We start from the raw sequence: 57,165 nt of genomic DNA, 5'->3' as shown, positions 1-57,165 counted from the left end.
CCGAGCCCCGCGCGCCCCCGGCCCGGCGCCGCTGCCCCCCGAGGCAGCCCAGGAGCTCGGCTGAGCCTCCCCGCCTGTCACGGGCCCTCGAGGAAGCCTTGCAGCCTTTCATCTGCTCGGCAGAGCAGCCCCTGCGTCCCGCACCCTGGGACGTTTTCGGTGCCTCCCGGGAGCGTGTTTATTCATAGCCCCGATCACACCGCAGCCTGCGCGGCCACCAGCTACCGCGCTCACAGCCGGGATGGTGGGAGTCGGCTCCCAAACAAAACCCTGCCCAGGAGTGTGTAATACGAGGCAGCTGGAAATTGTTCCCCGGGCTGGCTTAGGGCCTTGTTACCAAGAGGCCCTTTGGAGAATGCTTGCCTTCCTTTGTTGGACCTAACCTGGCTTGCACTCGGAGGGGTTTAGGCAGCTTTGTCTCCTCTGTCAGACGCTCTCCACCAGACAGCTGCTTTTCAGACCTCATCTACATGTGCTGATTATCTTTCACACCCAAGCCAAGCTACTGAAGGAACTAACCTTCACTTTTAAAAGAGGCAAACACAGATTTCCTTGGGGGGGGGGGCTGTTTACAGACCCAGTGCATTATATTTCTAAACTAGCTGGAAGTGGGGAGGGAGGGAACCAGGAGGTGGAAGCTTTTGTTTTGTTGCTATTCTACATCTAATAGGAACTGAATGTAAATGAGCTCCCTCCTTCCCCATCCACTGCCTGGACCCCATCATCAGCTTACCGCTGTTTAATGGGCTTTGGCTCAGTCCTCATGCTAAAAATATTAAAAGGGAATTCTCTTGATCATGCCAGTGACTTAAACAGATTTCACTCCACCTTCCTGTCATGACTTGTACTTCGGAGGAAGGTGCCACTCACCCCTTGTTTTTTAAGAGAGGCCTTTCTACTCTGATTTCCCGGGATTTTTGGTTGAGATGAGGAGAAATCTTTCCTCTTTGCTGGCTCTCAGTTTTCAAAATGAGCCACAGGGAGTTAGAGGTAGGGCTGAGTCCCCTTTAAAATTCTTTATTTGCTGTGTGGCATTGATTTTGCCAGTGAGAAACAGCCTTTCTCTGTCTTAGGCTATAAAGAAATTCATTGAGGACAAGCTCTGTTACCACATCTGGCATTCTGTGATTGTTACAGAGGGGGTGTGCTCCCAGGACAGGGAGTGGCCAGTACATTTGCACAGAGGAGGAGGAGGAGGAGGAGACCTATTGAGCTCCTGTGTGTGCTCTTTGTTTCAGTCTTTAATGACTAGAAAACAACATTTAACATATATTGATTAATGACTGTGGGGTATCATTGAAATGGGAGGCTTGGAAGTTTCATAAACACAACAGTGTCATTTAGTGAATTTATCCAACCCTCACTGACCCCTACCAAAATGCAGGACTCCAACATAGTTTTGTGTTTTCAGTTTTATGTGGGCACGTTTCTCTGAGCCTGTAACCCACTCTTGCAGGCATTGACTTATCCAGTAGTTATTTTGATCTGTGCTTCAGAAGCTATGGCACAGGACATTTGAACCCTGAGAGTAAACTCTGGGCTCAGCATACAGGTTGCGACTACTGCAGTTCAACAAGATGAGCCAGGCCCTGCAGTTCTCATGCTTTGCAAGCTGTTTTAAAATCCTTGCTGTTTTGAAGACACAATTTGATAGGTTCTTGAAAGGGATTGAATAACTTGGTTGTTTTGATGGCCAGGAACTTGGCAGAGTGACTAAGAAGTTCCCTTTCTGTCCTATGTTTCTCTGGTCATAAAGCTTCCAGTGAAGACAATGACAGTGAAATCTACAGCAAGGAAATCTATTTGTGAGATGTGCAATGTTAAGCTTAATTTCTAGTTTCCTTTTCAGAAGTGAGTTTCTAACTGTTTTCTTTGAAAAGATAAATGTTACGTTGTAAACGAACAAGAAACGACTACTAAGGTTGGGGAAAAAAGTGAATAATTTCTCAGCAGAGCACAGTTGCCCCAGTATTCACCTCCACTGCATCTGGCCAAAAAGATTTGCCAGTTCATATAAACTTCTAGCTTTCTGGAAGAACCTCAGACTTACACATTTTTCAGGGCAGAGGGTTTTTATTACCTGAGCTGCTACTAAGCTCGAGTGTGGCAAGCTGTCTTCCAGCAAATGAGATGGTCTCTCTTCTCAGTAGCCGAAATGGCTATTGGCCACAGTGGGTAGAAGCAATATGTCTTAGTGGGCTGAGCTGTGGTGCTGAGGGCAGCTAACAATTGCATTTTAATCCCAGCTTTGACAGTGACTCTGTGGCCTCAGTCAACTGCCTAGGCTTTGGGCTTCAGTTTCCTCATTAGGAAAACTGAGATATTAATAGTTACCATTCTTAGAACAAGATTGTGATAATTAATTAGGTAATGTTTGTAAGTCACTTATCTAAGTGCTATACCAGGAAGCACAGCCCTCCAGGAGTAGTGTCTGAAAGAGGCCTAGGAGCCTGTGATCCATGGCATAGCCAAACAGTTGTCCCTTGCGAAAGTTTTTGAAATAATGGCAACTAAACAGACCATAGCACAAATAATGTTTGGTTCCCTCATCTACTGTAGGAGGCTGATAATGATTTAGAGTTCCTTTGTGATGTAAATTAATCAGTCAAATGGAAGTGTCCCCAGAGGATCATTTCTCCCAAATTATCAGGATGGTCATTTATTTACTGATGGGATCATGTAGGCAGGAGTCGGAGGGCAAACCAAGAGTTGCTTTGCAGGACCTCCCAAAAATGTTGAGGCAAGCACTGACGAGGAATATGGGTGTGCGATTAATGAAAGATCATCTGTGTCATATCCAGTTAGTGCTCCAGGCTTGTGCCATGTTTGATTTTGAATAGGCTAAATCATATTTTATTTGTATCTGGATTAGATTTTATTTAGTTTTAAATGTGTATCTGCATTTTTATGTGGAATACAATCAACTTTGAAGTGAAATGTGTGGATGTGCTTTTAAACTCAATTTGACTGATTGAAGTGCAAAATATTATGTCCCAGACTCTATTTTCAGTAGGCAATTATAGATAATTATTCAGCATGAAGGTTCATAATGAGTAAAATAACTTCTAAATAAAGTAATTTCAGAAAACACATTTTTCCATTAGAGTGACCGACTTCTAATCAAAGGAGGAAAGATCGTCAACGATGATCAATCATTTTATGCAGAAATTTATGTGGAAGACGGTTTGATAAAGTAAGTGGCTCAAAATATATTTGGTATTGTAATTTACATAACAAACATGTTGTTGGTGTAATTTCCTAAGAAGTATGTTTTCCTGAAATATTTGAATTTCCCATAAAGATATTCAAACATACTTGGGGGGGGGGGAGGAAATCAGTAGTTATACGATATAGGAAGAAAAAGTCCAAAGAAATATGCATTAGTGTTTATTTGCAAGTGGAAAGAAACCCTATAGCAGAGAATAATACAAATTATTGTAGTAACACTGAGCTGTATAGGAGGTTGTTAGGTTGAATGTATAGCTTTTACTTGCTTTTATGAACTTCTTGAATACCAGAAGGTCAGAAGTAAAATGGTCTTAATTCCTGGTGGATATGTGTTCAGAACAAAAAGTCCCCACATAATTTGCCATAACTGGTAAACTGTTAGACTAGGAACAGACATTCAAAAAGTCTGAGCCTGAATTGATTCAATCTTTGCAAGTTAGTCTAACCTGGCTAAGCTAAACCACTTTATAACTGAACAGACATCCCAGAAATGCAGGCATATGCCTGCAGTGGCTCAAGCGAGAAGCCAAGGGGCGGTAGAGCAGCCCTCCCTTCCCTTTCACAGTGCTGAGAAGATGGGGGTGTGACCAGGCCCCAGCAAGACACCTTGATTAGGGAGGGATTCCTCCCTCTTCTGACCACCCCAATAGGGAATTGGTAACACAGTGTTTACCATCACCCCTAACTCAGTGTTTATCACCTCCTTAAGAAAACAACAGAGGGACATTACCAGCTCCCTGTTGATTCTCCCTTTGTCCTGTTTGCCACAGCACAGACCATAGCCATCCAGCATGTGGTCTGCTAGCTAATGCTGAGAAATGTCTATAGGCAGAGTGGAAGGGGAGGGGGGATGCCTGCAGTCTGTGCCGAAGCTACAGCCAGGGAGCAGAGGGGAGGAGCCAGTCCTGCTGTGGAGCAGAGAGCCCTGCCCAGCTCAGAGAGCATGCTGGGATGCTGGTGTCTGATTTAACTTAAACCAGGAAAGGGTCTAGGACAGACATTTCATAAACCAGTTTGACCCAAATCAGTTAAGTCTGATACTACATTCAACAAGGTTTATTTCAAACAAGTTTCAGCCATTTTCAAAGCGGTTTATATGCACTTAACTTATATTCTGTTACAGGTTTAAACCAGTTTCTGATCACTTAAACCCTTTTATGTCTAATGTCTGTCCCTTAGTGAGTGGTCCAGGATTATAACACTGACTGACGAGGGATATAGGTCACATCGGATGTGTTATACTGGTGTGGGCCTCATGATGCTTTTCAGTACCATCCAAGAGACAAAAATCTGATTATTCTTACTCCCGGGGGTGAAACTGGGTTGAGAAAGTTTTCAAGGCAATGTTTCCTCAATGGAGTTAAGAGAGTGCTTCACAATGATCCCATAACATCCTGCTGCTCTCCTGTTTAATATACAGTTTCATTTCTACTTGGGAGAAATTTTACAGTCTTTGACTTCTCCTTTGCCTCAAGAAGAGCATTTGCTTGCTTGCCCAAAAGCTTGCAAATTAAAAAAGAAAAATTTGTATCTAATTGGTTTAATAAAAATATTGCCTCTTCCTCAAGGGTTTTGGATGCCTTTGCTTCTAGACTTAACACAGCTATAATCTATATCACAGTAGTCAAGGGCTGTTGTTGTAGCCATGGCAGTCTAAGGACATAGGCAGACAAGGTTCCTTGGGTAAATGTGATATCTTTTATTAGACCAATTAAATAATTGGAAAAAATCTTTGCAAGCTTTCAGGCACAAACACCCTTCTTCAGACTCTCCTTATGACTGAAGAAGGGTGTTTGTGCCAGAAAGCTTGCAAAGAAGAATTTTTCCAACTACTTAGTTGGTCTAGTAAAAAGATATTACGTCTACCCAAGCTACACAAGCTACCAAGCTACGTCTACCCAAGAAACTTGTCTGTCACAGTGGTCAAGAAGCATAGCTATAGAGTTTGAATGGCCAGTCTGCCTTTGAAAAAAGGATGGTTTATGAGCTATGTGACCTTATGAGAAGTATGAGTGGAGGCAGGGAGAAATGTCAGATACTCAGAGGTCTAAAGAGTTTCAACTTTTCTCCACTTTCCAAGAAAAAGATCTCTAATATACAAGGGCAGCAGTCTGGGGAAGCTGATGGAAATTCACTTACACACACATGGAGTCACAGAACTGTAGAATAAGAAGAAAACAAAGCTGGAAGGGATCCTGAGAAATTATCTAGTCCAACCCCCATCCTATCATAGGATCATCAGTCTAAACCATGGCTTAATTCCTGGCCATGTCATCCAGCCTATGGATCAAAAAGGTTGAGCACCCTTGATTTAAACAATCCCAGACAAATGTTTGCCTACTCTGAATAACAGGTTCCACATGGTGCTTACCCACTCTCCTAATCAGAAACTTTTTTTCTTAAAGCAGTATGAATGTCCCCAGTTGCAATGTTAACTCCTTGCTTCATGTCCTGTCCCCTGTGGACACAAAGAACAACAGATTGCCATCGTCTTTATAACAAGCATTTTTGTATGTGAAGACTGTTGTTAAATCTCCCGCTCGTCTTCTTAGCTTTAGCCTAAATCAAATTCTTGCAACCACTCCTTGCATGTCGTGTTTTCTAGAGTTCTCATTATTTTGTTGCTCTCCTCTGAACTCTTTTCTGTTTGTCTGTATCTTTTGTAAAGTGTGGTGTGCCCAAAGTTGGGCACAGTACTCCAGACAAGGCCTCGTCAATACTGAGTATAATGGAGAAACCACTTCCTTTCCCTTGTATACATGTTTTAACAAAAGAAACTAATGCTTTTGTTTAAAAGTTGTTTGCAATTAATAAAGCATCTTCATTCTGTTTTCAGGCAAATTGGTGAAAATCTAATAGTTCCTGGTGGTGTAAGAACTGTTGATGCCTATGGCCAGATAGTTATGCCAGGTGGAATAGATGTCCACACAAGACTACAAATGCCTGTAATGGGAATGACCTCTGCTGATGACTTCTATCAAGGCACAAAAGCAGCCCTAGCAGGGGGAACAACCATGATAAGTATGTAACATCACTGAAATGAATTTTTATTGCTGTCTTAAAGCAATAGATTTGGTCTTTTGCTATGTTAGAGATTATTAATATAGGACAGAAAAGACTGTAGTTTAACCATGTTAGTTACAAGTGTGCTTAATTAATGAAGTATGTATTATGCCCTATTTAATACTGCCTGCTTTTTTAAATATAAAACTTCCACTTAATTATGAAGCACCTTTACAGTAATGAGCAATAGCAAGTACTGTACCTCTATTCCTGGGCCTTTTACAGTAAAAAAAATGTATATTTTTACAGCTTGTTTTATATGGGGTGGAAAAAAATGTGATTTGCTTAGTCAAATATTTTGGTGAGATTTTCAACTCCAAGGTCTTGAGTCAACATTTTGTTTAGGTTAAAATTGAAAAATTGCGGTGCCAATCTTCAAGAAAGGGAGGAGAGTGGATCTGGCTAACTATAGGCCCATCAGCCTGACTTCTATCCCAGGGAAGGTCTTAGAAAAGTTTATTAAACAAGCCATCCTTAATGGACTGGCTGACGCCAACATCCTGAGGGATAGCCAGCATGGGTTTGTTGCAGGTAGGTCTTGCTTGACCAGTCTCATTTCCTTCTATGACCAGGTGACCTATCACATGGACAAGGGAGAAGAGATTGATGTCACATATCTCGACTTCAAAAAAGCCTTCGATCTGGTATCCCATGATCACCTCTTGGCAAAACTGGCCAATTGTGGCCTTGGGTCCACCATGATCCGCTGGCTGGTGGTAATTGATGGCAGTCAATCATCATGGTTGCCTGTGACCAGTGGGGTCCCCCAAGGCTCTGTCCTTGGACCCATATTGTTCAACATCTTCATTAATGATGTGGACATTGGAGTCAGAAGTGGACTGGCCAAGTTCGCCGATGACACCAAACTTTGGGGCAAAGCATCCACACCAGAAGACAGGAGGGTGATCCAGGCTGATCTGGACAGGCTCAGCAAATGGGCGGACGAGAACCTGATGGTGTTTAACGCTGAAAAAATGCAAGGTTCTCCACCTTGGGAGAAAAAACCTGCAGCATCCTTATAGACTTTGCAGTGCTACGTTGGCTAGCACTACAGAAGAAAGGGGTTGGGGGTCATCATTGACAACAAGATGAACATGAGCCTGCAATGAGATGCTGCAGCTAGTAAAGTGAGCAAAATGTTGGCTTGCAGCCATAGATGCTTCTCAAGCAAAACCTGGGATGTCATTCTCCCCTTGTACTCGGCCTTGGTGAGGCCTCAGCTGGAGTACTGCGTCCAGTTTTGGGCTTCACAATTCAAAAAGGATGTGGAGAAGCTTGAGTATCTGGGGGAACGTTTGTTCACAAGAGTGCCCCAGGGGATGACGAAGTCGAATGGTTATAAACTACTGCAAGACCATTTCAGGCTGGACATAAGGAAGAATGCCTTTACTGTCCAAGCCCCCAAGGTCTGCAACAGCCTGCCATCGGAGGTGGTTCAAGCACCTACAATGAACACCTTCAAGAGCAAATTGGATGCTTATCTTGCTGGGATCCTGTGACCCCAGTTGCCTTCCTGCCCTTTGGGTGTGGGGCTAGACGCGATGATCTTCCGAGGTCCCTTCCAGCCCTAATGTCTATTAAGTCTATGAAGTCTACGAAAACAATTTTGTTTTTGTTTTTTCTCAGTCCCCACCAAAATCTCATTGCAAATAGACCATACGTATTTACCAATCAATTCCTGACAGTGCTTTTCTAACTGAAGGCATAATCTCAACAATGTAGGTTTTCCAGGTCAATACGGAGAAGTATAGGCAGAGCTGAACAGTAAAATACAGTACCAGTGGCATGGATGGTGCTTGATTGCCCACTGATTAGGTCAAAGCAGCTGTGCACAAACTTTCAAGAGCAGAACTGGTCCATTGTACATATGATATCAAATACCTGTCTCCAGGAGGAGGGAGGGGCACTTTAGTTAGAGCAGCTCCTGAGAGCTTAGTTAAAAAGCCACTGCTACCATTTTGAAGCATGGGATGATAAATAAATGAGATGCTGAGGCTGCTACTCCGTGTCTAATTGAGTCTGAATGATCATCTTCTGTTGGTGTTACCCTCAGTTTTAATGGTATATGACTATATTTTGGGATATTATATATCTTATATTTGTAATTCTAGTTCTAAAATTAATTTGAATGAAAATTTCTCTTTCCTGCCATAGAAAACCAAGTTAAATAAGTAGATACAACTATAAGGTTCTAATGTTAACCTAGTAAGGGATAATCTTGCACCAAACTTCAGAAAGTGTAAAGGTTGCTGAATATCTGTAATATTTCTTCAGTTGATCATGTGTTCCCTGACTCTGGAATGAATCTACTTGCTGCATATGATCAATGGAAAGAATGTGCTGATAGCAAAGCTTGCTGTGATTATTCACTGCATATTGACATCACTCGCTGGCATGAGAGCATCAAAGAAGAACTGGAAGCCCTAGTAAAAGACAGAGGTAAGGACAAAAATAATAGTGTTCTAACAAAAAGCAAGTACGAAAGCAAAAACAAGAAAAAGGAACAGATTCTTCTAGGGCAATTTGCATTCCTATAATGCAGTACTTCGGAAAACATGCATCCCTGTAATGTAGTACTTTGGTGGCTTAAGACAAAATTATTGAGCCCAGTTCTAACCTTCTTACATAGAGAGGCTTCCCACTAACTTTCAGGTATTTTTGCCAAAGTAAGGTATTACAGGACTGGGCAAGTAGATCTAGCGGACTAGTTAACTTGTACCTGAAGTCCCTCTGTGTAAGAACCCAAAGATGCCCTCTAGTGTACTTTGGAAACCATATATGCCACAAGAATACATACATTTCACTGATGCTTTGCCTTATTTAGATTGCATCTTACTTTCAGATATGCCTGCACAGAACTGACTTCAGTGGAAATGACAGTCTTACACCCAGGGACAGAATTTGTTGCTTAACATGGAATTTTTAGTGACTCTCCTATTATATTTTTGAGTGGCTGAGTTAATGCAGAGCTGTCCAGCGCTCAAAGTGGCCATTTTTTCATACTTTGTCACATACATCAGTAAAATGTAAAGTATTCCCTAGAACGAGCATGATTTAAAAATCATTGACTTCTATCCACTTACAAAAAAAAAACAATAGCAAAGTATGTCATGACACACTACTAAAAGAACTGCATTACACATTGTGTAGAAATGAAGAAAGAGTCTTCTGGAATACAGTACACATAGATGTTATATGTGTATTGTCTAACTAAATAACAGTTCTTTGATAGCAGAGATCTCCCTTTGCAGTATATTGTAGTTAATAACATGATTAAAGTATAACTACTGGGTATTAGCCAACATCAGCCTGCACAATTTAAATCCCTTCTGGGGACAAGATGAATTCTAGATCTATGAATTTGATCTCTCCTGATAGTGGTTTGCCTACAACTTATGTTTCATAATCCTCATTTGAAGCCTGAGCTTCACAAGAACACACATTAGATTTGCAGGTTCTTCTCCCCAAACCTAAATCCAAGGCCAGAGTCCATTTCAATCTTACACACTAACCTAAAAACCTTCTCCAGAAATGAACACTGTTTCTTCAGCCCATCTCTAGATCTTTGCTCTCTGCTGTAATAATAAATACATGTGTAATTTTTTTTAAAGGTGTGAACTCCTTTCTCGTTTTCATGGCTTACAAAGACAAACTCCAGTGCACTGATGCCCAGGTAACACAGAATCATCGACATGCAATACAAATAATCAGCTATATTTAGAATGTAAGATTTGACCACTCTGATACTGGGATATTCTTTTTTTTTCTTGACAGATGTATGAAATATTTAGTATTATTCGAGAGTTGGGTGCCATTGCCCAAGTTCATGCTGAAAATGGAGACATCATTGATGAGGTGTAGTACATATATTCCTTTATATTAAAGCGTATTTGTAATGTAGTTATTTAAAGCAAAATATTACCTGTAAAAGATACAGTTGCCTGAAGAGCAGTGGAAAGCAGAGCAGAACCAGATACATTTCCAGTATTACAGTCATTCAGTTAGTTCAATAGCAAATGGCAGAAATCAGTCCACAAGGTATGTATTCCTAGGACCACATGGCTGTTTTTTGTGATAGGAGCAGCATGTGCCTGCCCAGTGCATGTTGCCAGTCATGGTATTACTTAAGTCATTCTACTGAAATTGCTGGCTGAAACTGTCATTGATTTTGATGGTTTATGAGCTATGCACATTAGAAAACCACTACAAGAGCAAGCTCCATTGGGTCTGCAATTCAGCTGCCAGAATAGAAGTTTGTATCTTTTTCCAGTACTTCCTGCAATGTTAGGTTTGCACACTGCTTTAATGGGGCTTGTGGGGAATACAGAAATGGTATGCTCCACTCACCTTCTTTCCTGCCTCATTCTTCTGGGCTGGATTTGACCTCCAGGATAATCTGATAACCTGAGTTTAGAAAGAAATGGTCTGCTAGCAAATCCTGGTATGACACCATGCACTGAAAGAAGAATCTTTGGAAGAGCACCTGGACTTTGTATTTAAAAACAGATGCATCCTGTTTGCATGTACTCTATTATCATCACAGATGTACAAATATATGCACCTGCTATGGACATTTTAGGGTGTCATGCTTCACTAAGGTTTGTCTTCGGAGATGTTTATTCCTGTTTTGTTTAGAACTCTGAGGATCCCATCCTGAAAGTTAAGCAGATTTTGGGCTTTTACAATAATGTGCATTTCAGCTGGGTCCATACTTGCAAATATAAGGGCAAATAGCAAGAAAGGAGTGTTTTGCATTCAAAGAATCATAGAATCAGTGGACTGGAAGGGACCTGGAAGATCATCAGGTCTGGTCCCCTGCCATAGGCAGAGAGTTAATGAGCTCAGAGTAGCTCAACGAGGTGCTTGTCCAGCCTCCTCTTGAATATCTCCAAGGATGGCGACTGTACCACCTCTGCTGAGAGCATGCTCCAGGCTCTAGTTACCCTTATGGAGAAGAAGTTCTTCCTTATATCCAATCTAAATATTCCCTCAGTTTGTGACCATTGGTCCTCATCCTCCCAAGGGATGCCTGCCTGAAGGGTTGCTCCCCCAGATCTTGATGCTCCCCGCTGACATACTTGTAGGTAGCTATCAAGCCACCGTGCAGCCTCCTCTTCCTCAGACTGAACAAGTCTAATTCCCGGAGTCTCTCCTCATAGGGCCTATCCTCCACGCCCCCAACCATGTGGGTGGCCCTTCTCTGCGCCCTCTCAAGCTTATCTGCATCCTTCTTGAAGTGCCGCACAATACTCCAGTTGCGGCCTCACCAATGCTGAGCAGAGAGGGAGAAGCACCCTCTGGATGTGCTGGCGACACATCAGCTGATGCACACCAGAGTTCTGTTTGCCCTGCTGAAGACTTCATTGCATGGGTCTGTTAATTTTCATCCAGCTGCTTTTTATTTTTAGAACAGGAAAAAATGCAAAATAAATGTTGGGAATAAACAACACAGAATAAAAATAAACTTGTCATTCATTCTAAATTATTGCAGGTAACTGAAGGGCCATGTTAAATGCAAGGAAAGTTTCAGATAAAATACTTTTTCTCAATACTTCAAAAGGCCTTTGTTAGAACAAACAAGTCTGAGCTTAATAGCAGATTCCCCCTTTAGGATTTTATCTGACAAACATTCTCTTTTAATTGGCTGTAATTCCAAGCAGTTCTGTCTTCAAAAGTATTTCTTGAAGCTGCCAGCATGATAACATTAGAGCCCTGTGGATGAACTTCAGAGAATCTGCAAAAGGAACACAGAGGGTGCATCTACATGAGACAATGCGTAGTAGACTCATTCTATTGCACATTAGCATGTCACAGCAAAAACTGGGCTAGTGCGCAGTAGAATGAGTCTACTGAGCATTTAGCATCACACAAAGACTGTACACTGTTGCTACATTAGTGCTGGCTACTGTGCATTTATGTAGTACCTCATATTAGAGGTATTAAACATAATGCACATGCAGACGCACCCAGCGGGTACACTAATGAAAATCACATAGGAATAGATCTTTTAAGAGCTACAGGATCTGGTCTGTAGGACTGTTTAGTAAACATGGCCATGCAATTCATCACAGAGATCAACTACCAGCTAAACAGAAGCGTTGAATGTCATGAAAACACCTAAATATGGGGGAAGTCTAAAGGAGACTGTGCTATAGAAATCATTATCCTATTTATTTAGGCATGTGCTTCAGAAAAATGAAGAGAACTTGGATTCAGCTCTGTGTGTGTCTACACAAGACGCTTACTGTGCAATAGCCTAATAACACAGCGCAGTAGTATGCTGGTCAAAAACCATGTTAATATGCTACTGTGCTGTTTTATTAGGCTACTGTGCAATAACTATCACAAAAAACCCATGCACCCGCACTACTGTACAGTAACTGTAGTTACTGCAAATATAGCTAGTACTTCATTAAGCAAGTACTGAACTAGTAGTAGTAGTTACTGTGCATTAGTGAACATGTAGACAAACCCTATATGTATGCCAGAGTCTTTTGGCCTACACCCTAAATAATATGAAGTCCCTGATAGTTGAGGAGGTGGTAACAGCAAAAAGTGACTGTACCCACCCAGAGATAGTTAGGACCCAGGGCTATACAAATCACAGGCAGTGCTAGTGAAGAAGGATTGCAGCCAACACACCCAGGGGATGTGTGGATTTGGTATATTCCCTGGTGAGGAGTTACACTATTCGAAACTTAATAAGAGAAGTTGCTTAACCCTCAGCAAGAACCTGGATGAAATGCAGTCCATGGCAGCATTATTTATTCAATATTCAGAGCTTCAGCAGGGATGGTTTTCATCTTTCTGACCTGGCACAAATAACTCTATATCACTTCCTTTCCTTTTTCATGTCCTTGTGACAAGATATTCAGCAGAATTTGGAGATTGCATTGGAATCCGACAGGCCTTGCTGTGAGTGCTTCTGCTATGGCTTTGAATGTGCGATCTTGGGGCTGTCAACCATGCACCTTAGTGCCTGTGCCACCCCTGCCCCTTTATATTGCTCCATGTAGGTATTAAGAGGGAGAGGTTCTTAGCTTACTAATGGACTGTACATCACTTGCTCTTAACTCTCTCTCCAAAACGGTGCTTTGCGTAGTGCTAAGAGCAAGGAACTCACTTCTTCCTCTTACTAGATTCCATACATTGTAAGCATTTGGCTCAGCAAGTGCCTACTACCTCAAGATAAGCACACAGGGGAAAATGGTACCATAAGCAGAAGAATGTGAAAATCAGTGCTAATTAAAATTGTAACATCCCTCTATAAATGGGCGAATATACAGAAACTTTCTCTATGCTTGTTTGATATGACCTGTATAAACTGTTTTCACAGCTAAGATGTGTGGGACTTCACAAGTCCCTCAAGATTTTTAAAAGGATAACAATGACCTGGGTAATGGAGCTGCTCAGCATTCAGCTTCCTGCTCTACACTGCACTTAAGATGTATGAATTAATGGTTCAGGAAAAATGGATCCTTGGTCATCATTTGTACTTAATTGTTTCTAAACAAATGAAAACAACATTATGTTGTCAAACTATTAGAGTGCTTCTATGCCAAGGTAGTGGCATGAGATTAATCATAGGAAGATGCTATACTTTTTAATAAAATGCTTCAGTTGTCATGGACATAAACATACTCAGGGATAATAGTCAGGAATCTTCACAATATTACAAGTGTTTCTGAATATAGTATTTCAGATCCCAGATGAGTTTAGACAGGCTGTTCATGTTACTGCTTCTCTCATTCATCTTCATTTACCTAGGAGCAAAAGAGACTGTTGGAACTTGGGATTACAGGACCAGAAGGGCATGTTCTCAGCCACCCGGAGGAGGTAATGTCTTTAGGTCTTCAAATGGACCTATTTAGAGCTTTAGAGTAGTCTCTGTTCATGTCCATTCAACTAAAAGAGATGTTTTAAGGCAGTGTCTGGTTATGTTCTTGTTTCCCAAGGTTGAAGCAGAGGCAGTGTACCGTGCAATCACAATAGCAAAGCAAGCCAACTGCCCCTTGTATGTCACAAAAGTAATGAGCAAAGGTGCAGCGGATGTCATTGCTCAAGCGAAAAGAAAAGGTAAAACGCTGCTTTATATTTGCACAGTAACTGAAACCTTTTGTTGCCATGAGTATCACTGTAATGGACAATTGGTAATGGTTTACTATTAGTCAGTGTCTGACACACCTGAAGAGCTCAAACACTTTATATTAGCTCTGTTTTCAAAATGTGCTGATGTTTAATTGCACTGAAAAGACCTCAACAGAGCTGAGAATTTTTTTTTATAGACTTTGCTACCCAAAACTCTTCCAGCACAGTTGAAAAAAGAAATGTTTTGAAAAAAATCACTCCGTCATGCTCTGAACAAATGAGCCTGGAAAAAGATGAGAATTCCAGGTGGTGACATTATAGCAAGTCAGAGAACTATTCCTCCAGGGAAACAAGGTACAGGAGACACAGTGCTTAGAAGGCAGTTACTGGGCACATCTACACATGCATTAATGCGCCATAATAACAGTGCATTAAGTTTAGTAACTGTGGTGACACTAATAGTGCAGTAAACTAATTCTACTGTGCATTAGTGTATTAGCATGGCTTTTGGCGTGATGCAGTAATGCACAGTAGAGTTAGTTTGCTGCACTTTTAGCATTTTATGTAGCATCTTCCATTGCGTCATATCCTGAGCAAGGGTAAATCAGGGGGTTTCTATTACAACTGGTGGAACTATGTTAATCTACACCAGCTGGGGAACAAATTCACAGTGCATAGACTTGGGTAATTAATAAAGGAGAGAGACCATTATATCCAACTGATCTCCAGTGCAGAAATTATAGACTGTTTAGAGTCACAGTATGCTACTCAATAGCTTCTCTGAGCTTTTATGCATGATCACAGAGTAGCCTTAAAGACACAAGAGCTTTTAAATCATCCAAAACTCCCAGCTTGAATCACTTCTTTTATTAAATGAATCAAAGGTGACAGAGCAGTTATTAAATATGGCAAGGAGCTGCTTACCATGGCACATAAAAGACAATCAGAAACATTCAGTCATGAGCATAGAGGACCAAATCCATCTTCAGTGATTCGATCCTCTGATTTCAGTGGAATTGCACTTGGAACATTTTTCCTAAGTTTTTGTATACTTTTTGGTCCCAGTTGAAAGGATTTCCAATTTTCCCTAGCATGTTACAAGAATGGAGCTAGCTTCTGGAATGCTTGTTTAGTCATTCTCAGGGGAAAATCAGTACTAGACAAGATTTTATTTACAAAGCAAAAACTTTGCAAGAGCTTTAGGAAATGGCCTAGACTCTTGTCTGATTGGCAGTTTACCCATACAAGCAGACGAGTTGGCTGAATTTCAGTAAAGTAATAGAAACTGGATCAAACCATCCTTTATTGCTAATCTCAGGCTTTGTACTGTGAGAAAAGAGAGCTCTTCACTGGGAGCACACTCAGGTTATCAGACTATTCTCTAGTGTTGTTATTCTCTAGGCACAGTTGTGTATGGAGAGCCCATTACAGCCAGCCTTGGCACTGATGGGTCACACTACTGGAGTAAGAACTGGGCCAAAGCTGCAGCCTTTGTCATGTCTCCTCCAATCAGTCCTGACCCTACTACACCTGAGTATCTCTCTTCACTGTTATCCTGGTAAGTTGGAAAGGACTGAAGGATCGTGCAGTGTTTACATTCTCACTAAAATTGAAAGAGTCAATAGAACTGAGTACACTGAAATTGTTGGGTAATGTGAGGACCATGACCTACAGGGTAGAATACTGGTTTTAGAGTCAGACCTGGTTTTAACTGCAGTTTGGCCACTGATTTGCTGTATGACACTGGACATGTCATTCACTTCTCTTTGCTTGTCCCCTCTTTCCCCTTCTGGACTTTATCTATCTTGTGTGTTTGGACAGTAAACTGTTGGAGCCAAGCCGTGTCTTTTAATATATGTTTATCACATTATATTGTGAAGGATTCCAAAGCACCAGATGTGATATAACCAAGGAGGGATGAGAATGGGTTAGAACTCTCTCTCTAGCTACAGTGTTCCCTGTACTAATATGATATTAAAATTGGAAGAAAAGATTTACTGGCAATTTAAGAAGAAGGGTTTTATTACTGAGGATTTTAGAAAAATCTATGAAACATCTGTGAATCTGTTGCCTGATTGGCAGTTCTATGAAATATCAAATCTGTGCAATGTTATAAGCCTTGAGGGTCAGATGTCACAGAGTTGTGTCAGTATGCTATCTTAGGCAACAAAGCGCAGTGCAGTGTTTCACACAGTCATTTCATGATATGGCAGTGTAAGATTGTGTGAGACACTGCACACACAAAGCAAAGCAAACACTGATGCTTTTACAGTTTTCAAATTTAGGAAAAAAGTAAATGCATAAAAATAGCTAGTTATCTTATGATCATGTCTTCTCCCTACCATCCAGGGTGAAATCCTGGTGTTATTTATATTAGTGAAAGCTTGGCCACTGGTTTCACTGGAGCTAGAATTTCACATACAGCAGATTTTGAGATCTCAGCTACGGTCATATGTTACATTGTAGCACTATATATGCCCCTGTAGTGATATAGAAGTTGAGGGGACAGGTGGTACAGAAATGTTCCAGGATGAAGCAGTAGCTTGCTGTAGTGCTACATTTTGTAGCACTTGTAATGCTATCTATAACATTTGTAAAGTGCACCATCGCACTGGGGTGGTCACTTAGACCCTTGATATCCCACAATTCCCTGGTCTGCCTCACCCACTGCCCACTTCAGGGGGCAAGGAGAGCAGGGTTAACAGTCACTGAGTTCAGTCACAGGGGAGAGCACAGACTGCCTGCTTCTCCACCTACCTGCTCCCAACCCTGTGAAAAGTTAAGCCACCATTGAGCACAGAACCAAAATCAGGCTCACTCATGGCAAGCAGAACTGTAGCCCCGCACAAACAGAAAATACAAGCTGATTATAATTCAATATAAATGCAGCATTAACATTTAACATTACAAGTCTTCCTGGGCTTCATAAAAAACCCATCCCATTCCTTCATCATAGCTCTGGTTCTTTGAGCTGTAACAGGTTCTGGTACATGGAAACTGGTTTTATCCTGGGCTAAATCAAGTCCAAGAATACCTATGGGCCAGGGACAGACATTACACATAAACCAGTTTAAATGATCAGAAACTGATTCAAACCTGTAACAGAGCAGACATTCAGTGCACATAAACCAGTTTGAAAGTGGCTGAAACCAGTTTGAAATGAACCTGGTTGAATATAGTATCAGATTTAACTGATTTGGCTCAAACCGGTTTATGCATTGTCTGTCCCAAATGTTTTGCTGGTTTAAGATAAACCAGACACCCCCAGCATCCCAGCATGCTCTTGGGCTAGGTGGGGTCTCTGCTTCAGCCCAGCCAGGCTGGCCTCACCCCTCTGCTCCCCAGCCCAAGCAGGGACAGGCAGGGGCGGAGGTCTGGCCAGAGTGGGGTTAAATTCCCCCCTCCCTGTGCCACTGGCAGGGACCTGAGCCAGGTCTGCCTGGCACTCCCCCCTCACTGCTGCAACAGGGGGGCACCAGGGTCCTTGAGGCAGAAGGGGGCAGGGAGGAGAGTTAGTTTCCCCTGTAACCCACTGGCAACTGGGTCTGCCCACCATGGCCAGGGCACTTGCTCCCTGCCTGGAATAGGTCTCCAGCTGTCCCCTCTGCCACAGGCCTGGAGCGAGGAGGAATAACCCCCTCCCACCCCCCCAGGGGCCCTGACTGGCCGTGTCCCCTCCCCACTGCTGCAGAGGGAGGGGGCAGGGCCCTTATTAGGGGCAGCAGCCCCTGTCATACTGTGGGGGAGTCCAAGCCTCTTTCCAACAAAGGGTCCGTCAGTGTCCTTCCTGAAGGGATCTCAAGGCCAAAATGAAGTCTTGAAGGCTGTAAGACTGACTTAAGCATTCAAAGTGAAATTTTCAAAAGCACCTAAGAGTCGAGAGCAATACTTTTAAAGGTATTTAGGCATGTAGTTTCCATTGAATCAGTGGGAGTTAAGTGCTTATGCACCTTTACAAACTTTCTCTTTATCTCCCAATGACTTTCAGCTGGATTTAGAAGTGTATATCACGTAGATACCTTTGAAATTTTACCTTATGGATAAAATGTACTCCTATGCATTGGGCCGGGCACAGGACCTGTGAAATGTTTATATTGCATGTTGCCTTCTTATACAGGAGTGTGTTATATTTGAAGAGTTAGCAACTGCATAGATAAATAATCAGAATTATTATGCCAGTTCTGAGCCAGTGATTTTTTCCATTAATTGCATTTTGGTTTGTTTTAATGCAGCGGGGATCTACAGGTTGCGGGCAGTGCTCACTGCACATTTACCACTGCACAAAAGGCAGTAGGGAAGGATAATTTTATCCTTATTCCAGAAGGAACAAATGGCATTGAAGAAAGAATGTCAATAATTTGGGAAAAGTGTGTGGTAGGTAACAAAATACCTGAAACATTGGCTGATTCATCTGTGAAAGTGTGCGCAGCTTGTTCTTGGTCAGCTCACTGGGGTTAGATAATAACAGTTCCCTTTAGCTGAAGTGAGAAAAGTATGTTGTCTTACATTGTTAGTCACACTTTACAGGGATATTATCAGGACTGTTACTTAACATAACCTTGTCAATGAGAGAAACTGTGACATCTGAGTGCAGCTGTCCTGATAGAACAACTTATTTGAAGAGCATCCCATCTCAATTGGAGCTGTAATCAGAAAAGAAAATCTATCCAGGAGATTCTTTTAAATGCGAGAAATGATGTCTCCTTTCAGACCTTGCAATGATACCAAGCAAGCCTTGCAGAATTGTCTTCATTTATAATTGCTGAAACATTTCAGTACCTTTGAAATTAGGTATGACTTTGATGGGATCAAGCACGCAATAAATCTTGTATAGTTTGTTGAGGCAGTTATTATTTTAAAATTTGCTAATTGTTTACCCTATTACTGATTATGTTTACCTTACTAAAAATACTGTTTTTCACATAAACCTCGAACCCTGCATCTCACTGTGGGGTCTTATACTTCACCTTTCATTTGAGGTGTGCGGTTGTGCTTTTTGAGTCCCTTTTCTTGTATCCTCCTAGCAGTGTGAATTTGAAGATCAGTAGCACACAAAAAGATCCAGCTCCGTAAATGTTCCATTTTGCTACTTCAGGCATGGAGTTACCTGAAGATGGATTTAATTTAGTATTAAGTTAAAAAAATTCTGAATGTGAATCCAGCATTGGTGAAGGAAGTGAGTCCTAGAGATGAGAGCGTTGCCAAATAAATGATAAAGAGACATCAGAGTAGTGATAGACGTCTTCATAGTCTCCTCTTCTCCAAGGAGGCTTATTATTCAGTGATGTAAGATGCAGTATCTGTTGCTGTGAGTGCCATGGCTGTCACTAGCTTTTGGCTGTCTCTTCACTGCCTCAGTTCTGGAAATGGCCCATGCAGGAGTGGGTGGCCTGGCATGGGTTTTTTTTGCTACCCCAGAAGCATCCAGTGTGTACGTACCTTGTTCCCCACAACGCCACTTTCACAATGGCTGTTAATTGGGAACAGCAGTTTATTTTCAGCTGTAAGATGTTCTAATATTTTTTAATAACTAGTACAGCAGGAAGTTTTATGTGTGTGCAGCTGCTGTGATCTTCTCCGTCTGTTAAGGGATAAAGATGAGTACCAGTAAGTTTATCTAGAAAATGCTAAGTCACTACTTGCCCTTCTCAAATTCCCCTTTTGTTTTGATTTCCAGGTTTCAGGGAAGATGGATGAGAATGATTTTGTAGCTGTGACCAGTACAAATGCAGCTAAAATCTTTAATTTTTATCCCAGGAAGGGACGAATTGCTGTAGGCTCTGATGCTGACCTAGTTATATGGAATCCCAAAGCTACAAAAATTATTTCAGCGAAAACCCACAATCTGGTAAAAACTCTTGCTGTTTTAATTTCTCTTTTTTGTTAATTTTGCTGCCAGCACAAGTTTGTGAAACCTTAATCAAATTAAACCATTTACCAAACTTAAGGAATCATTTGGGTAAAATATTGAATAACCTTGAGTTCTGGTTAAACTCCTAAATAAATTCATCCTTTCCTTCCTGCAGGGCATATGGAGTTTTAATGTGCTAGCATGTTAATTGAGGTGTAATAAAGCTCTAGTTCTAAGGTGGGATTTGGTTCTATTGTGCAAATTATTAGGCAGAGTGATGTACTCACTATGGGTTGGAAAAATGCAAGCGCTGTAATATTTCAAATGGAAAAATTAGGACGAAATAATAAGACCTTGTAGCTATGCTACATGCAAAGGGCATTCATACTGGAATAAATCATGAGTTCCTTAGAATATTTTGACCTAATCTTAACTAAGGTAAATTCTCATTTTACCAAATGAAACTTTAGTTCAAAATTTAGAAGTGAGTATCAGCAACTTGGGAAACCCATCTCACCTCTACCTCTACAAATGAAATACTTCTACTTTTACAGTAACATACAAGTCCCCCTTCTTGCACTGGCTACAGTCAAGCTTATCATCCCTTTCTCAGAGTCACTCAAATTATGCCTTCTCTAGGGTGTCATAGGTCTTAGGTATTCCAGAATGAATTTATGCACAAAAACTTAGAAACCCAGATCATTAGAACAAGATTAGAAAAGTTACTGTTAAGCTCAGAGGTAGCATTGTTAAGTTTAAAGTGTTGAGCTAGTTGACATTAGATCATTTTATCACTTTTGGTAGATAGATGGGCTTTTGTTAAATGGATGTAAGACTTCTGAGAAGAGATTGTCTTTTCCTGCGAAAATGAATATTTTTGCATCAAATGTGCACTATGGTTGAAATGTTCTGATTTCATTTGAAACTGAGTAAAAATGCTGAAAGATTTTCACTTTGATTTTCAGTAAATCTTTTGGTATATTTCAAATAGTATTTTTGAAATGTGAAAAATTTGGTATTTTTAATGAAAATTAAAGTTGGAAGTTTTAAAGAATATTCAGATTTTCCCCAAACTTTAATTGTTTTTTCTTTAGCATTTTGGTTAAAGGGTTTGCACTTTCCTAGAAAACATTTCAATAGTTACTATAAACCCAGAAGCTTATTTAAGCAGGGGACTACTCAATATTTGGGATACTTATTCATCCCTAAAATGGGTCAGATTTACTTGAGAAATATAGGGTGCACTTTGGGGTGTTGTTAAATGTTTTCTAAACCTAGTTTCTTCCTTCCAGTTTGTTTTAAGATCAGCAAATTAATAGAGGGTTATATTATTTCAATCTCAACCTTAAAAGTTAAGTAAGAAATGATTGATTCTTAAAAGTTGAGTAAGAAATGATTGATTGTACATAATAAACACAACACAAAAATCCATGTGTATATATAATTGGGGAGCATCTGGGCTCTTGGGGGTTTTTTGGAATAAACCCTAAACTAATTGAGTGTCCTGATTTGGTTTTGCCAGAATGTGGAGTATAATATCTTTGAAGGAACAGAGTGCCATGGTGCTCCTACTGTGGTTGTAAGTCAAGGAAAAATCGTGTTGGAAGATGCAAATCTCTTTGTCACTCAAGGGTCCGGTCGCTTCATTCCTAGAAAGACTTTCCCTGATTTTGTTTATAAAAGAATAAAGGCAAGAAACAGGGTAAGGAGAATTTTCTTTGTATCAAAACAGTCCTGTGTCTCTGATCCACTTTATTTCCATTCTTAAATTGCAAATACTATCATGTTAGAGTCCCCTGACTTCCTGGTGCAGTAGAAAAGGAGGAACCAAGCAAAAAATCAAGATGATCTACTACTTGGAGGCTTTGAAAAGAGGTAGAACTACCAAACAACAGACCTGGTGCATTGCTAGACACATTAATCAATAATATCACTGTCCAAAAGCCATATTATTTGCATGACACTAATTACTAATTCACATGCATCTAAGGTAAAAGAAAAGCATATTATAGTTTAATGAATACGTGCATAGATATTTAATACTGGTTGATAAGGTGTGCTGCATCTCTCTGAATGATTGGCTCATCTTCAAGGAGACTCAAGGGTAAACCACTGTGCTATAAAAAGACATGAGATGTGTAATGGATTTAATTACATGGCCCTTCTACATTACATTTAAAAAGTAAAACATTTTCATAATATAGAGTTTAAACAGTATACTTCCTTTGAAATATCTGAACTGTTACCACGGTGAGATGATAGCATTCACCTTATATAACTGTAGATCTTTTTTCTTACAGATATTCTGGGCTGAATGAGTCTCGATACCTTTTCAATTCAAACAGCTACTGTAGGAAGCCAGACCTAGAATATAGCTCACAGTGTAGTAAATTTAAGGCCTAATCCCACAATTCTTTTCAGCCTTTCCCAGCAATTGCCTTTTGCCTCTGTACATACCAGTCATTAGGCCATGTTCTGGGCAAGCATTATATACTTCATAATTATAGCAAACACATGCTCATCCAGGGATGTTTAGTCTAAAATGAATGGTAGAAAAGGTCAGTGCCAGCAGGGTTTGCAGTTGACCTTAACGTTCTCAGCACTTCTCAGAATTTAACCTGTTTTTTAAATTGCTTGTGTATGCCCTAGATTACCGGTGTGGATGGATGCTTCCTATCCCTGAGTTGTAGCCCTTGGCAGGGGATTGGAAGGAACTGGAGAACAGCAGCTGATTTGGAAACTCTATGCCATTCAGTGATTTCCTTCTACAGGAGAATTATGCAAGGGTCAGATAGAGCAGCACTAAAGCTGTTCATTGCAGGGATTCCTAGGAGCCAAATGCGAGTTAGTGGCCTGGCCTTATTACTCTGAATGCATCGCCTCACATTCTGGCTGAATAAGCAGGTCCTAGATCCTCTCCTAAATCTGTTTTTTTCTGTCATTGCTGCTCACTTCACAGATATGTCCCCATACTTATAAAAACTCAACAATTATACCCATAGATGCAAACACGCACACATACATGCCCTGAAATTGATTGCAGCTTCTGACCGAAAGATCAGGAAAAAACTTGACAGCCATTACCCCTGCTTGATTTCAGAGATGTTTAAGATATTTTTCTCCTGTTACCTAATAGCTTGGAACAACTGGGAAAAGGGGTTTTGTTCATTTTTGTAGGAAAACTATATCATTTTCATTGAAGAACCTCGTAATTATTTCTATTAATAATATGGGGGCTGTCTCTGGAGGAAAATTGATATCATTGATTAGAGGATCAAAATTTATGTAGTTCCCATGGATGAGTTTAGTGTCAAAGGGTATTTCACTGCTCCAGATCCACCCATGCAAATCTAGGCTAATAAATATCTCAGTATGAATTTCATTGTTGGTTTTCATCACGTGTAGTTTCATTGTTGCCATGGTTCTGATATCTTTTCTAGTTAGCACAGGAGCTTTTTATATTATGGCAGTTAGCTTAAGTACAGCAAATCTATTCCCTCTTCTTCTGCTGTTCTCCACATGTTGGCCTAGTCTGGCAAGGATATGAGATGTAGCTAGCTAGCTCTGTTAGTCTGAAGTTAAGCAGAAGCCAGGATAGATTTGCACCTTAGACTAAATTAAAGATATGTTTAGTGTAAGCTTTAATGAGCTGGAATTCACTTCATTAGATCCTGTGAATGGGCATGCACAGAGCAGTACATAAAATGGAGATAGTGATTTGAATACAAAAGATAGGAAAGGAGGGGGGGAGTGTGGAGGAGGGGGTGGGAGAGGGGAGGGGAGGGAAGAGAAGAGGAAGGGTTGGGGGACTGGTGCTGAGAGAAAACATCCTCTGGCTGTGGAGTACCATCATATCCCATCAGATCTTTATTACAAATGTTGCTGTTATATTTTTATATTGAATGTAGTTCTGAGAGCTGCTATACATTACTGCTACAATTTGTTTCTATTTATATCTAGTTATTGGTGCTCAAAAATAGGTAGAATGATTCATTGGTTTAAGACCACTAAAACTGGTTTTGCAATAGTATTTTCCAATAGCTGTACATCAGACCTTAACAGGTGAACATTTCTTTATTCTTCCATATGTTTTGTGGATGCTTTTATTGTTTAATGAATAGCAAATAAGACCTACTAACCACTCCCTTGTCTGCAAATATATCAACATATATCAGCAATAATGACAATATCATTCGTGACTTACAACAACTTCTTGTTTGTCGGTGGAGCCATTTCTGCAATAAATCCACAGCAACTGGGGGCTAGTAAGTAAGTGTGAGAGTTAGTCTCAGCTTTTAAAACCACCACTTCTGATTAATTCAGAACTAATCTGGTATCCGTGATCCATGACACTAATGACTGCTCAGATATATTATTCTATCTGCAAAGTGTAAGGAAAAAATGCACTCTTCCTAGAATGCAGAAAAAAACAGTGTTAAGTCTGGTTCATCCCATTTGTTAGGACCAAGTGCCTCAGGCTGTTTGCTCCCAATCAAACTGCATCTATCATCTTTTTTGAAGTAGAAACATTGTGTCATTTTTCATTATTGAAGGAAGAAGCTTTGCTAAATATAAACTTTTACATATATGGAGCTGGAGGTTTCTAGACTTCTAGCTAAATAATAATTGGGTGTCAGATCTGACCCTCACTGATTGCTTGCTTGTGAAGTTAATGCATTTGGGCAGTCCCATTCGATACTTCGGGCAGTTAGTCTGGTTGTCTGCATTCCACTCTTGGTCTCTTGTCTAGCAGGAACCTTGGATGGAAAATAGGATCCGGAATGATGTTGAAGAATATTGCTTTGGATATCTTCTTTACAGAGTCCTTTAGCATGCGTGAAGAAGTTAATATCAAGTGGCATGAGAGGTTAGCAGGAAAACAGAAATGCTATTTCAAAATGGAAACAGTTGTTCATTAGCAGTTGTAGCTATACTGGTTTCTTTCCTATCAAACCTAAACTTCTTCTACCTTCCAAGCCTTTGATTCTGACTTTTTGTAGTTATAAAACGACTGGCTCACTGTGTAGTTTGCAATGAAAAAAGGCCACCAGCTGCTATTAATAAGATGGAATATTTGTAACGTAACTATTTCTCTATACTGGCTTTGCTCTTTTTTTAACAATGCAAATGAGGGATGGTTTAAAGGAGCACCTGATGCAGTAGGATGTTATCATCATGCCAAGTCAGGTTCTGTTGATGTGTTACATCAGAGCTTCTGACCTACCAAAACCAGATCACAATAAACCATAATGGGTGTGTCCAGACGAGCAGCAATGTATGGTTTGCGGTGTTGCAGACACATCTGCAGCACAACACACAGCATGTGCCGCACGTGCACGCATTCCCTGCGATGTTAATTTGCAGCGTGGGGGTGATTTTTGACACACGGAGATCCTGGTGTCAAAAAAACCCCACAGCTAAAAAAGCAGGGCAGCGGATGTGGCAGCAGTGTGCACTGCCCAAAACCAGAGCCTGGCCAGCCAGAGCCACACTCCGGCTGCCGACCAGGTTCCCTGCTGCAAAATCACCATGATTGCAATCCCTGGGAGGCCCCCAGTGCCCCAGGTAAGGTGCAGGCCCTAGCCTCCCCTACCCCACCTGGGGCAACGTGCCACATGCCAGAGCATGCGTGCATGGGCGTTACCTGGAGACAAGCAGCAGCAGCACATATTGTGCCACTGTTTGTCCCTGGGGAAACTTAGGTTCCCACTCATGTGGGCACACCCAATGTGGACAACTGATATCATTTTGCCTTCTTTGTAATAACATAGTGACTCCTTTGCGAATCAGTTTTTTCAACAAATAGTCATTCTCTTTAATTCTATTGAATATAAAAATACTAAGGAATACTTCTCCTTTGTGAGCTGGCTTCCACTGCTTTGGACAAGGCAGGCCCTCATACCTCCTTATTAAGATACATGGTTTGTGGGTAATAATATGGCAGGAAGAGTGAACTCTCCCATTCTCTCTAACACAAATAGTTTGGGGTGGGTAGGCAGGGCAATAGGAAGCTTTAGCTGTGTCCTCAGAAAGCACTGGCCAGCTCAGCAGAACCAATGTAAAGGAGGAAGTAACAGGGGTGTAGGTTGTAGCCATGTTGGTCTAAGGACATAGACAAGGTTCTTTGGGTGAATCTGATATCCTTTATTAGACCAACTGGGTTTTTTTGCATTTTATTCAACCAACTGGTCTAATAAAAGATATCAGATTCACCCAAAGAACCTTGTCTGCCTATGTCCTTAGACCAACATGGCTACAACCAACTGGTCTAATAAAAGTCAGAGGGAGTAGGAAATGATTTCTGACTCTTAAGTCACTGTTTAGTCCTTGCCTTTCTCTTGGGAATGTGCAGCTAAGTAATGTTTTTTCTCAGGAAGACTTGCCTGTCTTAGCCCCTGGTGATGAAAATATTGATCTTGGTGCTGAAAGCTGAGGAATACTGATGTGAAGAATCAGTTAGATAGCACAGTCTTCTGGGAATAGGCCATGTCTTGCTCTGTGTGTAGGGCAGGAAGTTCAACATGAATTGAGGTCTTCCCAACAGACATGCAAGTACCAATCAATAGCAGATTTCTAAAGATACACCTGATCCTCATTTACCCTTAAACCAATTTTATACAGCTCAGGCCAAAGCAATGCAGATAGGCCTGAGGTTAAATGAGAATAGCCCCATTTGTGAAAGGGTTATTGTCAGCAGACAGGGTTATTTAGGTGAATCTGATATCTTTTATTAGACCAACTTAAATAGTTGGAAACATTTTTTTAGCAAGCTTTCAGATTTAAAAACCCTTTGTCAGGCTGAGAATGTCTTATTGTCATGTCTTATTGACAATTGACAATTTTTTCTAATTTCTAATTTGTCTAATAAAAAATTTAAAAAGAATATTGACTATTATTGACAATTGACAATGAGGATGTCTTATTGTCATGTCTTATTGACAATGTCATATTGTCAGCAGACATTCACTATTTACTTCTTGTGTATTATTTTGGAAGCCAATGCACCATACTGTCACAGTTTAACATGAAGTGAAGGAAAGGGACCTTTCAATGGGACACTGACAAGATTGATAGGTCTGGCAGCAGATTTGCTAGCTTTTGTGTGTGTGTGTGGTGGGGGGCACAGATCTGGTTGCAAATCCATGTAACTTCTTGTAAAATAATTTACCAGACAAAGCAAATGTAAGTGTTTGTAAGCAATGCTCCATCTTCTGCAATTCACTGCAGATAACCCAGTGCTCATGTACAGTCTTGCTGTAATTAATTAGGGTGCATGTAACGAAAAGAACAAAAATTAGTCAGGGAACCGATTTCAGCTTCAAGTTTTTCATTGTTTTGTTTGAAACCAGTTCAGGGGTTGATCTTCTGTTTACCTCATTACATTACAGCTTGCTGAAATTCACGGTGTCCCCAGGGGGCTTTATGATGGGCCAGTTCATGATGTCATAGTCACTGCTAAAGCTGTGGCCCCCACTCCTGCTTCAAGGATAGCTCCCTGCTCAGGCAAAATACCAGCTCCTCCTGTTCGTAATCTGCACCAGTCAGGATTCAGCTTGTCTGGTAAGTTCACTGAGCAAGTATAGGGACTTTTGCAGGGAGAGATGTGTACAACAGGCATGGATGCAGTGAGAAAGCAGTGGTTGTCTGTTCTGGGTCACGATGCAGTCCAAGGAGGCAGCTTGCGCCCAGAGAGAGTGCTTTTGAAACAAATGGTTCTCTAAAGAGATATTGGGGTTTACTGCATGGTAGTCAAAGCATATATTATGTCAGCCAGTAAATAAAAATTCAGGGATAAATTCCACTAGTATAATATATGCTAATGTAAAAGATAAATTCCATTTATGACTGACTTTATATAATGAGCACCTTGCTACTTCTGTCAGTTTTTCTTGATAAGCACAATTTGGTTTTCACTGCCTTAGCTTCTTACATACAAAAAATCATATGAAATCCTTCCAGATGCTGAAAAACTAACTGTTAAAATACAGTAAAACACGTTGATCCCATGAACTTCAGTGGAGCTAGGATTTCAACCTGAGTTGTGTCCACCGCCAGTTGTATATGTAGGAATAAACCCAGACAGCAAATATAGCCTGGAAAATTAAGTCAAGTAATACTAAATGGACAAAGTACAAAGGAAGATGAAAAAGGATGGGGAAAAAGAGAAGACATCATAGTTATTAGAAAAAAGAATTAGTAAGCGCAGAGGTCATATTCTCTACTACGATTGGAAGCCAGTGTTCAGGTATTCTTGTGCATTAGCTTGTTTTAATAAAGATAGTTGTAAGGTTAGAAAGACAGACCAATATTAACATATTACTATAAAGAAAAATCAAAGCTAGGTTTGTAGCCAAGGAAATGGCTACAACCATTTCAAGCTCAACAAATGTGCTTCAGACAGTGGCTTGGAGATGGTTAAATCTGTGCAAATGCACAGTATATATACACTTCCATAAAAGATTGCAAGATGTTTCCCAAGATGAAGACTTAAAACAACTATATCAGCTGTTCTTTTTCATTAGGAAGGGGAAGGGTACGAAGGCTTAATTTTTAATTTTTTTTTTGCATTCAGGATGGTCTACACCTGTATGGCCCATGTATCATATATCATGCTATGAACACAGGCAGTTCATAATTAATCTATTTTAAATCAGTGTGACTTTCACTTCAATTTTTGTTCCTTGTCTTCTAGGGTCACAAGCAGATGATCACATTGCAAGACGTACTGCTCAAAAAATTATCGCGCCCCCTGGTGGACGTTCCAATATCACATCTCTCTCTTAAGCATTCTAAATTAGTTGATGTACTGGATGACTTTTCAAATAAATCATAGTTTCTACTGGAGCAGATGGTTTGGGGAACTGCATTCTTTAACATCAATCTCTGATTTCCAGGTAATATGTCTTTAAAGGACTGTGCCTTGTTTATACTCACCCAGAATACCTTGTTCTATGAGCTGTGATCTTAAGACGTAGTTAGATGGTCATTCTACGCTGCCAGGGCAAGGGACCTGGGTGAAGTGTACACCAAGGACATATGAAATTAGTTTGCTTTCAAGCTCAGGATAAAATTAAGTGTGTACAAGTTTCCTCACTCCCATTTTCTCCAAGTGGAAAATAGCCTAGAAATACACAAGGTAGAGAACTCTTGTCAGGTATTATAAACATATTTCTTACTCAAATAGTTATCCATCACATCTTTAACACATGCCTATCAACAATTAGAAGTACATTTTAAATTATTTATGGTGCTGCTAGATGTCTTACCACCAGGACAAAGCTGATGACATTTTGTCTTGAAGTGTTTCTTTGTTTCTAACAATAAATACTGCCTTTTCTTTTCTAAAGAATTTTAACTGATAAAGACTTTCAACTCTATATGGTTTTTAATACTGTTAATTATATAACTGATGATTACAATGATCAATAAACACAAATTTATATCTCATTGCACACGCCTTGGGCATGTGTTAGGAACTGCCACTCTATACATATATGACAGCATGAGTATAAGAATATAAGACAACAAAGTGTGGTCTAAATGTTCATGAAGTTAGTTGTTTTAGTGTCATTCTAGAATGGGTAGAGACATATATTAATGCATCAAGTTTTCTGAGTTTTTTAGTAGTTGTATTTCTGGAACCCAGAGATGACAGTGGGAGTTCCAGTGTGTTTTAGCCTTTTTGTTAGTCTTGTTTTTTAAAGTTTATTTATACAGTTTTCCAAGTACCAAGTGTCAGTCTTATAAACCAGAAGCAGGCAGATTTAATGGCCAGTTGCTTATGATGGACTCTTTTATAAGCTGTGTACAGTAAATGTGATCTAAAATGCTGAATCACGCCATAAGACTATGCATGTACCTATAACAAAATGACTCACTATTTGGTTCATGTTAATCCCTCTCAATAAAGTTTGTTCAAAATCATCAAAGTTATAAAATCACTTAATTCATTTTAATTTTTTTTGTGTGATCATCTTTTATGGGTTCTAATGTATGGCAATTTATAAAACTGACCAGTGCATCTTGGGGCAAATTCAACTGTCTTTGCCAGTCGAAAGGTTCCTATGGACTTGCATGGGATTTAGCTCAGCTCCTATACACAGGTACATTTACACAAGACACTACTGCAACAACCTACTGAGTAGTAGCTCACTGCTACTTTGCAGTAGTATTGCTGGAAACTCACCATGTGGTGACAATACTGCACAGTAGTAATGAGCTACTGCACAGTAGCTCATTGCTACTACATAGTAGTATTGGGGAAAAATCTATGAAAAATGGTACTGTGCAGTAATGCCAGTTACTGCACAGTCATTTAGTACTTGCTTAAGAATAACGTTGTGTGTACAGTAACAACTACTCAGTCTGCCACTCATGTAGATGTGGCCACAGGGACTTAGTGTGGTTACTAAAAGCTCAATAATCAGGGTTTTCACATTTCACATCTGGCTATGCGAAAATTGTTGATTTGTAAATGAAGTCAATATTCTGCAAGATTAGTTAGCCTTTTCCAGACTTCAAAAAGTTCCTGATTTTTCCTGGACTAGTGAGAACTGATTGTCTTCTACTGTTCCAGTACTTTAATTTCTAGCCCCATCTGAAAGTAAAAGTGCACACTAAAGTTATGGGAACACAACAGGCCAGGGATAATTACAGTACAAGAAAACATGAAATCTTTCAATGCTTCCATTTTCTTGTTGTGTTTTAGTTGATCTTTAATCTAGATATACCAAAACTAAAGTGTTCCATACAGTATTTCCATTTTTTGAAAAGTTTCTTCAAAGTAAGGCCCTATTGTTATTCCACCTGTGGAATGAAAAAAAATCTAAGCTAAGAAATCTTTGTGGACGGGCATCCTTTCCTTCCCTAGCTAATTAAACAGTATGAAAAAACAGAAAAAAATGCATAATAAATATAAAAAGCTGCCATGGTCTTTAGACTTTGTAGGGTGCCAAACAGGGCTCTAGTCCTTCAAAAATCACATGCCCAAAGTTACTGAAACAACAGAATGATCTCTCTCAGGGTATGTAACTACCTCAGCTCACAGCCTCTAGACAACCTTTGGCTAGATTGTCAAGTTTTATTAGAGTACTGAAGAAGAGCAGAGCTTGGAATCACTTTTGCACCTGCCACATCTTTAAAACTGATATTATGATGTTCTAACTTAGTTTTTTCTATTCCACCTTGAGTTTGTTCCACATACACTTATTCCATTGATTCCTCATGAGAAAACCTTAAAAGAGCATGTTATGACTTTGCCATTAATTCCCATCCTGATAATGCTTTTGCTGCAATAAATTGCAGTGTATTAAATGTCTGATGCAGTATTGCACAGAAGCCTGAGGACCTTTTTATCCACTTTGGTGAACAAATACCATAGTGATGGGCAAGCAAAATTTAGAGTCTGAAACAACTCATAAGACATGTTTTTCTTGAAGGATAACTGAAGAGCTGGATGAAGTGTCAGTGTGTGTGTTGTGGCGAGAGGGAGGGGAAGGCAGAGATGAGGAGAAACAACATTCATGTAATGGTGTTAAACACTTTTAGACAAAAATTCAGACATTACCAAAGCATATAAAACTTGTTTGACCTGATATTCAGAGTGGCTTGTCCTCCATTTCCTGAAAATCAGATGGCTATAGGGTGCCTTGAGTATCCCAAAATCGGAGGCATTCAATATAATAAATTCAATGAAAATCCAGGCTAAGAAAATTGAATGTTTACGCCTGTAAACAAAACATCTAAAAAAATCAAGTCTGATCACCTGTTTTTTACGAAGATCTACTTCCTAGATTACTTAAGCGATAGGGTGAATGAGAAATTATTGAGGAAGAATCACATCGCTGTGGCTTCCTAAATAAGCTCTAAATCAGAATAGCACTTAAGCAGCACTGAAGTCAGTGGAACTACTCATGTTTGAAGTTAGACCTTTGCTCGAGTACCTTGCTAAATCAAAGCCCACAGTGTCTCCCACATGAAGCTGGAGGCTCACATAGTGAGAATCAAGGAATTCTGCCAGCCAGGTATTAACAGCTCCTGCTCCTCCCTTGTGAAAGTATAAAACTATTGCATTAAGGAAACAACCTGCTTCCTGAGATGGCTTATTTCTGGCTCCAGATATTAACATTCAGCACAGTATATGTTATAAGTAAAAACTAAGGAAATACAGGATGTGAAGTCCTCCTTACTCCATTTAATCCAGTGGGAGACTTGCTAGTGTCGTCAATACAGCCAGGATTTCACCCATGATATTAACTAACTGTGAGACAGATTGGGGGGAGGCAGTGCGGGTCGGTGGATGGTGGTGCTCCATCCCTGCCCACCCTCTCCCCCCGTCATTCTTGACAGGCAGTTGACTAGTGTATATATAATGTGTGTATATGTGTTGGGACTCAGCCTTTCCAGCCTCAGCTCCCTATTTCCCCTGGCTTGTCCCTGAAGCCTAGGCCCATTGCACTCAACCTGGCTTTTGGGCCCCAGCCTTGTCTTGGCCCTTCTTGGACCTTGTCTCTGCCCTACTCTGGGCTCTGGGCTCTCCAGGTCTGTGTTTTGCCCTGCTCCGGGCTCTGCTCTAATGAAATGTCTTGAGCCTGCTCTCATAGGGCTCAGGGCAACTGTGTGCCCTTGGGGCACTAATAGGACCTCCAAAAAAACCGCCCCTCACAGCCCCTTCCACAACCACCAAGACAACTTAAGATGCTGTGAGCAACTGCTTAACACAAAACTTCCCTTCTGCTGCTACGTCGCAGTTCAGAGAACAACTGAATGTGCAGTATGCAGCACTCCCGACTCAGGAGGCACCAGTCACCCATGCCCTGGCCCCTGAGCAAGCCCAGCTGGGGCAGCCAAGCTGAGTCTCTTGCCTTTGTTGTGGGGGAGGTGAATGGGGGACCCACAAAGACCCCTGAAATGGCAGCAGACTGCAACCTTCCATGAATCGATAGGGGATCTGGTGAAGAAATTCGATAGACCAGTCTAACCCAATCCAATTAAGTCTGATACTACATCCATCCAGGTCTCAGCCCAGGTTCTGCCATTTTAAAACCAGTTTATGTGCCCTAAACTGATGATCTGTTACAGGTTTGGACCGGTTTCTGATCACTTACACCAGTTTATGTGTAATGTCTGTTACATGGACTATAACTCATGAAAGAGGCAGGATAAGCCTTAAATTTTCAAGCCATACAAAGTTCGCAAACATTTTTCTGCTGTACAAAAAGCAATTGGTGCCAAAATATAATTCACAGCACTCCTGTGCAATGCAAGCTCAGCAATTTTTCAAGGAATAGCTGTCCTTTTTAAGCTGATCCTCATTTATCAGTTCTCTGCGAAAGCCTAGCAGGAGCCAGTGGGACAGGGGAGAGAACGGTGGCTATACAGCTCTATCAACAGAAATGCTGGAAGGGTGAGTCACTCTAAGTGCAAAGATGTCATATGATGACTGACCCCTTAAACACCTAGACAGAAGAAAGGGAAATAATTGTGAACAAACAAAACATACATTTGTCCTCAAACTAGACAAGTCAGGGGGCATTCAAAAAGAACAGTCTGCATAAAGAAGCTTCCCACTTTAATAAGTATTCTATTCACAGTACATAACCAATTCCTTTTCTTATGTGTGTGGCGTATGTGTGGATATTACTTGTATTGATTCATAGGTTTTAAGACCAGGAGGGATCATACCACATACCACAGACCACAAAATGATGCCCAGTAATCTCTGCATCAAGCCCATATGAAAATCTGTCCTGTTAGAGGTAAACCTTGCATTTTATTGATTGTTTCATATTCTGCTACACTATACTAAGACTATATGTTTTGGTCATTTTGGTTTGGTTTTGTTTTCTTTAGTTTATTTGCCTGCTTTCGAAACCACATTAAAAATGATGGCATCGGACATCTGTCATAAAGAGTAAAAGACATGGCTAAATCCACAACTTCACTGACTATGAAATGACTGTATTTATGCCAGTGTGACCAACCAGAGGCTAAAGTTTAGTCTGCTAGAATGGATAAATGGGTGATGCACGCCCGGCATTGGTTTTTTTGTTCCTATTTCAATAGAGCATTTCATCCCAGAACCTTAGAAATCTTCACAGTCATTGGACAAAAGAGCTGATGTGCAGCAACTGAAGCACAGTTGTCTCTGTAGTTAAGCATGGTTGCTATTATGTACCAGCCCAGCAAGCTAAATGTTGTCTGGATTTTGTGTGGCTTTCTGAAGAGTAGATGAGGCATAAAAGGCTTTCATAAGGAAGACATTCACCAAAATTAATTCCAAAAGGGTACCCCAAACCTTTCCATACGGAAGAACAAATATAATAACAACCACTAACCATTGCACATCTGCAATGTAGTGTTATTTCGTTGGCCTCCCATCCTCAAGGTAGGGTCATTAGCTAGACCATTTAGGTTAGCTAGAAGTATTTCATTTCTGCCTTTTTCCCTTTCACTACCAATGTTTACTTGACCTGGGCTGGAAACTATGTGGCTACCAATATTATGATTAATGGAGAAACTGTAAATTCCTAATATAAATTTCATATCTCTTGTATTTGCAGTGTCTTTGCTAAACATTCTCTTCAGGTGATGAATGCTTTATAGACCCTCTTTCTCAAATTCTTACCTAAAGCATGAAAGCCGTAGTATGGTTACAATGTTGTTCAAGAAATATATGAGGCACAAGGGTTATTTGAGAGGATATCTTTTACTGAACCAGCTTTATAGCTGGGAGAAATGTGACCTGAGGAAGGACACTTTGTATCCAAAAAGCTTGTCTAGCTTCTCTCCTAAATACATGTTGGTCCATAAAAGATATCATCCAATACATAAATGAATAACCTTGTTTCTCAAAAAAACTTTAAGCATTTAGACGTGGATAAGAGTGAAGAACCAATATATAATGAGATTTTGAGATTAGTGGAAATAAAAGACCGTCTGAGATACATGAAGAAACCGTAATCATTTTGCATGTAAAATTCACCTTGTCATCCACACAGCTAGTCACTCATAAACCAAAAGCCATAATATAGTGTTTGTCACAGGAAGAAAAACACCAAAGGCAATTTGGGGATTTTATTTTCTGAAAAAAACATTATTTTGATTAATGAAAACCCACGAAACTTCAACATTTATAGTAGAGCACATGGAACACTGGGGCCAACGAACGAAGAAGGATTTAATGAAGACTGAACAAGGCTGAGTGCTAGTATGATAACAGAACAGGGATAATAGAATTCCACTGAGAAATTAGGTCATTTTTGCCATCTGAGGGAACTAATAACTATGCTGTCACATGAAAACATCTTCCACATGGGAATGCAGACTAATGAAGGATGACAGGCTGTCTAGATTCTAAAAGCCTTTGAATAGAAGCCATCACTTATGGAAATGTAGGTGCCCCTGAGATAGAGTCTTAAACTATTTCTGCTACCTATGTAAACCTGCAGGAACCTCTGTTCTGCCAGCATTCCTGCTGACCTGATACCCTGCACATGACTGTTCTTGGAAGACATTGTCTATGAATGAAGTTAACATTGTCAGCTCAGCTGTTTGAGCACAGATTTGCTTTCACAAGCACAAAAAGGCCTCTTGATATATTATGTTATTCAGTTAAAAAAACACGCCACTCTTTTGCCCCTGCCCACTGACACACACAGTGGCAAAGGCTGAGAAGTGTATAGGTAATACAAACCAGTCTTCAGAATTTATCAAGGAAGGACCAAATTATAAAAAGGGCTGTCCCTGACTCTATTGCCATGATGTACAGAAACTAACCTGCTAAAATATAGTGGGCATTGAAGATGCACAAGTCATCCTAAAATAATGGTCATATTGAGGATTTCTTTCACATGTATCTTCAAACTGTGATACCCTACCGTCCGTGTGTTTCCCCAGAAGCCTCATACCAACAGCTTCTCTCCTACTCAGATGAGGCAGTCCCTTAAGGCTAGGGACAGAGTTTACACATAAACCAGTTTAAGTGATCAGAAACTTAATTTAAACCTGTAACAGAACAGAAGCTCAGTACACATAAACCAGTTTGAAAATGGCTGAAACTGGTTTGAGATAAACCTGGTTGAAAGTAGTATCAGACTTAGCCAATTTGGGTCAAACTGATTTATACAATGTCTGTCCCAAACCCCTTCCTTGTTTAAGTTAAATCAAAGTCCCCCAGCATCTTGGCATGTTCTCTGGGCTGGGCATGCTCTCTGCTCCAGGGAGCTGGGCTGGCCCCTCCCCTCTGCTCCCTGGCTGCAGCTCCGGCACAGACTGTACATACAGCATGGTCTGCATGGCTTCCTCCCACTCCCTCTCCTCCCCCTCACCACACCCTGCTCAAGCAGGGATCCCCCCACCCCCGCCTTACACAGACATCTCTGAGCATTAATGTAACACCCATACACACTTGGGGTTATATGTGGTCAAGATGTTCTGGTTTTATTTTGCTGTGTATCTTGTTTGTGCTTCCTATAGGACTGGAAAGAACCACCTCCCCTCCTCCCCTCCCCCCCACTTATTGTACCCAGACCCTTTGTCTTAAGTTTCCCCTCCAAGGAACCTGTGGACCCAGTTTGGTGACTCTGCCCCCTTCACCAGGGGTTGCTGACCACTTTTGAAATGACTGGTCTATATTAGCAATGTTCAAACTGTGCCTGTTTCTGGCTGGGACCAAGTAATGAGGTCAGAAAAGTTATTTAAGGGTAAGGCCATCTGGTCTGGGTCCTCTTCTTCCTCCTGGGGCTGCTGAAGCCTGAATTCTGATTTGGGAGCCAAAGGGGCCTGCTTCCTATGCGGGGAGTGGTGGGTTTCACCCCTCACTCTTCACTGAGTGATGAAGCAAACTGAAGCTATGTGAAGGGAAAGCCTCAGGTACAGGGAAAGTCTGTCTCAGGGCTTGAGACTTCTGTTGTCCCCCTCTTCTTTCCCCTTTTGTTTTCTGGGTTTTGAGTGGGACAATGCATGCCAGGGGGCATCAATCCCTGCAGCAAAGTGGCCAAGGTTGGAGCCTGGCAGTTTTGCTGGTGCTCTCTGGGCCAGGGCTGAGAGCCTGACATGTTTTAGTTGCTGTTGCAACTTCTTTTGGGTTCAGCAGAGCTGTGTTGCTGAACCCTAGCTACATGTCTTACTGGCAGCCACACAGGCCTTGAGTGGGATGATGCCATGAGTGTATGGGTCCTGGCAGTTACTGTGTTGGGGATTGTAGTGTCTCAGTGTGGTGGTATACCTGAGACTTAATGTCCAGACTACAGCCATAAACCTGGGCCCTTTTTCCTGTTTTACATTTGCTGCATTTCAGCCCACTGGTATATGCTGGCTGGCAGATTTGGGCCATAGTAAAGCTGTGGCACTTCTTGTTGTTTATTCAGGCCTCAGTTGTATAGGCCTGGTTGGCTTTTTGCTGCCCAGTCCAGGCCCAGTGAAATAGGCCAGGACCTTCTTTTGTTCCTTTTGTAGTTTATGCCCCAACCAAGCGCTGTGGTTGGGGGCTAGTTCTGGTTCAGGCCAAAACAAAATAGGCCTGGCCCCACTTTTGTTGTTTCATAGCTGTTAGGTCTCAGCCTAGCAGCATAGCTAAGACTATATGTCCAGGCTACAGACACGTAGGTCTGGCACTCTTTTGTTGTATGCTCAGGCCTGGATGCAGGACTGGGCTGGCCCCAGCAGCCCTACCTGGGCCTCTGGGGGCTTCCTGGGGCTGCAGCAGAAGCAATCCTGCTGCTTGGAGCCCAGCTCCAGTTTTGAACAGCACTTGCTGCCCCTGTGTGTGCTGCTCTGCTTTTTTTTCCTTGGTTTTTTTTTGACCCCCATCCTGTGCTGCTCCCTTGCAGCATGGAAAACACCTGAATGTGTGGTATGTGGCATCACAGATGTGTCTGAAGTACCACATACTGCACAATCATGATTGTCTGGATGTGGCCACAGTTTTTGTTGCAGATACAGTTGTTAAAAGCAATTGTGGCATTCACTCAGCATTTATGGGCCAAATTCTCAGGTGTTGTAAATCAGTGTAGCTGACTTCAATAGAGTATGTCTATTTATACCAGCTGGGATCTGGCCTGTAACCCCTTACCATTGTTCAGTTTCCAGAAAGCTTTTCACATCTATTTTACTGTCACATATCCAAGGAGGCTATTCCAAGGAAAGGGGAAGGAGGAAGGAAGGGGGAGGAATAATCCATATGAATAAGGCTCATTGTTGAAATGTTCACATATGGTACGATATAGTCTTTATCTGCTTCCTGACAAAGGATCTGTAAATATTTCCGCAGGCCTCCCAATATAATGAAGTATTAACTAGAAACTCCAGAATACTTGATAATTAGTAAATGTGTTCAGTGTCTGAAGGAAATAAGGCTATCTGAGGCACAAATACACACTGTAGGGGATGAAGGAATGTCTCAGCTTGGCCCTAATTTCTTTTGACAGATTTTCTGCAGCCTCCAGGTCAGATACGTCTAGGCTGTGTGTTAAAAAGAAAGACTCCTTGAATGCTCTCTGTACCTAGAGAAATAATTAATACACTTAATGGAAGTTTTATATTTCAATAGTTGGACATTTTGAGCAGAGTAGTATTTTTACCAGTGCTGATATAAGGCATACAATTCAGCTCTCAGGAGATTTCTTTCTAAAAACCTCATAAATAACTATTAATATCAGTTGGACTTTTGGCTGAAAAAGAAGCAGGAAACCAAGAGGAGAAGGGAGCTGAAGGATGAAAACAATAAACCTATGACTCTTTTCTTACCTGAAAACTATATTACTTTGTAATCATAACTAGAATGAATACATCCATAGTGTAGGTCAATATAATAATGCCATAGTGCAGAGTATGGGTGTATGCTACGTGTTTTAAAATATATCTGTGTGTATTGTTAGCTATATGGCATGTTGTACTAAATCAGATTTAGTAGATCTTGATCTTTTTAGCCAAAGTGAACCCTAATTTTATTTTAATACCAGAAAGTAATGAAAACTAAGGTTGAAAAACAAATATTAAATGAACCAATCTATTTTCCATGGCATTAAAAGCTGTTTCCCTACTATTTGTTTTCTACTTCTGTTTGGCTCTATTCAGCCTCTTTATACCGTGGAAATCACCACAATTAATACAAACAATAAAAACCAGAAGCATCTTTATTACTGCACTGAATCCTGCATTTCTTTGGGATTAGATTTCATGCTCTAGTGGAAGGCAAAGATCCCCAACTACTCTAATTATATAGGCAAGTACTTAAAATAAGACAACTTGTTATTGTGATGCATGCATTCTGTGAATTGCACTACAATAAGGAGATACTGTGATGAAGTCCTTACAATGGACTTGATAGGTGAAGATTCAGGCGGTAGGGGAGAGAAGGAAGAATGAAGAAAGAACAGTCTCTCCATAGAATCACAGAAAATTAGGGTTGGAAGGGACCTCAGGATGTCATCTAATGCAACTCTCTGCTCAAAGCAGGACCAGCCCCAACTACATCATCCCAGCCAAACCTTTGTCTAGCCAGGTCTTAAAAATCTGCAAGGATGGAGATTCCACAGCTGTTCCAGTGCTTTACTACCCTCTTCGTGAGAGATCTAACCTAAACTTCCCTTGCTGCAACTTGAGACTATTGATCCTTGTTCTGTCATCTGCTTCCACTGAAAGCAGTCTAACTCTGTGGAATCACCCTTCAGGTAGCTGAAGGCTGCTATTAAATCCCACCTCAGTCTTTTCTTCTCCAGACTAAATGAGCCCAGTTCCCTCAGCCTCTTCTCAGCCCCCTAGTCATGTGCCCCAGGTCCCTAACCATTTTCGTTGCTCTCCACTGGACTCTCTCTAATTTGTCCACATCCTTTCTGTAGCGAGGACCCCAAGACTGGATACAGTACTCCAGATATGGCTGCACCAGTGCTGAATAGAGGGAAAGAATCACTTTCCTCAGTTTGACGGCAATGCTCCTACTAATGCAGCCCAGGATGCCATTAGCCTTCTTCACAACAAGGGCACACTGCAGGCTCATATTCAGCTTATTGTCCACTGTAACTCCAGGTCCTTTTCTGCAGAGCTGCTGTTTAGCCAGCCACCCCCCAGCCTGTGCTGGTGCATGGGATTGTTCCATCCTAAATGCAGGTCCTTATTGAACCTCATGAGATTTCTTTTGGTCCAATCCTTCAGTTTCTCTAGGTCCCTCTGAATCCTAACCACTTCTATCAGACAGCTTCAGTGACTCTTCAGGAGGAAAACCTGATTTTGCGTCAGGCTCCCATCTCTGCCCCCACCTCATCCCTTAATGTCACCAGGAGAGAAAGCTGTAGGAAGCCTCTATGGTGTATTTTTAAAGAAAAGTTCTCAGGCAGTGAGCTAACAGAGGGGAAGGCAGATAACTTGGAAGCTGCTTTGGGGCAGAAAAAGTACAAGGCAAAGTTTATGGAAGTCAAGATAGCAGTGTTTTGAAGAGGAGGCATTGGTCAGATCTTTCACTGGGTTAATGGCATAAGCTCTGCCGACTTCAGTAACACTTTGCTGGTTTTCACTAGCTGGGATCTGGCTGATTTGAACTCTGGGAGTGTGGCCTATGACCACCTAGAATGAAAGGCCCACACTCTCAGCTGAGAAAGGGAGATAAAAATTTACAAAACTGATTACATGGGAGCCAGTGTGTTCCTGGAGGCATAGGCCTGTTGAACTGCAGGATCCAGTTCCTTGAAAGTAGTGTCAGGCATTGTGCCTGGGAAATCTGATAAAGGGCTGGGAAGACAACGCTGGTATAATTTACATCAGATTGTACGCTGGTACAAGTTACCCTGCAATCTAGAGTGCCCAACGGCTATAGCAACATGTAGGAAGTGCCTATTACAATGTCTGTTGCCAGTTGGCAGAGAACCAGGGAATAGCCTCTCTACCTTGAGTAAATAGCTACCCTTGGGTAAGCTATGGGGAGACCACACAGCTGGTTACATCAGTGTACTTTTACTCCTGATTTTTCCTGGCATAATTCTCCACTGTAGTGGAGTAAGTTATACATGTGCAGAGCTGCATGCCCTCCCCATTTCTTGTATACAACAATGTAAAAGCAAGTTACATGGGTATAAATGTAAAGTCTCTCTAAGCCCAAAGAGGCCAGTAGTATAAACACTGTGACTGAAGCCCATAAAGGGGATCCAGGATACTTACTGTAGCAGCTTGTAAGTGCCCACCTGAGGGAGCCCTCTCAGATCATTCACAATACCAACATGGTGCAAAGGTCTGGAGAAAGTCCAATAACCATAGAAGTGTCCTCTTGTACTGGCCAGAACCTCAGCCGGAGCTGAGACTGGAGCTACACTGTTGCTCTTTGGCACATAGGGTCATGCAGGTATGGTCAGTGGGGTGTATTGTCTAAATGTGTGGTCAGAACGAAACTATTACAATTGACTGTTGAAAGCCAAAGGAGGAAGATCCGTTAACTTTCAGGCCAGCAGCTTAGTAGTTAGACTACTTACCCAGGGAATATGAGACTCAGGCCCCCATCCCATAGCAGGGACCTGGACCTACATTTCCTTCTTCCAAGCAAAGAGCTCTAACCAACAGATTCTATGCACTTTCATGCTGGTTTTCTGTACTGATTTCTCAGAAAGCTTATACTGTAATACACAAAGCAGCAGCTTTGCTCTGAAGCCCTGTTTATTAAAAGGCATTTTGTTTCTTTATTTGCATTCATTATCATGTCAATCTCGTACAATTCATCAGATGATAAATGCCTGGCTCTTAACTATGTGAATACCTATTGCCAACCAAAGGTAAAATTAATGCTATATAGTTCCACATTCTCGGCTGCTTTTTTCCCGTTTACCACAAACATGGCATTGAGCTACCCTCTAGTGGATGAAGAAGGTAAAAATCTCTTTCTTTCTGATTTTTAAACTATTTTATCCATGAATTAGTCGCCCCCTGTCAAGCAGATCTTACCTGGCAAGAGTACAAAGAGTCAGAGCAGACACAAAAAGGACAAGTGGGTTTATCTGTGGAGACCCACACTGAGAAGGACATGAGACTCTCTCTCGTCTTATTTATTCAGTGGGGTTACCATCAGCAGTACTTTGTATTCTTGACATCCAACTATGAGTGTCTCGGATTCAGTTTTAGCTAATATTTTGCTGACTATGAGGACACTGTCCTTTCTGGTATATGTTCATCAGATCTATGACTGTAGTTTAACAGACAGTGGTTCCTATTATTCCATGAAAAAAGAGAAAGGGAATGACAGTGAAATTGTTTGAAATGGAATAAAGTGCAATATTGTTATTTTGATGCTGGGAATTCAGGTCCTTCCTCTTTCTAAACAGAGTACTGTGTTTGAAATACAGCTTTCCCCTGTTATGGTTGTGTTTGTCTGCATAACCCAGTGAGCAGCATTGTTATGGATATGTGCCTTTTGTTTGCTTGCTCCTTATGTTTAAACACAAATGGCATGCTTGGATTTGTATGTGAGCTAAATAAGACAGTTTCTGTAGAACTTCCCACTTAGATGTGTCTTCTGTTGGTAAATGTTAGCCTAATAAACCCTGCTTAGGTTCCTAAGCTTAAAACTAAGCTGAGAAGAAATAGCTGAGGTTTCTGATGCAGCTGTGTTAATTAGGACAGGTGAGAGTCCTCACTCAATCAGGAGCTGATAAAAAGGGTTGCTGCTTACTTCCTGAGTAACAGGGATAGATGCAGGTTGTAGGCTTGAGCAAAGTTATCTAGGATGAGTCTGGGGTATTCCTAAATGTTTTCTTTAGCGATACTGTTATTTTTAAATGAGCAACAAGGATTTAAAATGAAGACTTTCCTTTAGCCAGAGCATTTCCTGTCACTCCTGTTCTTGATACAAAACATTGCACTGAGTTGCACTCTGCTCTCTGGATTTTGTTCTTTGGATTAAGAACCATACAGACCTTGTTCTCCTTAGGGGTGTGTTAGTGTATATGTACCCAGGAAGTTTCTTTCACAGTATGGCCATGTAATACTATATCCCATGCAGGCTATGCTCCTGATAGAGTCTGTCTTAGCACATGTACCTGCTTATTCTTTTAATGGGCTAACTTGGGTGGGTGTCATAGTCACCCTCTCTATGAACATTTGGCCTTGGCTGAGAGAATGACACTTTTCTTTTCAGAACAAGCTGAGAGAAAAAAAATTAGAAGCAACATTTGTAGCAGACCTACAATACCTAAATATTAGGCAGTTGGGTGTGCGATTGTTGTAAGGAGAAACGGACAAGTGAAACTAAGATCAATTTGCTTTATCTTCTGTTCATCATAACATCTCAGGGTGGTTAGTTGTTTCACCTTCAGGGTAAGGGGACCTGCAGACTCATCTGGAGGGCAACAACTGGAGAAGAAACTAAACTAGTATTTCAGACGGAGCACCTGCACCTTGCTGACCAGCCCCTCCTTCATAGCATTAATAACCCCAGAAGCAGCTGTTGAGTTAATCTGGTAAAACAATATACCTTGTACAGTCTACCCTAGAGCTGTCACTAGCAGAGTTGCCTGTGCTTATCTTAATCCCATCCAGTCTGTATCTGCAATGAAAAAGATGCATCTGCAAATAAAATAGGAATGAAGAAATCACTAACTTGCTATTGTGGGTGAATCAGCTAAGACGGAAAGGGGAAAATTCAAGAAGATGGCTGACCTCTTTAGTCTGAATGAGGCAGATTTGTATTGCAATTAACACCAGTAATTAGAGAGCCCATCTTTCTGCACAGATGGACTACTCTGCTCTTCTTGCCCCAACTGGCAAGCTAATAAATGCCACTTCAACAGTTTGTTTGGCAAAAATATACCTCTTTGGTACCACAGATGCCATTTATAGTGTGTGTTGTGGGCCAGTTGCTTAATGAGGGATGGCTTGAGAAGATATATTGAAAAGCAGTAAGAAGCCATTTCTCATTCTCCCTGAAACCTGTTTACTGCTGGTGGCTGCTTCTCTTCTTTATGCTAATGCTATTGGATGCTGAAAATTGGCATAACCTTAGGATATCAGCCTTCATTGTCTACTTACTACATATTTAACACAGCATGCTTGTTACTTCTCCCATTTTTGGGAAGGGCTCTATGTTATCATGCTTAAAGCTACATCATTATATGCCTTCAAATCCCTCCTTAAACCTCCTTTGTCCTGTGCTTGCCTACAAACACTAGTGAGAAAGCAAGGGGTTTTTTGGTAGTACAGTAAAAGCTCTGTTGTCTGGCATCCCCCAGGAATGGGAGATCCCAGTTAATCACATATGCTGGTTAATCAAATATGCACCGTCTGGTGCACTCCCTGGCATCAGTGTGCCTGCGGACAGGAAGGGAGGCCCTGCACAGGCTGCTTTGCCCCAGGCCATGGGCCGAAGAAGTGACAAAGAAAAGCTTGGTTTGTGGTGGCGAAACCAGAAGTCTCTTGGAAGTGGTACTTCCGGTTTCACTTTTGCCACGTCCCTTAGATGCCAGTTAGTAGAGTTTTCCAGCTAATAAAGTGCCCTTTAATACAGTTTTTGCTGTATATTTGACTGCTCTAAGGGAGCTGATGTAAGGAGACCATGACCGCTCATTCTGACTAGCATAGCCACATCATTTCTTTGTGTTCCCTTAGATGTCTGTATCCACCTGTCATCTCCTGTCTTTACTTAATCTCTACCCCAGGAAATGTACAATCTAACTCTTGTTCTGCATTTGCACAGTGTCAAGCACAATGCAATCCTAGTCAATGATTGGAGCTCGTAAGTGCTAGTGCTGTACAAATAAAGAATTGGCCAGGCAATAAAAGCCTGATTCAGGGGGCAATCTGGGCCCTCACAGTATAAGCCCAGACCTTATAGGCCCTGGTTGCCTGGCTGTAGCTAGAAGGCCCTGGGTCTGTTTCTGATCACTCTTGTTGCCATGGCTCTTCTAATCTATCCTGTCCTATGCAGGAAAAATTGTTAGGGGACCCCTGCTTGGCTAGTTGAGATCTACAGTCATTTGACCGCTACCCAACACTCACCTTGTAAATACTGACAACTCCACTGTTGTAATAGGATTATTTATGTGAAAACAAAAGATTTAAGGAAGCTCTGACTCATGTGAGACATTTAGATATGGTAAAGTATCTTGGACTCCATGTTCATGGCCTCTAGACTGTTTGATTACAGAATGGAGAGGGACCAGTTTTTGCAGTTCCTCTAGTGCTGGTTGTCTTCTGTACAAGTCTGAGGGTCCTGGGAAGATTCAGCATTTGTGGGCATGTGTACTTGTTGAATTATCTTGGCAACCTAAAATACTAACCTGCACCTGCATGGTTTTCTAGACACTGTACATGACATTGTGGACTCTGTTTCAGAACAACACAGGGTTTCAGAATTGATGGGGCCATTTAAATTGCTTTTGTGGTTGAGAGTATGTTTTGTGGTGCAGGAGCTTAAAAAGATATTGAACCTTTAAGTGCTTCTTAAATGATACATAAATCTGCTGGCAAAGCCATAATGTTTCACCTCCTGAATGTGAATGGCTAGAAAGCTGGGCAGAAATCCTGAGAGGAAGCAGAAATGGGAAAAGTCTGCTCAAAGAGAGACAAGCCATACAGAGAGCACTCTGTGACCTTGTTCTGCCTCTCCATTTTCTCCAAATCCTCCACATAGTGATACATGCCCCTAGTATTCAAGCTACTACTGGATACAGCATGAATATAGGTGATCTCAAGAGTCTTGTTGCCCCTCTGACTGTTTGTTAGATCTCCAGCTGGGAATTGTGCTGCTTGGTGTCTGGAAGATGCTTATCTTTGTCTCAAATTGTCTAGACACCAAAGGCACGATGCAGCAGCAGGAGAATGTAAATAAGAATGGGGAAGCTGGAATCATTTGAAAATGCCTGGTCAGTTCTTTCCTCTTCCCTGAGCTTGTATGGTCTCCTGATCCACCAATGCAGATGAACAATTGCTATGGATTGCCTGCTCACCAGTTGGTGAGCGTGAGTGAACATGGAGATGATGGTGAAGAAGGCCGTAACTCAGGTTCCAAGGCATACTTTGGCTGCCTTCTCCCACTTACCTTACAGATGTGTGGGAACAAGTATTGGTAATTATAGTGGGCAGCCATTGCTCGTATCCTATACAATGGCTTTCAGTGCCTTAGCCTTTTGTTTGCCTGGAATAAGTTTGAATCCATTTTTCCAGAAACAGAACCACATGTTTTCTTGAAGAAATAAAATTCCTATTGCGTGTGTTATGGAATACTGCAGTGTTTATTTGAGCCACACATTCTGAGACTGTCCTCCTAATATTCTGTATATGCTATAAAGGCAGTTGTGGTATTTTTAAATTAGGCAGATAATACTCCTTGAATTCTGGATGAGTGACCAAAGTACCAATACGGAGAATATAATTGCATATATTTATCACTCCATATATTTATCAGATTCCACATTCTTAATATATGGATTACCCATGAGCACACTAAATGGATGTAAAAATGATGTTGCCTAGGTCTCTAGATTTTTCATGAGCCTAATAAAGGGTATGTAACACATTTATCATATGTTCTGGCTATTGTACCCAATTCCTAAAAATCATCAGCCGTTGACTATGTAAACAAGGATCATGACCATTATCTGGCTTTTTTTCAGACTTTCATTTGCTTCTATTGATCAACAAACATAGAAATGACTGTAAATATTTCAGGTATTTTAAAAATACACATTTATTACGCCACAAATGCAATGGCTTCTTGGCAGTATCTGCAAAAACACAAATATATTGCCATAACTTCATTTTTTTGTATAATATGGTACTCTTTTCATGCAATAAAAATTACAGAAATGTATTAACATAAAATACAAGGATATACTTACAGATCTGATTTATACTGGTATGATTTTTTTAAAAATAACCTGCAAGGCAGCAGGATTTCAGCACTGTCCTAAATCAAGTTTGTCATACATGTTTCTACCTTTTATTTTATTACCTTTGTTTACTCTGTGGCAATGAATAGACCAATAAGTAATTGGTAACAAAGGAACCATTAAGGCCTAGTCCTGCATTCTTTTCATGTGCAAAATCCCCAGTGAAGTCAGGTGAGTTCAATGAAATTTTTTTTTTAAATATTTTCAGAAATTTGTAATGTAACAAGGAAAAAAATATTATTTATATTATAGCAAGGATTTGAGAGTAACAGACTACAAATGACATTACAAGGGAAATAGCTGTGGAAAACGAAAAAGACACTGTAGAAAACCATTCTACAGAGAATTATTAATACAGACAGTATTTGAATTATTTTTTTTGGCAAGTCAAGTTCAGTACTGTGGTAGTCAGGAATAAAAGACAGCAAAATTTGTCATTAATTTATGTCAAGCCCTACACTACGAAGATTTATAACTATTGTCCTCCATGAAATTCACCGTGAATTTACTTGTGAACTAAATGCAGGATCAGGCTCAAAAATGATGAGACTTACTGTAAAAAGAGAAATAGTTAATAAATAATCAAACCAACATTGCTTTTTAAAACAGGAACAAGCTCATTAACAAATTGAAATTGAGCTTTAAAATTGCTTGAAGTCATTCGTTTCACACTTTGGATTGAGCAAAGTACATGTTTAATTTTATTTTTGTTATTAGTACAATCAGATGTGTGTGGTATACTTTGTTTCATACTTTATTTCAAATAAAGTTCCATGTTAAGAGTGTTTCCAGTAGTAGGCTTTTACTGTTCACTTACTGTTTATCTCCTTTTTCCTGTACTCCAAAATTCACGCCGACTTCAATGGATTTTTAATGAGATTTAAGAAATTCAGGATTGTGCTATAACCACACAGTCACAGATGTTAAATCTTCTTACACCACAGAGATCCTAGAACACATGTGTAAAATGTGATCTCCATTTTCCTAGTACCCCAGTAGGTCTAAGAATCATTTCTTCTAGCATTAGTGTTAGAATACATGACTTCAGTGTCTCAAGGTAGTAAACATTTGCTGGCTGCCAGAACCGGGAGTCTGTATTCTTCTCCTACTTGCTTGTACACATTGTGGGTCTTGGCCAGAAATAAGAGACAAATTTAAACTTAAAAAATATGGAAATTTACCAAATCACAGACTGTGCATTAAACTCCTGAACCCCAAAGAAATAAAACTCGGTAAATGGTAATGTTAGGAAAATGGTGTGAATGAAATAGGTGAACAGAGAAAAAATCCTATTGCCCTCAAAAGTTTTATATGTATCAAATACAGTTTTGCACAGGACATGAATGAAATAAACGGAGACAAACAAGGTCTGATCTAATACCCAATAAAATTAGTAAAAGGACTCAGATTTTAATGGGCATTGGGTCATGCTCACTTTGTCCAGAGTTTGAATCAAAGACTCATCAAAGGAACATAGGAACCAGGACAACGCAGCCTAATCAAGTAAAGAGGCAACATTGAAATTTTCACAATATATTTATTATAAAGCCTACCACACCTCAAACGCTGTGCACCCCATAAACATCAGAGAGGAGAACTGGTACAGTATGCTGAAGTGCATAAAGTCTAACATCCTTTCACACATTTTCTCCTAAAGCAAATATAAACACACAAATATAAAACAGCCACATTCAATGGAGTTACATCACAGATGAATTTGGCCCATTATATTAAGAAACCCATCTTTTTTTCTTTAACACTAAAGCAAATCTTCATCCATGTCTTACCATTTGTCTTTGTACAGTTACCATATTCTTGTTATCTCTTCTCTGGGGAATATGCATAAATAGGCATCAATAAAACCTATTCCCCAGATTGGTATTAGTGAGGTACATTTGCATGCATTATTTAAGACGAAAATGAGTACTTGAATTATATTGTACTCCTGGTGTTTCTAATGCACAGTACAATGATTCTAAAAGTCTCTTGTTGTCACGTTGTTGTTTGCTTCTTATAGATTAAGACTTAAGAAATACAGGTAGGTGAGGCAGAAATCATGTGTGAACAAGTTTTCCAAATCTTGTTTCCTTAGGAAATAATATCTTGCACTTCAGTAGTGCCTTCAAGCAGCCAGATTTGGCCCCCAATGATTTGATCCTAGAAGCCTTGATAACGAGATGCCCTCATTTAGCTTTGCTGGTCTATGTTCAGTACTGCTGAGGACATTCTGCTGAATTGGTATGGCAAAGTAAGCGACAAAAAGAGGGAGTAAATGAACAACAGACAAAGAAAAACGAACCGAGAAACAAACATTTCATCCCTATTCACTGCAACTTGGACTTCAGGGACTATTGACGGCATGCCCCAAACACAGCAGTGAATGTTATACTGCATTTTCTATGACATACATTCTGATGAGAATGACAGAGATCCTCTTGAACTGAGAGGTTGCTGACATTCACTTGTTAGGAGTGCATCCATATCTCACAGGTAACTCATCCAGTCTCAGCATGACGCATGTTCCTCACAATTTTAATGTCCCATCACTTTTATTGTTAAAAATTATTTACATGAGCAATAAAGAGGAGGGAAACTGAGGCTTCTGAAAAAGCCACTTATACCAACAGTATAAATCTCAAAATGTTTGTTTCCTTCACAGACAATTTTGTGTCCTTCATTTTGTATCTTTGTTCCATGTGTTCCCCATTTGAATCTTGGTAGGTTGAGAGGTATGTTCACATCTATTTACATCAGAGTTTATCAGATTTTTTTATTCAAATGCAAGAAAGAGTACATCTCCAGTTCTACAAGTGAGGAGCATTTTGATTCAGTGGTCTGCATGGGGATGAGTCAAGAGTTGCTATTTTGTAAAGGGAGGGCTGATTATTGTTGGGTTTGATTCTCTAAAAATGTTCTAACTTATTTTTCCCTTTCCCTGGGAAGAATCGGAGAGAAACCGAGAGAGACTAAAGCAAACTATGGCTTGGATCAAAGACAACGTTATGAGCCTTTAAACTCATTTTCATGTTTCTCAAAGGCAGGAGGAAAAGGAAACTCTCCTTTGTTTTAATGAAGTTTGTGACTCAAAGCTAGGGATGTAAATGTTCTTCTGCAGCTGTAGGGAGGAGGGAGGTATTTATTTAGACTTATGCCAGTTCCCTACTTCAGTCTGTCATTAGAGCAGGGATAGTGGAGAGTAAGATCTAGGAACATTGACATATAGTTGATCAGTGTTCATTATCTGTAAAGAGCTGGCTCCAGAGTAAGGGCCTATTCAAGCTCTCACAGCTCTGATTTGTTCTGTGTATGATGGAATGTGGATGTTCACAACTCTAGCAAGAACTATCATCTTCTACAGTTTATTTACTAACAGGACAAGCCATTTACCTGGCTGCATCCTAAAAATAACTGTGCAACTGGTATAAAAGCTTTGGCTTTTTTCCCTACAAGTTGTGCCTACACACTTGAACTCATTTTTCAAGATTTTTATGAAAATTTGGTTCTGCACAATTTTTACCACTTACTAATTTCCACATAAAACTGTGGGAAGGTAAGTATGTCTTGTCATCTAACATATAAAATTGCTCTATACTGGCTATACCTTTTGTATTTCATTCATGGAAATTTAAAACTATACAGTGAGACAGCAGAAATTGCCTTGAAAGAGTCTATATCTGTTAAAAACATTCTACGCCCATTTTGCTCCATGAATATGCAACAGTGATGCAAACTTGGCAACCTCTTTTAATGTCTGGTAACAAATTGATTTGGATAGGTCAATGCAGCTATGAGAACTATGTACACCACAATAATTGAAGGATATAATAGAACTGATTTGGTACTATTACAGTAATAGCAACCTAAAGCCACTCTGTAGTAGATTAAGCCACTAACATAGAAAAGGCTTCTGGAACAATGAGAAAGGCAATATCCACAGCTGGAGAAAAATTAAAAGAACACCTGTCTTAATGAGAAGCTAAGGCAGGTCCCAGTAGTTTATGTACAGTACTTTTACTTTACACTTAGAATAAAATAAAGAGAAGGGTTAAACATATCCCCCTCTTTCATCCATAACTGAGCAGCATTATACGGCTCCAATAAAACTGTAAGTCCAATACAAGGTATGCCCTACTAACCTCAGTGAGTTGAGAAAATCTTTGTTGCTTCTAATTCCTTTGCTTGCAGTTGTCCATCTCCTTGGAACAGGGATAGCCACAAGAATAGATCAAATATTTGACGCCAGATTCCCTGGTCTTGTGCTGCTGCTTTGTTTCACACTGTTAACAGACCCTGTTTGTAAGACTAATGTCCAGCCCCAGAAGGATGTGGTTGTAGTGAGTTGGCAGTATGCTTCTGCATAAGGCTAAGGAACAGGGATGTGACTTATCCTGCGTGATCCTCTGCTCTTCAGTCTCTTGAGGCTGTTTACACTTGTCATAAATTAGAGAAGCCCTTGGACTGCTCTAATTTACACAAGGGACCAGTTCTATATACTGAAGTCTTTGCACTGCGGGACTGCAAATGTGAAATTTGCATGATCTCTGCAATCCTTCCCTTACATGCACACACACACACTCACTCACACACTTGCACCATATGTTCCTCGATTTGTATCCAAGGATCTGGTATGTTATCTTACTACTCGACAACTGAGTCAGTGATCTGCCATTAAAAAAGAAACAAGAAAGAAATTGAACTTTTTCTCCAAGGTGTTGCATAGCACATATCTTTTCCCATAGTAAGTACCCAGTGTTCAGAACTGGCAATCAGTTTAACCCATGAATTCAGTTCTTAAAGAACTATCTGCTCTGCTACAGTTTTAGGATATTGATTCTGTGACTTTTTTTTCAATTGAAGTACTCAGCATACAGCACATAGTAATCAATGCAACCTGAGAATGATTTATTCAAGAGACGCATGGACTTTTGGCCCTTTGCCTTGAAGCTGTAGTCCTAGCTGCTGCCTGTAGAAGAGCATACTGAGCTGCACATATTTAAATTGGAATTCTCAGATTCAGCTTCTGTCTCAGCTTCATCAGTAGTTTCAGGAGGAGAAACAGACTCATTCATCTGTTCTTGACTCTTCTTCAGCCTGTCCAGAATATAGGAAACACATTATAGGATTCCTCCAAGTACCAGGGACTCATGAAAACCACACCCTTCCCACAAAGCTAGAGGAGCTGAAACTAGACACCACCTAAATGGGAGGAGGGTCCTATTTTAAAAAACTTATATTTAGTATACAAAGGTATATAATTCTTGGTAATGGCTGAAATGCTAAATGAAGTTGTCTCTATTTTTTGTACACTTGAAAGAGGCTTCTGTATCCCAACTGTGCAATTAGTCCAATTAAATATATCAACCCAAAAAATCCTTGTCTCTAGCATAATTCCTGGACTCTCATGGCTACAATATCACTTTAGCACCACTTGTATATACTTGAGGTTGTTCTAACATATCCTAACATTTCTATATAAGGTGTTGCCTTTGAACTATAATCTTGTTTTTAGACAATTAACAAATCATGAACAGCACAGCTTGTTGTTTTAAATATAAGGCATATACAGTTCTGTACAGGATATAAAGGAAGATATATTAACTTGCTGGGGGCTCATCAACATCTCAGTTTATGCAGGGGGGATTTTGTTTCCTCCTACCTTAGAGAGCTCTGCCTTCCATTAATTTGTTTCATTTAACAGCAAAAATGCCACCCAACAGGAAGAAGCTGCTTTTCGATTCTAGTGTTTTTACTCGCCCACTGTTGAGCCTGGACAGTAACTTACTATATTTTTTTTTTCAGCACAGTATTCTCAAAGAACACAGTTGGGAGGGGATTATAAAGGGATGGGAGAGGATTATAAATTTACTCCTGAATCTTCTAGATAATTTTCTATGATTCTGTGATAAGAATAAAGTTGGAAGGGACCTCAGGAAGTCATCTAGCCCAACCCCCTGCTCAAAGCAGGAGCATCCCTAACTAGATCAACCCAGCCAAGCCTTTGTCTACTTGGTCTTAAAAACCTCCAAGAATGGAGATTCCACAACCTCTTTGGGTAACCTGTTCCAGTGTTTTATTATCCTATTAGTGAGAGAGTTTTTTCCTAATATCTAACCTAAACTTTCCTTGCTGGAACTTGAGACCATTGCTCCTCATTCTGTTATCTGCCACTGCTGAGAACAGTCCAGCTCCATCCTCTTTGGAACCACCCTTCAGGTAGTTAAAGGCTGCTATAAAATCCTCCCTCAGTCTTTTCTTCTTCAGATGTGGCCTCACCACATCTGGAGAAGAGAGGAGAATAATTACTTCCCTCAATCTGCTGGCAATGTTCCCAGATCTATCCTCATCTCTCTCTGGGCATTGACAGATGTGCAGCTCTCTGCTCCAATTCATGGCACTTCACGGAAGGTGCCATGTGTTAGAGGCAACCTCCCTGATCCAACAGATGTTTGTTGTTGAGTTAGGGGGTGAGTGATCAAGCTCCACTTTGGAGCTGATCCAGGAGGAATTGCCTGCCTGTGGCCTCTCCGCACTAGCTCTGCCCCCCAACTCCCAGCTCCAAGGTGGAGGGCTCCAATCCACCTACCCCTCCAGCACAGACTGGGTAAACCCTAGCCCTTAGTTTCCTCCCCTCCCTCCTCTCTCCTCCCATCCTGCAGACAGCACTGGGGATCATGTGCAGGGACAGACAGAAGTTAATGAAGGCGCTCTGCTTTGGAGCACCTTCATCTGAACCCTCTTTAAATGACAGTTAATTTGTCATGCTATTGGACACTTTTAAAGTGCTCTGCAGCTGTGCACTTCTGTCAAGGCCTGGCTGCAGAGCACTTTCAAGGGGTCAATAGTGTGTCATCACTTCTGTCAGCACCTTCTGTGTATCATATACTTCATTTAATCAGACCCTTTAATAATCAGTGAAACTTTCTGGATTTTTTTAGCTACCTCTTCTAAGTAAGACGTTTTAATCAATGAACCAGCTTTAGTGAAATCAGTAAATTAGAACTGAGCTTGTGACATGATATTCACATTTATGGCTTCCAGGAACAATATTTCATTCTTGTAAATCCCAACACAGCTAAGTAAAAATAAAACAAAACAAAACAAAATACACTCTTTTCTTCTAAAAACATACCCCCTCACTCACTTCTCTCTGTTAAAAATGACAAAGTCTTGCTGGATAGCTTCAAGGCATTCCTGAAGATAGTCATTTTCCTGAGTAAAAAGGAAGAAACAGATATGAGATACATATGAGAATCCAGCATCCTTTCATCCTTGTGTTTTCTGCAGTATCGCTCTGCCAAGTTATATGTTCATATCACACACTCAGCTACCAGGAATTTCAGCCTAAATTAAGCTTGCATCTTCATTTCTTAGGTGTTTTTCCTCTGTGTCCTGTTTTCACTTCTGCAGTAATTTTCCTGAAACACATTTAATCTTTATAGGCCTTTACTATATGAGCAATCCAATGAAATGCAGTCTGGTGCAGGTGGCCTATACAAACAGAATTTATGCAGGGTTTATGAGGTACACGGACTTTTAAATTGTCCTATGCCCAGGGGAAAATTTCACCAAGGTAACTTCCATCTTAAAGGATTCTACAATACTTTAAAAGCTTGCTCGCACTCTCTCTCTGTGCATATAGTATATATGCATACATATCATATGTAGAGTTGATATGCACAGGGAGTAAAGGATCCCAGGTTCAGGACAATGTCTTATCTATTACAGCCCTGAGAGCTATAAAAAGTGTGTTATTGTGCTGCAAATCAGTACAATATTGTGCGTTATTGTGCTGCAAATCATGAAACATCTTGACACAGTGTGCCTCAAACTTCCTTAGTAATGAAAACCTCTGAAAGTTATTTTAAGTTTGCTTATTCTGGTTTTGTTTTGGGGCTTCCTGAATTATTCTTCCAGTCTTTTACAGTAACCTTCATTGATTGTAATGTTAGCAACTGCTGAGGGAGGAAATGATCTATTGCTGCTAATTGACTCAGCCAACAAGGCAAGCAGAATTCTAATGGCTACTTCCTAATGCTGTTTGTTTGTAAGATAATTGGCATCCTTTTAAATAAAGGACTTAAAAATGTGCCCTATTTTGGTAGTCTGAAACTAAGATGCAAAGAGCATTGCAGTTGTTGATCAGGTATTGAGAATGCTCATGTCTCCATTTAGATCTGAAAATGCATGACAATTCCAATGTGAAAATACCATACAAATAATGGGCTTTCCCACAGATCAGCCAGCTACTGGGTTAAATGATGTGATTGGTTTTATTCAGGGAAACATCCATCACTGAGAGGATGAATTCTACTGTATACTTTTCATCAGGAACCTGAATTTTGTGTGAACTCTGATTTCTGGGATGAAAACGATTTGTATCCACTATCTAACCTAGGTTTTTGAAAGAACTGATGCTTCCTAAATATTTGCTTCCTTTTCAACAACAAAGCTGAGGCAGGCAATAAAAATCCATAGCATGATTTTAGGTTAAATTTATGGGTATTTATGGAAAAGGCTTGGGAACCTTTTTATGGCTGACTGTTTTAAAGTCTCCTGCTTTTTCCAAACAGCTGGTAATACAGGGTCAGGAGTTGCATCCAGGAAGAATCTATTTGAAAAAAGTAGTTATGCCTGTGCATAAATATGATTATTGATGTGATAGCATGGGATGCCAAAGTAAACTGATAATGGCTACTAATGACAGAAACAGACAGTACAAGATGCAGCATAGTGAAACCGCAGGATTCTTATTCTGCTATATGGGAAGGCTTTGTCGTATTCAGCTTTGTCAGTGATACATCTGAATGGAATACACCTGAATTTATTAAGAATTCAGTTCTCTTTTCACTAACATGGAGATGTGTTGAGATTAGCTCTGCAAAATTGAATGGAAGTGTGAAGCCAATGTGACAAAAAAAACAGGACCTAACAGGGCACTTTAAATGAAAATGTGCCTAATGTGATTAACAAAAAGAAATCTTATCTGCATAACAGATCTCTCGTCCACTAGCTCTGTATTCCCACCCCCCCATCTCATGTTAGGGAGAACAAAATAGCAAAGAAGTGAGCTGCCAGGGAAGAGGAGAATCCAGCCATCAGATAGTCAGTCTACAAGGCTGAGCATTTTTATTGGAGTAAATATGTATGAGAAGGCATTTTGCAAAGTAATTGTTTCTGCAACAAATCAAAGTAAAACAAAGTTGGTTCTTCGCCCTGTGGCCCACTGTTGATTTTGCTCTGTGGCCCACTGTTGTGGCCCACTAAGGAAGGCTGCACTTACCGACTGCGAGCTGTCCTTGCTGTTATCCCTGGACTTGTTCTTTGCAAGTCTTTTTTTCTTTTTATGCAGGGGTCTTGACTCCAGGATCATCTCTTCCAGCTCAAAGGTGGGATCACAATGCAGACGGCCTTTCTGTTAGAATGGGACAAAGGTATTAACTGTCTGACTGATGCAAAAAGTGCATCTCAACTTGCACATTTAGGAATTACCTCTGCCATGGAAACCCACAGCACTACATAAAACTATACTTCATAAGATAAAACAAAAAACTCATTAAATCATTGCTCTTTACTTACATTAGGAACAAAGCCAGCCTCCACCTTCTTCTCACAGACATCATCCCAGATGACACTGGATAAGTAGGATGAGGTCTGGATGTCTGTTAGACTGGAAAACCGATGCTCTGGGTTCACTGTCAACAGCTGAAATGACATGTACTGCAGTGAAGGAAGGTCTGGATTGAAAAAGGTCTGCCTTCCACCCTAAGTTACAAAATAACTTACAAACACAATTCCCTCCCAGGGTAACACTGACCTCAGTATACACAAAAAAGAACTGAAAAAACCATCAACCATCATTAAATATGCAAAAACCAGCAGTCAGAAGTTTAGAGTTCAATGTTCATTCACCATCATTAGTCATCATTAGGTAAATGAAGTTCGAGAAAATTATGCTGGCACACATCCAGGAGGGGCCAGCAGGGGACTGCATACTTAGGGGCAACCAACACGGGTTCATCAGTGGCAGGTCCTGTCAGACCAACCTGGTGGCCTTTTACGATCAGATCACCA

The 57,165-nt window shown here is 40.6% G+C and overlaps 2 protein-coding genes across 4 annotated transcripts in view; one reads left to right on the top strand and one right to left on the bottom strand.

Annotated features, from left to right (window-relative positions):
- Positions 1-3,089: 3,089 nt before the first annotated feature.
- Positions 3,090-30,159, top strand: DPYSL4 (dihydropyrimidinase like 4). Its single transcript, XM_019556229.1, has 13 exons — positions 3,090-3,193; positions 6,065-6,249; positions 8,566-8,730; positions 9,903-9,964; positions 10,066-10,146; positions 14,059-14,127; positions 14,247-14,367; positions 15,781-15,937; positions 18,612-18,753; positions 20,057-20,227; positions 21,753-21,932; positions 27,619-27,790; positions 28,923-30,159. Exons 2-13 carry the CDS (start codon positions 6,132-6,134, stop codon positions 29,012-29,014), a joined length of 1,530 nt encoding a protein of 509 aa, XP_019411774.1. The 5' UTR covers positions 3,090-3,193; positions 6,065-6,131; the 3' UTR covers positions 29,015-30,159.
- Positions 30,160-46,874: 16,715 nt separating this feature from the next.
- Positions 46,875-57,165, bottom strand: part of STK32C (serine/threonine kinase 32C) — a 274,747-nt gene continuing 264,456 nt past the window's right edge. For 2 of the 3 annotated variants that reach the window (XM_019556028.1, XM_019556030.1), the window contains 4 exons: positions 56,671-56,796; positions 56,375-56,506; positions 54,236-54,303; positions 46,875-52,185 (listed from right to left, as the gene is read on the bottom strand). In XM_019556028.1, coding sequence (XP_019411573.1) covers positions 52,047-52,185; positions 54,236-54,303; positions 56,375-56,506; positions 56,671-56,796 — 465 coding nt within the window. In that variant the 3' untranslated portion in view covers positions 46,875-52,046. Of the gene's footprint in view, positions 52,186-54,223; positions 54,304-56,374; positions 56,507-56,670; positions 56,797-57,165 lie in introns of all 3 variants that reach the window. The other variant, XM_019556029.1, reaches the window with a different exon arrangement.

Source organism: Crocodylus porosus, unplaced genomic scaffold (genome assembly GCF_001723895.1).
Source record: "Crocodylus porosus isolate Cpor-Errol unplaced genomic scaffold, CroPor_comp1, whole genome shotgun sequence".
NCBI lineage: Eukaryota > Metazoa > Chordata > Crocodylia > Crocodylidae > Crocodylus > Crocodylus porosus.
The sequence above is the reverse complement of the archived record's forward strand: the minus strand, read 5'-3'. Positions and strand labels throughout refer to the sequence as shown.

What these genes read in the sequence shown, in the direction of transcription:
- DPYSL4 (XM_019556229.1), top strand. Translation starts at nt 6,132, where the DNA reads ATGCCAGGTGGAATAGATGTCCACACAAGACTACAAATGCCTGTAATG. An exon ending in AGGGGGAACAACCATGATAA is followed by an intron (nt 6,250 to 8,565) that starts GTATGTAACATC and finishes ATATTTCTTCAG; the next exon opens with TTGATCATGTGTTCCCTGAC. An exon ending in TCCAGTGCACTGATGCCCAG is followed by an intron (nt 9,965 to 10,065) that starts GTAACACAGAAT and finishes TTTTCTTGACAG; the next exon opens with ATGTATGAAATATTTAGTAT.